Source organism: Peromyscus maniculatus, chromosome X (genome assembly GCF_049852395.1).
Source record: "Peromyscus maniculatus bairdii isolate BWxNUB_F1_BW_parent chromosome X, HU_Pman_BW_mat_3.1, whole genome shotgun sequence".
NCBI classification, from domain to species: Eukaryota; Metazoa; Chordata; class Mammalia; order Rodentia; family Cricetidae; genus Peromyscus; species Peromyscus maniculatus.
In genome coordinates, this window is record NC_134875.1 from 138356179 (window position 1) to 138417927 (window position 61749).

The following is a 61749-nucleotide window of genomic DNA, read 5'->3' on the forward strand; positions in this document are numbered from 1 at the left end:
ACATAGACCCACTAATTAGTTACAAAGTTGTCTTGAAAAAACAAAAAACAAAAACAAAACCAGCCAACCAACCAACCAACCAACCAAACAAACAAACAAACAAAAACTGCTCTATCTGTATTCCTTTTTTTCTTTTTCTTTTTTTTTTTTTTGGTTTTTTCGAGACAGGGTTTCTCTGTGTAGCTTTGCGCCTTTCCTGGATCTCACTCTGTAGCCCAGGCTGGCCTCGAACTTACAGAGATCTGCCTGACACTGCCTCCCGAGTGCTGGGTTTAAAGGCGTGAGCCATCACCTGGTTGTATTCCTTAAAATTTAAGTTGTTTTATATTCAGAGTATCTGTGTACCATATTGTTCCTTAAATGTCAGTGGTCCAACAGCACTAAAACGCCTTTAAGAAGCTGAATGCAGTAAGATTAAGATCAACTGTCCTAAGACCAAAAGTCCCTAACAGAGTTAGTACTAGAACAGTTAGCTTTATGTCTTAGAGATAATTCACATCTATCCTCTTGTGCGGGACTTGTGCGTGCAGTCATACAGTGAGTTAATGTGTACAACAGCTCGGCCATGTTAGGAAAATGATTGCCTATCAATCCTCTACTATCTCTAGTTCTTAGTCTTTCTGACCCTTCTTCTGAGTTCACCCCAGAGCCCTGGGGAGAAAGGGTGAGATACAGATGTCCCATTTAGGGCTGAGCACTGAAGTCTCTTAGTCTCTACATTTTGACCATACCTGAGTATCTGCATTAATTGACATTCTATTGGCAACTGACGGCTTCCGTGGGAAGGAGTCAGTTTGCTGTGGATATGAGCCCTGAAAGGCTACCCTGTTCCAGCGGGTGGCTATGCACTCATACACTCATCCTGGCAGCACTGTGTGAACTAACTCAATGACTTTAAAAAGAAGACAGAGATTTTACACTTTCACTACTGGATATTTTCTATGCAGTTACCCACCGCCAAAACCAAAAAATCTGTAATAGAGTTAGAACTAGAAAAACAGTTTAGCTTTCTATCCTTTGTCATAACTCACATCCATTACCTGAATTCAGTCCTTCCCCATCTCCTAATATGTAACTTTCCTTGTTCTTTTCTCTACATGTTATAGTGTACATTTGCTTACATGTATACATATATTATTGGCTAGGTTCTGCACATGAGAGAGACATTTGACATTTGTTTATTTTCTTTCTGAGACTGTGTGACTTTAGTTAATATTATACATTCTTTTTTTTTTTTTTTTTTTTTTTTTTTGGTTTTTCAAGGCAGGGTTTCTCTGTGTAGCTTTGCGCCTTTCCTGGAACTCACTCTGTAGACCAGGCTGGCCTCAAACTCACAGAGATCCACCTGCGTCTGCCTCTCCAGTGCTGGGATTAAAGGCATGCACCACCACCACCGCCCGGCAATATTATACAGTCTAAGTCCACCCATTTTCCTGAAAAATTTCTGAGTGTATTTAGCATTCCATTTTTTTTTTTCAAGACAGAGTTTCTCTGTGTAACAGTACTGTCTGTCCTGGAACTCACTCTGCAGAACAGGCTGACCTCGAACTCACAGAGATCTGCCTGCCTCTGCCACCCAAGTATTGGGATTAAGTGTGTGCCACCACACCCAGCTCCATTTTTTAATATATACAGCAAAATTTCATTATCTATTCATCTGTTGATGGTCATCTAGATTGATTCTGGATCTTTAAATGAATAAAGCAACAATAAATGTGGGGGTGCAAATATCTCTATGATAGAGTGTGTGGCTCTTTGGCTATATGCCCATGAGTGAAATAGCTGGGTCACATATGGTAGTTCTATTTCTGAGAAGTCTCCAGACTGGTTTCCACAATGGCTGCATTAATTTGAACCCCCACTGACAGTACGGAAAGGCTTTTTCCCCACATCCTCTCCAACCTTGGTTGTCAGATTTCTTGACGATAGCCATTCTGTCTGGGGTGATGCACTATCTCAAAGTAATTTAACTTCCATTTTTCTGATGGCTAGGAATACTGAACACTTTTAAAAACAGTTATTGGATATTTGTGTTTCTTTTTTCTTCTTTTTTTTTCTTTTTTAAGAAAACTATCTATTCAGCTCATTTGGGTATTTGTTGGCTGGCAGTTTTGTTTCCTGGGTGTTTAATTTCTACTTTTTGTTTGTAAAGTCTGGATATCAGTCTCCCGTCTCAAGTGCAGCTGGTAAGGACTTTCTCCTGTCTTGGTTTGCTCACTGTTGTTTTGCTCACTGTTTCCTTTATTGTACAGAAAGTACTTCTTTTCATGCACTCCCACCTGTTGATTCTTGGGGTTAGTTCCTAGCCTACTGGTGCTCTGTTCAAAAACTTCTTGCCTACCTCAATATCTTGAAAGGCACACTTTGTGTGTTTTTTTTTTTCTAAAAGTTTCAGTCTCAGGTTTTATTTTTATTTATTTATTAAATGGATCCAGATGACCTTGCTAAACTGCAGGATCATCCTGGTTTTTAAAATTTGTTTATACTTTATGTGTATTTGTTGTTTTGCCTTCATGTATGTCTGTGTGAGGGTGTCAGGTCTCCTAGAACATGGAGTTGTGCGCCACCACGTGGGAATTTAACTCAGGACCTCTGGAAGAGCAGCCAGTGCTCTTAACCACTGAGTCATCTCTCTAGCCCTGTGTCTCAAGTTTTAAATTAGCCGGGCAGTGGTGGCGCACACTGTTAGTCCCAGCACCCAGAAGGCAGAGCCAGGCAGATCTCTGTGAGTTCAAGGCCAGCCTGGGCTACCAAGTGAGTTCCAGGAAAGGCGCAAAGCTACAGAGTTGAAAAACCAAAAAAAAGAAAAAAAGTTTTTTCGTGCACGGTGAAAGATAAGAACTTAGTTCACTCTTCTGAGGGCTATCTTTTTCCAATGTATGTTTTTGCCTCCTTTGTAAAAAAAAAAAAAAAAGTTGAGTGGGCATAGGTTTACTGTTTTACAGGGCCTCTATTATACTCCTTTTGCTCCTGTCTATTTTATGTCAGTACCAGACTGTATCCTACAGTTCTGTAGTATAATTTGAGGTCGGTTATTGTAGCAGCTCCAGTGTTGTTCTTACTCTTTAGGATTTCTTTGGCTAGTCATCATTTTTGCTGATTCCATAAGGATTCCTGCATTATTTTTTTTTTTCCGGAACCTGTGACATGACATAGGAATGTTGACAGGTAATTGTATTAAACCTGTAAATTAATTTTGGTAGTATGGCCATTATCCCAATATTAATTCTGTCAATCTAAGGGCATGGAACATCTTTTTATCATCTCGTATCTTCTGTGATTTCCCTTTTCAATATCTTGATGTTATTGATGTTGAGGTCTTTCACTTCTTTTGTTACATATATTCCTAAATACTTAATTTTTGAATATTTTCACCGGAATAGAAAAAATAAAAAGAATATATGGCTGGGTGTGGTGGTGGTGCACACCTTTAATCCCAGCACCCAGGAGGCAGAGGCAGGAGGATCTCTGTGAGTTCAAGGGCAGTTGATCTATACAGTGACTTTCAGACCTGACAGGGCTACACAGTGAGATACTGTCTCAAGGAAAGAAAACACAACGAGTACATAAAGAAAGTTGGGGGGGGGAGTGGTGGAAGAGTATAGGAGCTGGAGGGGAGGGAGTCAGAGGCAGTTCTCATCAAAACACATTACATTGATATATGAAATTCTCAATCAGTACTTCGCTAAAGAGGAGAAGAGATAGTTTATTATAGAGTCAAATATGTCTCATGACTTTTTTTTTTTTTTTTAGAAAAGCCAATTGGATGAGCTCATCTACTAAATGAAAGTTTAAGTTTCATTGTAGGCCATAAGGACAGCCCAATTTCTTTAACTAAATCCTGCTCTGTCAGGGCATATGTAAGAGCCAAGAACGAGGGATCCAAAGCACTAGGAAATGTTCTAGGAATAGGAGGCTACAGCCTTATGTTAACTCTTTTAATCTCAAAATTACATCAGGGAATACGATAATGAAGCTAAGACCCCCAAATTGCAATTTTTCATCTTAGTTGGAGTCCTTGTTCATAATCACTTACCCACAATGCACTGTTCATGCCAAATAGTACAGTAGAAATAAAGATTTTACATTTAGAATGATATGGCTTGAAATTTCACTTTCTGTCTGTCTGATCTTGGGCAAGTTACTTTACTTTTCTGAGTTTCCATTTCTTTATCTGCATAGCAGAAGTTGTTTTTTTTTTTAAGATTTATGTTATTATGTATAGTGTTCTGCCTGCATATATGCCTGCAGGTCAGAAGAGGGCGCCAGATCTCATTACAGATGGTCGTGAGCTACCATGTGGTTGCTGGGAATTGAGCTCAGGACCTCTGGAAGAACAACCAGTGTTCTTAACCGCTGAACCATCTCTCCAGCCCAGTAGAAGATTTTTAAGGCCCATATCTCATAGGATTGTTGGGGAGACAAAACAAGCTCACACTATTTGATTATGAAATATTAGTTTTTCCTATACTTCCTTCCGTGTCTCTGCTCCTATTTAAACTACCAACACAATACACTCATCAAATAACTCAGAAGCATTCTAGACAGGAGTTTTGTTTTCTTTACACGGGATAGTAGTCAGGCTGTGGCCAGATAAGATTACTATTTCCCAAGGCAGGCAGAGACAGGAGGGTCTCTGTGAGTTCGAGGACAGCCTGAACTACACAGGGAGTTTCAGGACAGCCAGGGCAGTTACACAGAGAAACCCTGCCTCAAAACACCAAAAAATAAACATTATCATGCCCATTCTTCATGCCTAAGGCACAATGTGTAGAATGTCTGTTTGAGAAGAGAAAAATGTTATTATATTGAAACATTTGCTAAAGTTTGGCCTAGAAGATAAATGCTTGCTAAAATTTAATAATAGCTCATCAGTAATATTATGGAACTCAATAGACATCTTTAAACAACCTGAATATTTACATATTAAAGTGGAAGGAAGCATATGATCTGTTATTGTACAGCTTACTATGGCCATCCTAACTAGTGGAATGGTTTAAGTTATAGAAACCATAGTGATGGTGGTGGTGGTGGTGGGCGGGGTGGGGGGGGGAGGTCCAGACAGTGTCAATTGGAGGTAACCAACTCTGATGCCCATACTTTGAAACCCCAAAATAACATCTTGGTCTTATTTTCCTCCCCTAAAAAGGCAGCAACACAGAACAGCTCTTCCTTTACCACGATGCCCCCAGGACTGAAGACTGACTGTGTTTGGGTTATTCTCTTTTGTTTGTCTGCTTCTTCTTGAGAAATGGCCTTACTCTTTAGCCTAACCTAGCCTGGAACTCACTAACAGGCTTGCCTCAAACTCTCAATCATCCTGCATCAGCTTCTCAAATGCTGGGATTATAGGTGTGAGCCATCAAGCTCAGTTAGAAAACAGACTCTAGATGGCTGCCTTTTAACTTCCTCATCTGTAGGGCTTCCCCCCTCCCTCTTTTGGTTTTATTTCTTAAGACTTAAAAATGGGGTTGGGGATTTAGCTCAGTGGTAGAGCGCTTGCCTAGGAAGCGCAAGGCCCTGGGTTCAGTCCTCAGTTCTGAAAAAAAAAAGAAAGACTTAAAAAAATTATGTGTATGTGTGTGAGTGTATGTGCACTTGAGTGCAGGTGTACATACTGCAGAGGCCAGAAGAGGGCATTAGATTCCCTGGAGCTGGATTTACAGGTGGTTGTGAGCCAGAACTGAACTTGAGTGTTTTGTAAGAACAGCAAGTGCACTTAACTGTTGAGGAACCCTGAAAACCATCCTTTGGTGTTTTGAACTCCCTTGAACTTCTGATCCTGCTGTCTCCACCTCCCAAATGCTGGGATCATGGAAGTGGACCATGGTGTTCAGTAGCAGTCTTTTTTTTTTTTTTTTTTGAGCTGAGGATCGAACCCAGGGCCTTGCGCTTGCTAGGCAAGCGCTCTACCACTGAGCTAAATCCCCAACCCCCAGTAGCAGTCTTTTAAAATAAAGTCAGGGGGGCTGGAGAGATGGCTCAGAGGTTAAGAGCACTGACTGCTCTTCCAGAGGTCCTGAGTTCAAGTCCCAGCAACCACATGGTGGCTCACAATCATCTGTAATGAGATATGGTGCCCTCTTCTGGTGTGCAGGCATACATGCAGGCAGAACGCTGTATGCATAATAAATAAAAGTTTAAGGTCAATTTGGGTAACAGGAGACCCTGCCTTCAAAATAAAAAAAATAAATAAAATAAAATAAGATAAAATAAAGCCAGTTTCCTTGTCTCAGCACCTGCCTCGTGACTTAAGTGGCCTGTGGTGCAGTAAGGTCAGTAAACCGCTGAGTCAGGTAATCTTATAAACCCCACTGTCTCCTGTTGATAGTCACTCTCAGCCAACACCCTAGCCTGCCTTCCGGGATCTTCTTGTTTATCAGCAAGAGGTTCGGGAGGAATGTGATGGAGGAAATCTCTTACCTATTATATCAGAAGGTAATGTTCTAAAACACTTGGCTCTGGGCTATTGCTAAACATATCCTAGTAACTTTGTTACTGCAATATAATGATCATGTATGTGTGTATGTGTGCATTTGCTAATATTGTAGACCTCTTTCACAGACACATTCATATTCTCTCTCTCTTTCTCTCTTACACACACACACACACACACACACACACACACACACACACACACACACACTATAGGTATTTATCTACCTTGCCAATCAAATGAGTTAGGCAGAACCCACCTGTATTAGTCAGGGTTCTCCAGAGGAATAGAACTGATAGAAAAAAAACCTCTCTCTGTGTATAGAAAAGGTATAGGTTGTGGTCCAGCTAGTCCAACAATGGCAATCTACCAATGGGAGGTTCAAGAACACGGTAGTTGTTCAGTCCATGAGGTTGAATGTCTCAGCTGGTCTTCAGTATATGTCTGAATCCCAAAGAAGTAGGTTCTAACACCAGTGAAGGAATGGACTTGCCAGTAAGCAAGCAAAGAGAAGAACTTCCTTCTTCCATTGTCGTTATACAGGCTGCCAGCAGAAGGTGTGGGCTAGATTAAAGGTCTATCTTCCCATCTCAAAAGATCCAGACTGGGGGCTGGAGAGGTGGCTCAGAGGTTAAGAGCACTGGCCGCTCTTCCAGAGGTCCTGAGTTCAATTCCCAGCAACCACATGGTGGCTCACAACCATCTGTAATGAGATCTGGTGCCCTCTTCTGGCATGCAGGTATATAAGCAGGCAGAAAACTGTATACATAATAAATAAATCTTAAAAAAAAAAAAAAAAAAAGATCCAGACTGAGAGTGGGTCTTCCCACTTCAAATGATTTTTTTTTTTCATTAAGACAAAACCCCTCACAGGTGTACCCAGCTGGTTGGGTTTTAGGTAATTCCAGATGGATTCAAGTTCACAACCAAGAATAGCCATCAAACCACCCCATATTAGCAGCAGAGCTAGAATATGAATGCATGATTCCTTGTGCCTCAGTGGAATACATCTGAGTTTGAGAACTGATACAGAAATGTTTTGTCTGCTTGGGTAAGTGGCACTACAGTTTTCCCAGTTATATTTCTCAGAAAGTGCTTCGGTGATGATCCTCAGTGGGAGCACACAGCATTTGGTCAGAACCAGGACGTCACAATGTCTAAGAGCTTAGATCATAAGCCCTTCTCTTTGTTCGGTGTGACCAACATAACACCATGAACCGGAAGGAAAGTGTGCAGATGCAGAGCCACATGTCACTGACTCGGGAGGTTAATTCTGCTCTGAAATTCTAGGTAATACAATCGTGGAGATTCTGGCACTTTTTTCTTTTTAACTAAGTCATGTTCTGTCGGAGGACATACAATGAGGCAGACTGTCACAGCCCCTTTCTGACTGGGAGTCTCTGCCTGATAGGTGATCAGGCAGTTCCAGTCAACTTCCCAAGTCTCACATGAGCACGCCATGTAATACTTGCCTTTGGTAACTTCCCAACATTACACAATCAAATGTTTCACTTGCAGCTACTATGGCTGCACTCGAGTCTCCAGACTCCCAAGCAAGACCTCCACAGAGCAGATATCCGATTCAAAACACACAGGGGTTTATTGATAACAAGCAAGGCGGGGCTTGGTCCGTGTCCAATACTCCGATGCAGCAGGTGGAGGAGGACAGCCCTGAGCTCTCAGGGTGAGGGGTTTTTAAAGGGAAAAACTGCAAGCAGGGTGGTACAAGCCTTTGCGTCATATGATTGGGTGAGGGTGTGTAACCTTTGAATTTACTGGTTGGGGGTTACAGTTATCATTTTTGGGCAGGCCTGGACAAATTCCAGGCTCTGTCCTTGAGCTGCCATGGAGGCTGGCTGGCCTCGCACATGTTACTGTGGGGGCTGACTCAGTGGTCTAGGCCATGTCCTTCACTCATGCAAGTAGCTCTAAGTTGGTGAGGGGTCCCAGACAGTAAACAATTGACTGAACCTTGAGCAGTCAGAGTACATGCAGAAAGGGAGCTACTGCAAGGACTATGTCTTTTGTTCATGGCCCTCCCAGAAACTGCTTGCTCAAGTCTCAGAAAACAAATTGAGGCCTGATCTCTGAGAGAAGACTGAGCAGCCTGTTATGGCTTCTGCTTGGTCCTTTCACTATGTTTTTAGTTCTGATTTTGAAAATACATAAAAATTTGAAATTATTTGATAGAGCAGAAAGACCAGGAAAAGATCAAAATGAAGAATGATAAACTGTTGTAAAAGAAAGGTAAAGTAATAGATGGCTCATTGGAAAAAGAAAAAAAGGTTTTTGTCTACATCTCTCCTACCTAACAAAACAGTCTCAAAACATGTTTGGTGTTACTCTCAAGCCAGGTTTGCTTAATTTTACTTTTTCAACTTAAGATGGCAAACATGTTCAGGTAAAGAATAAGGGTAAAAACCCAACTAGATGAGTGCATAGTATCATACTAGGAGACACAGATGACTCGTGCAGTTTTTTTTATTCAACGAAGATTTATTGAATGCCTCCCACATTCCGAAATGCACTGTGTTAATCCTGAAGATATAATAGTAGGCAGCAAGGCATGATTCTTGTACTTACGGAGCCATACAGACACACAGCAAAGAATAGATTTCAATCAGTTACACCAAGGACTATATAATTATGTGACAGGTATGACTCATTATTAGTAAGGATTCTTTTTTTCTGTTTTTTTTTTTTGAGACAGGGTAGCTTTGTGCCTTTCCTGGAACTCACTCTAGCCCAGGCTGGCCTCGAACTCACAGAGATCTGCCTGCCTCTGCCTCCTGAGTGCTGGGATTAAAGGCATGCGCCACCACCGCCCGGTTAGGAAGGATTCTTTAGAGAAACAGAACCAATAGAATGAGTATAGATTGTGAAAAAGGATTGGCTTACATGATATGGGCCAGTTAGTCCAACAATGGCTGTCTGGATGCTGGAGAGATTGAGAATCCACTGCTCTCAGTCCACAAGGCGGGTGTCTCTGCAGTCCCAATCTGGTGCTGAAGCCTGGAGGATTCTGGGAGAGTGTTAGTCTTCAGTTTACGTTAGCGGGCTGAAGAAGATGGGTTCTGATGTCAGTGAAGGTGGTAGCAGCAGCAATAGCAACACAGTAGATGCACTGACCAGCAAGGAGCAAAGGCAGACAAGCAACAGCAGCACTACTTTATATCTTGGTCACTACTAGAAAGCAACACCTACTCCGGAACAATCAAGAGTCACATTTCTTAGATGATTACAGATCTAATCAAGTTAACAGCCAACACTATTGCTTTCCAGTCCCATAGATTCAGAAATTATGATGGTTCATTTCAACTGACAAGCTAATTGAGAACCACCTGGGGTATCAATAAAGCATAGCTTCCAGTGTCTGTGAGGGGTTTTCAGAGAAGATTAATAAGGGGTAGAAGACTGTCTCTGAATGTGTGTGGCACCATCCATGCCCTGGAGTCCTGACCAAAATCAAAAGGGGAAGAGCAGACAACTGTGCTCCAGCATCACCCTAGGTCGTCTCTTTCCTGATTTACCAGGATGTGAGCAGGCAGCCTTCCGTCGTCAAAGTCAGGAACTGACCCTGAACTGTAAGCCAACATAAACCTTTCTCCTCCCTTCAGTTACATCTTGTCAGGATTCTGATCACAGCAATGAGAAGAGTAAGAAACTCCATCATCTCTTGACTTTCAATGGTTATATTGAACCATAAGGGGGTATTTTAAGAGTAATGAAGCACAGGCAACTTTGGAGGTGGCTCATTGGTGCTGCGCAAGGTGGGAACTCATGTGAAAGCCAAGTGTGGTGACATGTGTCCATAATTCTGAGCTGGGAGTAGGAAGAGACAAGCAAATCCTAGGTGGCTTGCTGGCCAGCCAGTGACACAACCTGTCTTAAATAGTAAGGTGGAGAATGATAGAGGAACATACTTGAACTTGACCTTTGGCCTCTACACAAGCTCATCTGCTCACACAAATGAATATACCAAACACACACACACACACACACACACACACACACACACACACACACACACACACACACACACACCCTGCAGGGAGGAAGAGGAGAGAGTGAGAGCAACAAAGCAAGAAGAAAGCCGGGTGGTAGTGGCGCACACCTTTAATCCCAGCACTCAGTAGGTAGAGCCAGGTGGATCTCTGTGAGTTCGAGGTCAGCCTGGGCTACAGAGCGAGATCCAGGACAGACAGGGCTGTTACACACAGAAACCCTGTCTTGAAAAACAAAACAAAACAACAACAAAAAAGCAAGAAGAAAACTGGGTCTTTTCTGGAAGCAGTCCAATTCTAGATAATATGATGCTCTATTGCATTACATCTTTAGCTAACCATTAGGTATTTGAAACATTCCCACCATTTGCTATTATTTGAAGTGCATAATTATTTTTCTTTAAAAAAGAAATTCCTTCAAATATACTTTGACCATTTCCTTAGGTTATTTTTCCAAATTAAACAAAGGGTTGGAAACATTATGTCACATTATTTCTGCCCTATACTTGTCAGAAAGGACAAGGTTGAAGGGATGGTGGTTAACAGAGAAACTCACAACTGGTCAGGGTACACAGAATAGAGGTTAGTGGAGTGCTCAGCCACAAATGGAAGGAACCCTTATACAAACCTCCAGGCTCAGAGACCATCACAGAAATGGAGGCAAAAAAGATCCTAAGAGCCAGATGTGAGGGAGGACAAAAGCTAAACAGTGTCTTTTGAGCCGGGCGGTGGTGGCTCAGGCCTTTAATCCCAGCACTCAGGAGGCAGAGGCAGGTGGATCTCTGTGAGTTTGAGGCCAGCCTGGTTTACAGAGTGAGTTCCAGGAAAGGCACAAAGCTACACAGAGAAACCCTGTCTTGAATAACAAAAACAAAAACAACAAAAAGCAACCCAACAACAACAGTGTCTTCTGGACATGACAGGATGGCTGCACTTGTGAACTCACAGCAGCTGTGGTTGCTTAATACAGAGGGAGGAGGGACTCACAAGCCCCACCCTAGCTGAGGACCTATTGACAGTTGGTGGCTTCTGGAAGAGTCAGTTTCCTAGAAGGTTGGGCCCCTAGTAAGTTGACCATGCTCCAGATCACATGCCCAGAAGTATATGGACAGCACAAACTGGAGTTAATGGGCTACTAGAAAAAGGAGGACACTAAAAGTTGAAAAGGTACAGGGGTCAGGGTGGATTTGGAAGGAGTTGGGAATGAATATGATAAAAATACATGGGATGAAATTTTCAAAGAATTAATAACATGTTTTCAAAGAAAAGACAGGTTAGGGACACTCAGCAATATGCAAGTATAAAACTAAAAAATTTTGTTTTGCATTTTGAAAGGTACACAGTGGTATCTTTTTTTAAAGATATTTTTATTTATTATGTATACAACATTCTGCCTCCATGTATGCCTACCTGCCAGAAGAGGGCGCCAGATCTCATTACAGATGGTTGGGAGCCACCACGTGGGTGGTAGGAATTGAACTCAGGACCTCTGGAAGAACAGCCAGTGTTCTTAACCCCTAAGCCATCTCTCCTGCCCACAGTGGTATCTTAAAATACATTTTTGATGGCTAATGAGGCAATGTACGTTTTTATACTATTATCTTTGTATATTGCTGCATAATTTGACTCAACCTAGAAAGGAGGTTCCCTAGTAGAACAAAACGAAATCCAATAGATCTTTAATTTACCTATTATATTTGTAATGTATTTCTGGGAAACAACTGTGATAAAACTTACGGACTTAATAAGCAAACTATCTTTTTATAGTTTCTGTATGTAAACGAACTAGGTGGAGCATTAACAATGTCTCCATCTCAAGGTCTCCTTGAAGCTGACACTTGTGGTAGTGATGGGGACTGTGGTGTCCCCATCTAAAGGCTCAGCTGAAGGAAAATTCGCTGCCAAGCTCATTACGCGATTGACAGAAGGACTCAACGAGCTTGGAAGCTTACTAAACTGAAGTCTCATATTGTCCAGGCTACTGGCCAAGGTCACACTCAGTCAGTACCTCAGTTCGTCTGGGTAAACATGCAAGACAGAGCAAAAGGAAAGCTTTGTAACCCAATTCCAGAAATGACATCCCATCAGTTATAAGTTCGATTTGGAGGAAACAGTCATCAGATGCAGCTGAAACTCATGGAGGGGCTATGTGACTGCATGGGGGCTGCCGACTTCAATTACTGAGGGGCCTGAAGTCAGCATCTATTGGATATATAAACTATAAGGTAAATTTCAATATTAAATTTAGACACATAATGATTGTGTGGTGTGGTGGCTATTTTTGGTTGTCAACTTGACCACATCTGGAATTAACTAAAACCCAACTGGCTGGGGACACCTGTGGGGGGGGGAGTTCTTCATTAAATCATTTGAAGTGAGAAGACTCACTTTTTTTTTTTTAAGCTTTGTTATGTATACAGCATTCTGCCTGCATGTGTCCCTGCAGGCCAGAAGAGGGCACCAGATCTCATTACAGGTGGTTGTGAGCCATCATGTGGTTGCTGGAACTCATGACTTGGAAGAGCAGTCAGTGCTCTTAACCACTGAGCCATCTCTCCAGCCCAAGAGAAGACTCACTTTTTAAATCCACATCTTTTGAGGTGGGAAGATACATCTGGGTTACACCGGCTGATGGAAGCCTATATAAGGACACGGAAGAAGGAAGCGCTCCACTCCCCCTCTCTCTGTCTGCTTGTTCTCACTTTGCTGTCAAGTCCATTCCTTCACTGGCATTAGAGTCTACTTCTTTGGGATTCCAGCATATACTGAGATAGATAAACTGAGACTTCCAGACTCATGGACTGAACTGGATTCTTGGACTTTCTTGTTTTTTTTTTTTTTTGTTTTTGTTTTTTTTTTGTTTTTGTTTATTTATTTATTTATTTATTTATTTATTTATTTATTTATTTATTTATTTATTTATTTATTTATTTGGTTTTTTGAGACAGGGTTTCTCTGTGTAGCTTTGCGCCTTTCCTGGAACTCACTTGGTAGACCAGGCTGGCCTCGAACTCACAGAGATCCACCTGGCTCTGCCTCCCGAGTGCTGGGATTAAAGGCGTGAGCCACCACCGCCCGGCTTGTTTTTGTTTTTTGAGACAGGGTTTCCCTGTGTAGCTTTGTGCCTTTCCTGAAACTCACTTGGTAGCCCAGGCTGGCCTCGAACTCACAGATATCCACCTGCCTCTGCCTCCCGAGTGCTGGGATTAAAGGCGTGCTCCACCACCGCCCAGCCGATTCTTGGACTTTCTGTTCATAGTCACCCATTGTTGGACTAGCTGGACCACAGCCTGTAAGCTACTCCAATAAATACCATATATATGTACATTCTAAAATATATTCTATCAGTTCTGTTCCTCTACAGCAGTGGTTCTCAACCTTCCTAATACGACCCTTTTATACATTTCCTCATGCTGAGGTGACCCCCAACCATAAAATGCCAGCCTGTTCTACAGAGCTAGTTCCAGGACAGGCAGGGCTACACAAAGAAACCCTGTCTCAAAAAAACAAAATAAATTAATAGGATATTTATTTATTTACTTTATGCATATGGGTCTTTTGTCTGTATATATGTTTACACACCAGAAGAGGGCATCAGATCCCATGGGACTATAGTTACAGATGGTTGTGAGCCACCATGTGATTACTGGAAGTTGAACTCAGGACCTCTGGAAGAGCAGCCAGTGCTCTTAACTGCTGAGCCATCTCTCCAGCCCCAGGATGGATTTTTTAAATTATCTGAAATAGACTTTACTGAAGCATCTCCTAGAACCTGGTAGAGTACAGAGATGTGTGAACTATTTTATAAACTTAAAGAGACAACTGCATTTCATTATCCTGATTTACTAACTGTGAGAGGGAACAGATTTGGTTACTCCATATATAAAACTTTAGACAATTGTGGAAAATGATGATGCCAGTTGGTTGACAAAGGAAAAGAATGAGCTCCATGATAAAATTAACCAACTTCTAGCATCTCAGAATATGGAAGGACAACAATGAACTCAGTGATAAAATCAACTGATTCCAGATGCCCATAAACAGTCTAAAGGTTTCTAAGTGTGCCCTGGAAGAGAATCTTCTTTCCAGCAGCCAGAGCTCAAGTTGCAGAAAATCAAACTGAAGCCCTCAGTATAAGGTTGTCTGAATTACAGTGAAAATTCAAATGCCAACTTCAGAGGGCATCGGCAATTTAAGTAAGGGCATTAACTGGTAAAGAATGGGATCTGGACGGGTGGTGGTGGTGGTGGCGGCGGTGGCGGCGGCGCACGCCTTTAATTCCAGCACTTTGAGGCAGAGCCAGGCAGATCTTTGTGAGTTCGAGGCCAGCCTGGTCTAAAGAGCAAGATCCAGGTCAGGCACCAAAACTACATGGAGAAACCCTATCTCAGGGGGAAAAAAAAGCTTAACGAGTTTGCTAATTCATTTAAATAGAAGTCTGGGAATGTGTGGGAATGGATTGGTGTGGGATAATGGTTTATATTATCATTATGTCATTATGTTTATAACATCATATATTATGCCAGGAACATAAAACTAGATCAGGCTGAGTTTATTGATAAGGGGCTACTGAGTGGAGATTCTAGGTCTAATATGAAACCTTAAACAGTTAAAGATGTCAGTTTGTTTAATTGGTTAGCTGTAGCATTTCTCAAAAGATGGCCTACTGGAAAGGAGTTGGAGATGCCTGATATCCCTTGGCTTAATATTGATGAAGTGATTTTAAGGCTCAGGGAAACTGCAATCTTAGAGTGGGTATGCTGTGAAAAACCCAAGCTTCCACAATGGGAAGAAGGCCCAGAAGACACGCCCTTCACAAATCCTCTATGACATAAAATGGTGAGGGGCACCAGAACATCTGCAGAGCTTCACTGCCGCCCTTTCTCTGCTGCTCAGTTGGATGAATTAAAAGCAAGGAGTTTAGTTGGGCCCCAAAGTAGCAGGGGCCAGGTGGCGCTCTGAATCACCAAAGGCAAGGTGATCATAGTTATTGTAATGGGCAGCATAGACAATGCAATGCCCATAATGGCCTGACCCATAATGGTCAGCACAGGCAAAGTGAATTCTATCGTGGTATGACTCATATGGACCTTTGGTACCAGCTAATCAATCATGGTGTTTCCAGGCATGAAATACATAAGAAGCCTGCTGCATTTTTCTTTTTGATCTGTATAAGTGGGGGAAAAACTCTCAAACAAATGAGAAAGAAAGGCTCCATTGGATCATGGCCAAAGGGAATCTCAGACCATGACCCAATTTCCAGACTTGAGCCAGTTTATAGACCCAGAATCCCTTGAATGAAGGGATGGCCAGGTTCCCCTAAGGAAGGACCTTGATTAAATGCCTAAGGATTTTACCACTAGCCTTTCTCTAGTCCTCTCCCAGAGAGCTTATGGACTTTTCCAAGGGTAACTGTACACTGTAGGAAAGGAAACACCCAGACTTTCCAGGGTCTGTTGGATACTGCTTCTGAATTGATGCTGGTTCCAGAGATCCCAAGAAGCACTGTAGCCCTCCAGTGAAAGTAGGGGCTTATGGAGGTCAGGGGATTCATGGAGATTTGGCTGAAGTCAATGTCATAGTAGATCCAGTGGGTCCCAGAACTCATCCTGTGGTTACTTCCTCAGTCCTAGAATGTATAATTGGGATAGATATACTTAGGAGTTGGCAGAATTCTCACATTGGTTCCCTGACCTGTGGAGTGAGGCATATTATGGTAGGAAAGGCTAAAGGGAAGCCTTTCGAGTTGCTTCTGACAGGGAAAATTGTGAATCAAAACCAGTATAGCATCCCTGGAGGAACTGCAGAAATGAGTGCCACCATTGAGGACTTGAAAGATGCAGGCGTGGTGGCTCTCACCACATCTCCCTTTAACTCTCCTATCTGGCCAGTGCAGCAAGAAGACAGATGGATCGTGGAGAGTGACAGTTGACTGTTGAAATCTCAATCAGGTAGGAACTCCATTTGCAGCTGCTGTACCAGATGTGGTGTCCTTACCTGAGCAGATCAACACATCTCCTAGTACATGATATGATGCTATGATCTAGCAAATGCCTTTTTCTTTTTCTTTCTTTTTTTTTTTTTTTTAAAAAAGGTTTATTTATTTATTATGTATACAGTATTCTGCCTGCACGTATGCCTGCAGGCCAGAAGAGGGCACCAGATCTCATTACAGATGGTTAGGAGCCACCATGTGGTTGCTGGGAATTGAACTCAGGACCTCTGGAAGAGCAGCCAGTACCCTTAACCTCTGAGCCATCTCTCCAGCCTACAAATGCCTTTTTCTCAGTACCTGTCCATAAGGTCCACCAGAAGCAATTTGCTTTCTGTTGGCAAGGCCAGCAGTATAAAACTGCAAAGTCTTACCTCAAGGATATATTAACTCTCCATCCAGCTCTGTGTCATAACTTAGTTCAAAGGGATCTTGATTATCTATTTCTTCCACAAAATATCACATTGGTTCACTATAATGCCGACATTGTGCCAACTGGACCAAGTGAGCAGGAGATAGTAACTGCTTTGGACTTGTTGGTAACACATATGTGCATAACAGAGGATGGGAAATAAATCCAACCAAAATTCAGGGGCCTTCTAGCTCAGTGAAATTCTTAGGAGTTCAGTGGTGTGGGGCATGCAGAGATATTCCTCCTAAGATGAAAAATAAATTTGCACCTGGCCCCTCCCACCACCAAGAAAGAAGCACAGTGTTTAGTGGGCCTATTTGATTCTGGAGACAGCACATTCCTCACTTAGGTTTGTTACTCTGGCCCACATACCAAGTGATGTGGAAAGCTGCTATCGTGTGGATCCGGGAACAGGAGAAGGCTCTTTAACAGGTCCAGGCTGCTGTGCAGGCTGCTCTACCACTTGGACCATATGATCCCGCAGATCGGATGGTACTTGAGGTGTCAGTGGCAGAGAGGGGTGCTGTTTGGAGCCTTTGGCAGGCCCTATAGGTGAATCACAGAAGAGACCTTTTGGGATTTGGGAGCAAGGCTCTGCCATTACTGCAGTCAGCCATTCTCCCCTTGAAAGACAGCTCTTGGCCTGCTATTTGTCCTTACTGGAAACTGAACGTTTGATAAAGGGCCACCAAGTTACCGTGCGACCTTAGGTGCTCATCATGAGCTGGGTGCTACTGACTCACCAAGTCATAAAGTAGGATGTGCACAGCAGCAGTCTATTATCAAATGGAAGTGGTACATATGTGATTGGGCTCGAGCAGGTCCTGAAGGCACAAACAAGTCACATGAAGACATTGACCAATGCCTATGGTTTCTACTCTCATCACAACGCTGCCTGCTGCCAAGCATGCACCTATAACCTCATAGGGTTTGCCCTATGATTGGTTGACTGAGGAAGAGAAGAGGAGGGCCTAGTACACCGATGGCTCTGGACATTATTATGCAGGCACCATCCAGAAGTGGACAGCCCCGGCATTACAACCCTTTTCTGGGGCAACCCTGAAAGACACTGGCTAAGGGAAATCTTCACAGTGGGCAGAATTTCAGGCAGTATAAATGGTGATACATTTTGATTAGAGGAAGAAATGGCCAAATGTGTGATTGTTCACTGATTCATGGACTGTAGCCAATGGATTGGTCAGGAACGTGGAAAGAACGTGAATAGAAAGTTGGTGAAAAAGATATCTGGGGAAGAAGTATGTGGCTAGATCTCTGCAAATGGGCGAAGAATATGAAAATACCTGTGTCCCATGTAAATGTTCATCAAAAGGTGACTTCGGCAGAGGAGGAGTTCAATAACAAAGTAGATAGGATGACCCCTTCTGTGGACACCAATTAAGAGAATATCAGTGGTTATCATATTTAAGTTTGAGATATTAAAACAATGTCCCTAAAATTTATAATTCATTTGTAGTGGCACGAGGGGTGGTTATGTAATGCTAGGCATAATTATGACCTGGTTAAATATATAATGTGTTTACAATTGTATGTGGGATAGTTTTATCATGTTAGGCGTAATTAGGACCCAGTTAATGTTTTCACTTGGAAATAAAGCATGGCATAAGGAGATATGATTGTGTAGCGAGTAGACAAGGGTGGACTTTGATGGCTATTCTTGGTTGTCAACTTGACTCCATCTGGAATTAATAAAAACAAAAGTGGCTGGGTACACCTGTGAGGGATTTCTCTTTCTTTTTGGTTTTTGAGACAGGTTTTATTTGTGTAGCCCTGGCTGTACCAGAACTCACTCTGCAGACCAGGCTGGCCTCAAGCTCAGGGATCCACCTGCCTCTGTTCCTGAGTGCTGGCATTAAAAGCATGCAGCACCACTACCCTGTGGGATTTCTTTCTTTTCTCTCTTTCTTTCTTTCTTTCTTTCTCTCTTTCTCTCTTTCTCTCTTTCTCTCTTTCTCTCTTTCTCTCTTTCTCTCTTTCTCTCTTTCTTTCTTTCTTTCTTTCTTTCTTTCTTTCTTTCTTTCTTTCTTTCTTTCTTTCTTTCTTTCTTTCTTTCTTTAAATTTATTTAACTTTATTTTATGAGCATTGGTGTAAAAGTGTCAGATCTCCTGGAACTGGAGTTACAGACAGTTGTGAGCTGCCATGTGGGTGCTGGGAATTGAACCCTGGTTCTCTGGAAGAGCAGCCAGTGCTCTTAACCACTGAGCCATCTCTCCAGGCCCACTTTTTTTCTTAATTAAATCATTTAAAGTGGCAAGACCTACTTTTAATTCAGATCCAAGGTAGAAAGATCCACCTTTAATCTGGGCCATGCCTTCTTCTGGAAGCCTATGTAAATAAAGGACACGGAAGATGGAAGCTTGCTCTTTGCCTGCTTGTTTTCCTTCTAAGAGTCACACTAAGATCTTTCAGCCATCTTTTACAGTGTCCATGAGACGTCATTTCCATTTTTCAAGAGCTACTATTTTAAATACCTTCCTAATTCATTTTATCTATACTCACTGTTTAGTTGATTCATACAGTAGTATCAAGACGAAATGTGAATGTCTAGGCTCCATCTCCCCTGAGTTAAGACTGGTGTAGAGGAATAGCAGCTCTGTCTCTGTTCGTGCCTGACACAGCACAGCACAGTTCCCAAGTCCTTTTTCAAGCTGGATTCTCCTGCAGTTACTCAGTCTCAGACACCTCCATTAACCTAGTTGTTCAAGCTGAAAACCCTGATTCTTGCTGGACACACCTCATTAAGAACTCCTTTTGGCTCTAAGAAACTAGCCAGAATCCTTCTAATTTTCATTATTTGGCCTAAAACCCCAACATCTTGTTATAAATGTCCACATTTCATTTCCTCATATCTCCAAACAGTCTGATTTCTAGCGGCAATTGATTTTTGAAAGTATGACAGTATCAGTCTTCAGCCTAAAAACTCTCTAGCAGCTTTTCCACTTTAATGGGAATAAACATCAAACTCCTCAGTCTCCTAAAGAACCTGATACTCTTCTCACCCACTTTTTTCTTTCTTTCTTTTTTTTTTTTTGAGATAGGGTTTCTCTGTGTAGCTTTGGAGCCTTTTTTGGACCTTGCTCTGTAGCCCAAGCTGGCCTTGAACTCACAGAGCTCCACCTGCCTCTGCCTCCCGAGTGCTGGGATTAAAGGCGGGCGCCACCACTGCCCGACTCTCACCCACTTTCTATTTTTAAATTTTATCATGTGTGCTTGTGGACACACATACAATGGTACATACGTGGAGGTCAGAGGACAACTTTTTGGAGTCAGTTCGCTCCCTCTCCCTTTACATGGGTTCTGGGGACTGAACTCAGGTTGCCAGGCTTGCTCTGGAAGTGCCTTTACATGTAAGGCATTCTTGTTTGCCCCCAATTTAAAAATAAACGCATCATACCATCTCATCTTTCTCACTACTCTTTTCTTTCTTTCTTTCTTTCTTTCTTTCTTTCTTTCTTTCTTTCTTTCTTTCTTTCTTTCTTTCTTTCTTTCTTTCTTTCTTTCTTTCTTTCTTTCTTTCTTTTTTTTGGTTTTTGTTTGAGACAGGGTTTCTTTGTGTAGTTTTGCGCCTTTCCTGCCTTTCCTGGGACTCTCCTGTTTGCCAACTACAGACCCCTGGGACTTCTCAGATCTCCATAATAACATAAGCCAACCCCTTATTCATTCTCTCTCTCTCTCTCTCTCTCTCTCTCTCTCTCTCTCTCTCTCTCTCTCTCTCTCACACACACACACACACACACACACACACACACACACACACACACACCAAACACATTCTACCTCTTTTTATCTTGAAAAGCCCAAATATAGTTTCATGTATTGCTTTAACATGTTATTGGGAATTTGATGCTTTACATGATAGAAATTTATTGTAGTTCTGGAGGTCAGAAAAATGATGTGTTTCACAAAGCTAAACTCCAGGTGTGGGTGTTTCCTTCTTAAGGCAGCTGGGGAGAAGCCACTTCTTTCCTGTCAGTTCCTAGTAGCTCCACAATATTTCTTGGCTTGTGGCTACCTGCTTCCATTTTTAAAGTCCTCAACAGTGATTTAGCCTTTCTCGAAGTTACTCTTGATACTGTCCTGTGATTTGACCAAATTTAAAGGGTCCTTATATGTTGCACTACATGGATCATGTAAGAAAACCTTACCTCTTTAAGGACAGCTGACCAGTAGTTTTAATTATGTATATAATTTTAATTTCTCCTTGCATATTGACATAATTCAAGGAATTAGGAGTGGGTAACTATTCTGCCTACCTCAATGCCTTCCTCCAACAATTTTCTTCATAGTATTTTTTAAAAAACATTTTTTAAAAATTTATTTATTTACTATGTATACAGTGTTCTGTCTGCATGTATGCTGCAGGCCAGAAGAGGGCACCAGATCTCATTACAGATGGTTGTGAACCACCATGTGGTTGCTGGGAATTGAACTCAGGACCTCTGGAAGAGCAGCCAGTGCTCTTAACCTCTGAGCCATCTCTCCAGCTCCTTCATAGTACTTTTATCTCTCAATAAAACATACATAATTGGTTACTGCCCATCTCCTTTATTTAAATGTAAGAGTCCATGAGTTCAAGGGGTTTGTTTTGCTTACTCCTGTGTCTCAGGCTCTGAAGATATTATTTGAACCATAACAGATTGTGGGCAAAATATCTTCTGAATAAAATAATAAGGCTTGTGATTTTGTTAGTGAGGAATTAAGTGTTCCTGCTTTAAAGAGAAGCCAGGAATTTAAGTAGGAAATCATAAGCATTGTTTTTGGAGACCTGAAACAGTTACACACTTTGTCCCCCTCTGTTAAAAGGGCCCTAGGGGAGACTATAATCCTTCACAGTAGGAATTAAGGGAAAACTTAAATATTGCAAAACTGCTTAGGTGTGAACCTAAATCCTTGAAGCTCTAAGGTTTTTCCTTTTGGTTTCCTGTTGACTGTTTCACATCTTCTACTGTGGGAGTTTCTTAATCCATGCAGCTAAGTCCCAGGGCAAATGGAGCGAGATGGATGTGCAGGTGTTTCCTTTACTATTTTTATAGAACCAATACAGAGTCTAATAGACAAGTTACATACATGAGGGTGTAACTCATACTCTCCATCATTAAGTTGGAGTGAAGTTGAGGAGGCCATAGAACTTCTGGTATGTGAATGAGTTGTAGATTAGACTACCGGAGTTCAAGCCTCAGCTCCTCCAATAGTATATATGCCTGTGCTTAAATTTCTTAGCTTCTTAAACATTTTTCTAGCTTGTAAAATGGGAACAGTCATAAGAGTACTTATCTCATGGGGTTCTCATGAAGATTAAAATGAGATAATCTTTATAACACTCAACTTCAGACTTAAGTAGTCAACTAGAGGTAGTACTGTTTTCATTTGGCAACCTGGCTAACCTGTCACACTCTAAAGATTCAATAAACTGATAGAAAAAAATCAGGTCAATATGGATCAGTATTCATACTCTCCTTATTATAATGAGTTTTCATTTGTAATATATTGCCTATGAAATAGAAGCTTCCAAACTATTGTTTTTTTTTCCCGAGACAGGGTTTCTTTGTGTTGCTTTGGAGCCTGTCCTGGAACTGGCTCTGTAGACTAGGCTGGCCTTGAACTCACAGAGATCTGCCTCTGCCTCCTGAGTGCTGGGATTAAAGGCATGCACCACCACCACCACCACCACCACCACCACCACCACCACCACCACCACCACCACCACCACCACCACCACCACCACCACCACCACCACCACCACCCAGCTGGTTTTTAAGAAAAATCTAAAACAGCGCTGTTTGATCTCAAACTTGATAATCATTTTGAGAACCAGTGATGTAAAACTTTTTTTCTTAATATAATGTCTGGTGAACGTTTTCTCACAACTGCTCCCACATCAATATTCCTTCTTTTCCCTAAAGCAATGGTTTCCATAATGTAGTCTCTGGATGAGTACATTTAGCAAACGTATTGGAAATGTAGATTCATGAGGCCCATCCAAGACCTACTGAATGAACTTTCAAGGTTGGTCTGGGGCAGCAATCTATGTTTTGAAATTTTTATTTTAGATTTATTTTATGTGAAAGTGTTTTGCATGCATGTATGTATATATAGCACATGCGTGCCTGGTATCTGCAGAGGACAAGAAAGGGGTGCTGGATCCCCTGGCACTCAATTTATGGATGGTTGCAGATCACCATGTGGGTACTGGAACCAACAGTTGCTCTTAACTGTTGAGCCATGAATGCTTTTTAACAAGCTATCTCTTGGGATAGTTACTGTGATATATGCTGAAGTCTGAGAACCACTGTCCATCCTACTCACATAATAGTATAAAAAGCATCACTTTACTGTGTCATTTTCAAGCTCTACTTTTTATTTTTATCCACCTATTTCCAAATGCATGCTTTCATTGTCTATCTACCTACTTACAGAAACGTATCAACTATTTCCTTTGAAATCCCATCCTAAGGACTGAAGACGAGAACAGGCCAAACAAGACTCACATTAGCCACAGAACAGATCTCTATTAATTTGGTCTTTTCATTTTCTTACATGCTAATGGGATAGAGTCTGGAATATCTACCTGAAAGATTTCTTCTGTGAATTAATACAGCTTCTAAAATTATTCCCATGAAGTTCTTTCGAGTCTATGCAACACAGGCTACCTACAAACATGTTATTTGCTACTTAATAAAAACTACTTCTTTCTCAACTGGGAATAAATCATCAAGCTGGGGAAGACTGATGCTGGAAGACACTTTCCCTTCCTTCCTTCCTTCCTTCCTTCCTTCCTTCCTTCCTTCCTTCCTTCCTTCCTTCCTTCCTTCCTTCCTTCCTTCCTTCCTTCCTTCCTTCCTTCCTTTTTGAGACAGGATTTCTCTATGTAGTCTAAAGGCATAAATCATCACATCTGGCACTGGAAGACATGTTATACCATGAAGTAGAAGAGCAATGAGATGAGTCCATAGGGCTGTGTCTTTCCTAAACATGTCTCTATGTGTTCTGTTTCCAGGTTAGAGGTTACAGCAATTCTAGTTAATGTTTTAAGGTGCATTTGGTGTTATAGAATATATAAATGACATAGTAACCACTGCTGAACCTCAAAAATTTTCATCTTACTTTCCTTACTTTCCACCCAGATTTCATTCATTCGTTCTCTAGTTGCTTCCTAGAACTGACTTTTTTTTTTTTTTTTTTTTTTGGTTTTTCGAGACAGGGTTTCTCTGTGTTGCTTTGCGCCTTTCCTGGAACTCACTCTGTAGCTCAGGCTGGCCTCGAACTCCCAGAGATCCGCCTGCCTCTGCCTCCCGAGTGCTGGGATTAAAGGCGTGCGCCACCACCGCCCGGCTAGAACTGACTTTTTAATTTTTTAACATTTTATTTATTCAGTGTGTGTTTCTCCCTTTGTGTGTGCATTTTTTTTAAGATTTATTTATTTATTATATATACAGAAGAGGGCACCAGATCTCATTACAGATGGTTGTGAGCCACCATGTGGGTGCTGGGAATTGAACTCAGGTCCTCTGGAAGAGCAGTCGGTGCTCTTAACCTCTGAGCCATCTCTCCAGCCCTTTGTGTACGTTTACATATGGGTATGCATGTAGAGATCACAGGACAACTTGCAGGAATCCCTCTTCACCTTCCACCATATAGTTTTTGGCAATGGAACTCAGCTCATCTGGCCTGGCAGGCAGGGCTTTTAACAGCTATCTTACCAGCACTGGAGACTTTCAGTCCAGATCAGGCCTGGATTACTAACATAGTATCTCCAACTGCTATCAGCATATACGGTATAGATAAATTATTTTTAAATATTGACTTCATATAATTATCCTGCTCAGTAGCTTCTTGTGTTTTCCTTTTTACTATAAAATTCAGATATCACAGATATCAGACATTTAAAGTCTTCCCTGGAACTCGGGGCTAAAATCTGGCTCCATTCTTCAATTAACTTTATTTTATACCTTTTTCCAATAAGTAAGTTTTCTTCTCTAGAATAAATGAAACTTTTAAATCTTAGTGTGAAGTTTAAGATATAAGAAAAAGAAACACAGACACTGAAATCCCTAACAGCAAACATTTATTTACAATCCAAGTTAAGGAATACATATATATGTATGTCTATATGTGTGTATATGTGTATATATATACATACACACACATACATATATATATATGAGTTTGGAGACAAGATCTTGATATATATCCCTGGCTGGCCTGGACCTCCCTATGCAGAAAGGCTGGCCTCAAACTTGCAGCAATCCTCTTGCCTCTGCTTCAAAATGCTGGGATTATAGACATGAGCTACCATGCCTGGCTGAGTTACGGAATATTTTTAATTCATGCTGAGAAAACAGTAATACTTCAAACTTACATGTATATATTTGATAATGAATACAAGAGGATGCTGGGAAGGACTTTGGCATACACAACTATTAGAAGCAGGTTATCAGAACACAAACACCATTAGAACCATGTTATCAGAACACTTACATATATCACCTAAGTATATGTTACACCAACTTCATGGATACCCCATCTTCTAACTCCTCACTGGCTATTTGAATAAATAGCATTCAAAGTTAAATGGTAAGACTGGGGAGTAGAGAGGAAATACAGAAGTGGTAAGCATCACAATATTTTAGAGTCTACATATAGGAATACAACAATAAAATTAAGAAACAGTGTTTCAACTTTTTTGTGTTAAACAATATTCAGCAATGTTTAGCGCATGAGAAGACACTGTTTTGGTCCATCCACTCTCTCCAGCTTTTCAAAGTGTTTCCTGGCATTGCGGATGTTGATCAGAGTAGCTGCAGAAGCTAAGGGTGGGGGTGGGGAGACACCCAACAGAGTAAGAAGAGCAGTCAAAGAAATGTCTCTCTAGTAAAAGCAAATAAATTAAAAGATCCAAATCCTTCAATGTATGCCAGAGAACATACAGGAACAGCAAGCCTCAAGTTATCAAGGTTTGATATTTCTGAAGCAGATTTTCACATATCCTAAACATAAAATTTCACAATCTTTTAGTTTGAGACTAATAGAATAAACCTCAATATCTTATGCTACCTTTAAATATTAACCTAAAGTAGATAAAACCAGAAGACATAATTTAAACACATGGGATTATGGAAACACTGTGAGAACCTTTAGTCTAACGGTTGTAGCAGACATGCTTCCATGGTATGGAAATAACAAATATTACCCCTTAATGCTCATAACAGAAATATGCAGCTGTGGAACATGTCAATCCATGACATGGTTCAGCTTTTAATAACTTAGAGGTTACATGGCTAGTCTTTTAAAAGTTCAGGGATCTGGGTTCTCTTTTCTTTAAAATTCCTCAATTTAGTAACCTGTTGTGGTAGTTTGAATGTAATTGGCCCCCGTAATCTCAAAGGGACTGCCACTATTGGGAGGTGTGGCTTTGTTGGAGTGCGTGTGGCCTTTCTGGAGGCAGTGTGTCACTGTGGGGGTGGGCTTTGGGGTTTCCTATGCTCTGGATACCACCCAGTGAGTTAGTCTACTTCCTGCTGTCTTGTGGTGAAGGTTTTACCAGCTCCATGTCTACCTGCATGCTGCTATGCTCCCTGTCATGATGATAGTGGGTTGAACCTCTGAAACTGTTAAGCTACCACCTCAATTAAATGTTTTCTTTGTAAGAGTCGCTGTGTCTTTACACAGCAATAGAAACCCTAAGACACCTGCTTTCTTAAGTACTCATTAAGAAAAATATAATACCTGAGAAAAATTATTTTTCAGCTTCAAAATGTAAGCCTATTAAATCATTTAACACTACTACTACCACTACTACTACTTTCTTTAACAGTAGCTTTAATATATATGTATATTATACATTACATATGTATAATATGTAAGATTTACCACACTTACCATTTTTAAGTATACAGTTCAATGAGATTAAGTAGTTTCATGTTATTGTACAACCACCCTCATTATAAAATAATTTTTTTAAAAATTTATTTGTTTATTATGTATACAGTGTTCTGTCTGCATGTATGCCTGCAGGCCAGAAGAGGGCGCCAGATCTCACTACAGATGGTTGTGAGCTACCATGTGGGTGCTGGGAATTTTAGTCAGGTCCTCTAGAAGAACAGCCAGTGCTCTTAACCACTGAGCCATCTCTCTAGCCCAATAATTTTTAAATATTTAATAAAGTACTACCTCTTGAGCCTTTGTTTAAAAATTATGCGACTTTGAAACTATGTCAGCCAAGTTTCAACTTACGAATGGATGGATCAGACATCACGACCATGACGTAAGTGTTGGATGTGAATATGTCAATGAAAGCAGCAAAGTTAGAGTTCCTCACTTCCATACTCTGGAAAGAGGCAGCCAGCTTGCTATGGGAGAAAGGAAAATGGTGGTTAAAGAAAAGACTGAATAAGTTGTTCTTATTATATTAGAAATTTTTATAGCACCGGGTCTCAATTCACCACTTAGTAAGTTTCCGAGGAAACTGTACTGATGAACTTAACATGTTTAGAGAATGAATAGACTGGGAAATAGGATATGGATTGATATACACTAAGAAGTGAAAATGGGCTTAACTCTAAACACATAGTAAAAAACGTTACTGAAGATTTTCTAATAATTCTTATAATTAGCATACAAAGCACAGGGTTTCATTATGGCATTTTACACACACACACACACACACACACACACACACACACACACACACACACACACACACACACCTCACTTTGTTCTTATTTGCCCCCTCTCCATTCTCCTAAAACCCTCTCCCCTCACTACTGCTAGTTTCCTTATCCCCCAAATTATGCACCTGTTTTCATGTCATGTGTATCCTATTTCCCTTTTTTCTCTCTAATCCAACTTAAAATATAATATCTTCCTATTCTCTCATGGTCCCATTTCGTATTTGTATTCTTTACTTTTTTACTTTTATTATTATGCACACAGAGACACAAATTTGAATGGCTCCTCATATGAGAGAAAACATGGTATTTGTTTGAGTAGCCTATTTCACTTAACATAGTATTACCAGTTCCATTTATTTTCCTGCAAATGTCATACTTTTCCTTATGATACTGTATATGGCCAATAATTGATTGAATAAATGTTCAACATCCTTAGCCATGAGGGAAAATGCTAGTTAAAACATCTTCAATATCACATCTCAGCCCACTAAGTCTGGCTTTCATTAAGAACAAAGACAGCAAATTCTGAAGCACATCAGAAGGAGGAGCAAGTCCTTGTGCACTGCGCAAGGTGTAAACTTGTGCAACCACTATGAAACCAGCATGTTGCCGGGCATGGTGGCACAGGCCTTTAATCCCAGCACTCGGGAGGCAGAGGCAGGCGGATCTCTATAAATTCAAGGCCAGCCTGGTCTACAGAGGGAGTTCCAGGAAAGGTGCAAAGCTACACAGAGAAACCCTGTCTCAAAAAATTAAAAAAAAGAAAGAAACCAGTGTGTCAATTGACCAATAAACTCAAATACTGGGATTATTGGGATTATTTCTTGAGCACCTAAAGTCATTTTGAGAAAGTCCTTGCCTATATCTTGAAGTATTTTGAAGTATTTTGCATATATTTTTATCTAGCTGTTTTAGAGCTTCAGGACAATAAGGTCTTTGATCAATTTTTTTGCATGGCAGGAGATATGGGTCTAGTTTCATTCTTCTACAAGTGAATATCCAGATGGTTTTTCCCAGAACCAATTGTGGAATAGTTGTCTTTTTTTCCTATGTATTTCTGACATCTTCGCCGAAGCTAGGGGCCTGTAGTATTAGTGTGGGTTTATTTCTGAATCTTCTATACTCTTCTATTGATCTACACATCTCCTTTACTTGTGTGTATATAAATATAAAAATATAACATGCTCAGTCTATATAATGACTACTGATTTTTTAATGTTGATTTAGTATCCTGTTAATTTGTTGAATATGCTGATTAAAGAATTATCCAGTTGAATGTCATTTGCAAATAGAGATAATTCTATTTCTTTCCTACATTCCTTTTATTTCTTTCGTTTCAGTATTCTGTCTCTGATTTTGAGCATTATAATTAATAAAATGGAGGGGGTAGACACTCTTTTCTAATTCCTGATTTTACAGAAAATGGTTTCAACTTTTCCCCATTTGATATAATGTTGGCTATAGGTTTGACATGCATAGCCTTTCTTAGGTCCAGATACTTTTTTTTCAGACAGGATTTCTCTGTGTAACAGCCCTGGCTGTCCTGGAACTCACTTTCTAGAGCAGGCTGGCCTCAAACTCAAAGAGATCCACCTGCCTCTGCCTCCTGTGTGCTGGGATTAAAGGTATGTGCTACCACCACCCAGCAAGATACATTATTTTTATTCCTAGGTTTTTCAGGCTTTTATCATGAGAAGTTGCTAAACTTTGTCAAAAGTCTTCCCTGCATGTACTAATTGTTTGAGTTCCATCCCTATGTTATTTTGTGTATTATATTACACTTACTAATTAACACACATTGAACCAACCTTGAAACTGTGGGACAAAAGCAACTTGGTCATGGTATATAATCTTAGTGTGTTCTATAATTCAGTTTTCAAGTACTCTGTTGACAGTTTTCGCATCTATGTTCATCAGGAAAATTGGTCTAGGTTATTTTTGGTGTGTTTTTATTTGGTTATTGTAACAGCATAATTCTTTCATAGAATTAATTTGGTAGTATTCCTTCCCTTTCTGTCTCTTGGGACAGGTTAGGAAGTATTAGATTTAGCTGTTTCTAAAATGTTTGGTAAAACTATTCAGAGAGTACACTTGGTTCTAGGCCTCTTTGCGGAGAGAGATGTTTAATTAGTGCTTCAGTCTAGCTACATGATATGGGTCTGAGGTATTTATACACTTTTACTTAATTTAGGTAGGTTATAAATATTTAGGAATCTATCTCTGTCTTCCAGATTTTTCAGGGTTTTATTTTTGAATAGAATTATTCAATGTGTCCCCTAATAATCTCCTGGATTTCATTAGAATCTGTTGCAACATCCCCATCTACATCTCCAATGTTATTCATTTAATGTTTCCTCTTCTTCTGTTTAGTTCTACTACTGGTTTATCAATCACATTTAGCCTCAGAAGGAAGCATTTTAGTCTCCATTTTATTAACTTCTGCCTTGATTCATATTCTCTCTTGCCCCCTACTGCTTTAAGGTTTGGCTTGTTCTCCTTTTTTTAAGACCTCAAGGTACACCATTGTTATTTGAGGTGTCTCTGACTTTTACTGTAAACACTTATAGCTTATAAACCTTTCTCTTAGAACTGCTTTAGCTGTTTACCACAGATTATGGTAAGGTGCACAATCATTTTCACTTGATTCTAGAAATTTTTAAACTTACTCTTTGATTTAATCTATCACTGATTGTTTATTTAAGCATGTTATTTTTCTACAATTTCTTTGTTTCTGTTATTTGTCTAACTAGTTTCATTCCTACTATAATCTGACAAAATAAAAAGAATTATTTTAATTCTTTTGCTAAGGCTTATTTGGTAGCTTATGTGATCAAATTCAGAGAATGTTCCATAGACTGCTGAAAACAATGGATGTCAGATGGAATTTTCTGCAGAGACTTATAAAATCTATTTAATCTGTGGTATTGTATAGTTTTGACATTTCTTTGTTAATTTTCACTTCAGATGACCTATCTAAAAAAGAGTATTAAAGACAGGCAGCAGTGGCGCACGCCTTTAATCCCAGCAATTGGGAGGCAGAGCCAGGTAGATTTCTGTGAGTTCGAGGCCAGCCTGGTCTACAGAGTGAGATACAGGACAGGCACCAAAAACTACACGGAGAAACCCTGTCTCAAAAACAAAAACAAAAACAAAAAGAAAGAAGAGTATTTAAATCACCAGTATCAGGACCCATCTGAGTTTTCATGCTCTTGTATATTTGTTTTATGAAATTAAGGTACCGAAACGCTTATACATTTACAACTGTTATATATTCTTAATAAGTTGTTCCTCATATTACTATGCAGTGTCCCAACTGATCTAATTTTCATTGGAAGCATACTTCATCAAGCATCAGATTAGCTGTACTAGCTTATCTGCTTCCATTTGCTTGAGGAATTGACTTCCATTCTTTAGCTTTATGTCTATACATTTGCCAGTAAAGTGAGTTTACTGTATGCAGCAGTTAAATGAGGAACTGAGGACACTTGCATTTAAGGTTTCCTATTTCCTATGGGGCTATTTTATTGTGTTAAATGTTATGGGGTCCTTCCCAGCTCTCCTTTCTGCATTTTCCCCTGAAATTTAGTCTTTCCTGTGATCTCATGATTGAGACTGACTGTCTTTTGCCTGTGTGTAGTAATTGTTCTCATATTTTTTAAGGTGCTGGTTTGGTAGTCATGAACTCCCGGAATTTTTGCTTATCTTGAAATGTTCTTTTCCATTTATTAAAAAGGTAGCTTTCCTGGACATAGCAATTTTAGTTGTCAGTTGTTTGGTTTCAGGGATTAAAATATATCATGTGATGTTTTTCCAGCTTTTAAGCTTAGTGATAAGACATTTTCTCCTTACAGTTTTTAATACTGTTTCTCTGTTTTGTATTTTTGGCTCATTTGTCATGGAGAGGCTCTTCTTTGGTCATGGCTACTTAGGGTTGTAAATGCCTCTTGTGTCTGACTGTCCATTTCTTTCCCTAGATTTCGGAAATTTTCTGTTATAATTTCACTGAATATACTGGGAACTGAACTCAGGTCCTCTGCAAAAGCAACAAGTGCTCTTAACCACTGAGTAGTCTCTCTAGTTCGATGCCCTTGCATTTTATTTTAGCTCTTCTCCCAGATTCTTAGGTTTGGGCTATTGAACATATCCTAATAATTCTTATAAGTTTTGGTCACGCTAATTTTTTTCTTTTGGGTTTTTGAGACAGGGTTTCTCTGTGTAGTCCTAGCAGTCCTGGAACTTGCTGTATAAAGCAGGCTGGCCTCGAACTCTCAAATACTGGGATTAAAGGTGTGTGCCAGAACTGCCTCTGGCTGGTCATTGCTAATTTTACCTTCCTTCTTTCCTTTCTTTTTTTCTTTCTATCTATCTACCTACCTACCTATCTATCTGAATGCATTTTGTCCTCTATTTTTAATACTTTTTTTCTGCTTGGTTTTGTGTGTTGATGATTCTTCCCACTGTGTTTTTTTTTTTTTGTATTCTTTCATTTTGTGAAATTCAGAATCTCAGGTTCCTTAGTATTTTCTACCTGTTTATTGCATTTCTCCCCCACACTGCTAACCTTTCCATCCACTTTGATAACTTTCGTATCTAGGCCCTGAACATTCCTTACTTCAGTCATCTGTTTTTTGAGTCCTCTATTTGAGCACAGTTATTTTTTAAAAAGCAGGACTCTGAAGTCTTCTTCTGGCATTTCTGTATCTTTGACTTCCAATAAGGAGGAACTGGGAACATCTGTGCACATGAACACAGTGTCACAGTGGTCCATTCTCTCTCTACTGATGCTTTGTTGTGTTTTGTGTATCTGTTGGATGTAGCTTTTAGTTTTCCTGTTTCTTTCTTTTCTTACTGGTTTGGTTGACTTTATGCGAGTCATCACAGTGAGCTGCCTTCACTTGGTAGGTGAAGCCAATTTAGTAACAGAAACAATGGTTTGACAGAAGCCCTGGTGTTAACATGCTGGAAAAGACCTTGTGTAGATCACTTATGTCCTTAATGTTCAAGACAGAGGAAGTAGGGCACTGTGGGGAAATGTATCTTGTTTATAGCTAGGGTCAGTAATAATTAAAAAGTAAAAAGAGAAAAGGGTGTGGAAAAGGGAAAGAATAAAGTATAATAAAAGTAAAGTACAGGGCTACAGGCATGAGAAACAATAGAGCAAACAAAGAATAGGTGCAGAAAAGTAAAGTCTGTTATAAAAGCTTATTCTTGCAAGATACAAATAAAAACAAAACTACTAAACAAAACACAAGCATGTAAATTAAGAATTACAAAAAGTGGCCGGGCGGTGGTGGCGCACTCCTTTAATCCCAGCACTCGGGAGGCAGAGCCAGGTGGATCTCTGTGAGTTCGAGGCCAGCCTGGGCTACCAAGTGAGTTCCAGGAAAGGCTCAAAGCTACACAGAGAAACCCTGTCTCGAAAAACCAAAAAAAAAAAAAAAAAGAATTACAAAAAGTAACTAAAATGAGACAACAATTATTATAATCTTAGGATTTTTTTCCTTTGGGGTGAACATAGTTGCTCTCCAGTTTGGTTGTCTCCTTTAGCTGTTTCTGTAGGTAAAGAGACAGCTGTTAGTCTCTAGAATTTAAACACGTTATGTGGGTGTGTCTTCCCTGTTGCAAGGTGTTTCTGTGTTGTACTTGCTTTCTTAGGAGTTTCCAAGTCTGAAACAATCCATCGGTCAGCTACTGACTTATCCTGGATGATTCCTGACCAGTTTGCATGAGGCGCTTGAGTCAGAAGCTCTGAGGGAATGTGGAAGGCTATATTTGTATTCCCTTCTGTCATAGGCTGTTGTCCTCGAACCCAGACCCCTGCTATTCATTTGCTAATGATGCATACCTACTGCCCCAAACTGTACTTGTGTCCATCTCTAACAGCGTGCCAGGCTGAGCAGAATTCCTTTGTGTGAGCATGTCGGTGCTTGTGCAAACAGTGCTGACGGTAGTGCTTTCCTTTTCTTCCTCAGGTGGCTCCCTCTGGGACTCCTGCTTCATATGCCCTTGTTGCATTTCTATCCCAGTATCCCTGGTAATCTCAGTGCTCATGGTGTATCCAGCTCCTAGTTGGGTCTCCATAGCTTGTCTATCTCCAGATAACTCTTCCTATGGCATCAGTGCTCAGGATGGGACAGCTTCTCCCTGTTCTTAGCAGTGCCCTCAATCCCAGGGAGGCAGTGTGGTACACTCCTGTCTAGTTGCTCACTGTTTCTACTGGAGACAATTATTTTGATCTCAACTCAACTCATTTCTTTCCTATAGCTCTCACTTCTCCTCCCACGCCAACACTTTCAGCTGTTCTACTTTAGTTGCTGAATAGTCTTACTCTCTACTCTTGCCCTCTTAGCATCAGTGTTTCCTTTTTATTTTTATTTTTTTGTTTTCTAAGACAGAGTTTCTCTGTGCAGTCCTGGCTGTACTGGAACTCACTCTGTAGACCAGGCTGGCCTTGAACTCACAGAGATCTGCCTGCCTCTGCCTCCTCAGTGCTAGGATTAAAGGCATGCGCCACCACTGCCTGGCCAGTGTTTCCTTTTTAAAAATCCAGGCTTTTCTCCTTCACTAGGTCACAAGTTCCCCCTTCCTTTTCAAAATCTTACTGGATATTCTAATTTTATTTTTGAGACAGGGTTTCTCTGTGTAGCTTTGGAGCCTTTCCTGGAACTCACTCTGTAGTCCAGGCTCGCCTCGAACTCACAGAGATCTGCCTGCCTATGCTTCCCAAGAGCTGGGATTAAAGGCGTGCATCACCACTGCCCGGCTATTTTTATTTCTTAAATGGTATCAAATATCTCAAGAAGGATACTTGACTTGAATTTTTTTTTTTTTGGAGCTGAGGTCCGAACCCAGGGCCTTGCACTTGCTAGGCATGCGCTCTACCTCTGAGCTAAATCCCCAACCCCGAGTATTTTTTTTTTCTGAGATAGGATTTCATTGTGCAGCCCTAGCCATCCTGGACATCTCTCTGTAGACCAGGCTGGCCTCTGCCTCCTGAGTACTGGGATTAAAGGTGTGTGCCATCACCACTGACAAGTATTTTCTATATACTTCTGTACCAGTTTGGTTCACATAATCCTTGGATTTGGGATATTTTTTCGCTAAAAATCCTGAATGTAATAACTCTCTCAAGTTCCCATGAAGAACATAATGTCCTTGCCCAGTTACTTTTCATGTTCAAAATCTAAGACTATTATGCTTATATTAAAAACACAATGGACTGCACTTCAGTCAGTTGTAAGCTCTCTTAGAACTCAAGTTTTTATCTGACTAAGCAAACTATTGTAAACATAAATGTGCAGTCAACTAAATTTCAAAATAATAAATATTACACAGAAATTAACAGGTTAATACTTATAAAGCTCCGGGAGTCTAATTAGCGAGAAAGAGGTGGGTTTATATGAGCGAGAATTGTTGAAACCAAGGTTGGATAAAGCACAGGGACAAAAAGCCAAACGAATGGAAACACATGAACTATGAACCAAAGGCTGAGGGGCCCCCAACTGGATCAGGCCCTCTGAATAGGTGAGACAGTTGATTGACTTGATCTGTTTGGGAGGCATCCAGGCAGTGGTACCAGGTCCTGTGCTCATTGCATGAGTTGGCTGTTTGAAACCTGGAGCTTATGTAGGGTCGCTTGGCTAGGCCTGGGAGGAGGGGACTGAACCTGCCTAGACTAAGTCTACCAGGTTGATCTCAGTCCTCGGAGGAGGCTTTGGCCTGGAGGAGGTGGGAATGGGGGGTGGGCTAGGGGGAAGGGGAGAGGGGCGGGAGGAGGGAGAACAAGGGAATCCGTGGCTGATATGTAGAACTGAATTACATTGTAAAATAAAATAAAATTTTAAAAAAGAGAAAAAAATACTTATAAAGTTTCTTACCTACAGCTCAGCTTGAATTGCTTAATAATGTTGCTGATTTTCTCAAATCTGTGGGCATCACGCTGTTCTTTACACTGATAATGAGAAATGACCTGTGAAGAGATATTATCCTTTGAGACCATGTATATATGCATATACTCATACCACTATTACTAATTAAGCAGACATCTATGAGTCCTTTGGTCATCTTGGTTTTAAAAGCTGAGCTGTTACCTGGCATCCTGTTTCTTGCCCTCTTTCTCATATCCTTGCCAACAATTTCCATATTCATTTAGATAACATACCCAGGATCATTTTGTAATAATATTTGTGTATTCTCTAAAAATTATTTTTGATTCATGAAGGTATGACTTTTGACTTACCATGGCGAGTAAGTAATACACATTCAGTAAAATCACATTTTGAATTTTCCCAGGCTTGGAATATGCTGTACATATATTGGACTTGGAATATTTTGTACAATGCTCTCTTGTGATACTGAATAGCAACAGTGAGCTGTAAATCTCAGTTTATGAAAGTAAATTCTCAGTTTATAAAAATAAAGAACTAATCATTTTTGGAGTATTTGCATTGCTAAGCTTGGTAGGTTTTCAAGTTAAGAGTTTATCAGAGCATACCCTATCCTAGTCAAGGAGCATTTGGTGTTTTTCTCAATTACATTAATCACTAAATTTTACCTTATTAACATTTCACAAGATGATCTTTGACTTAAAATAGTATAAATAAAAAGGAAATAAATAAAAATATCTAGCTGCTCTTGGGCAGTCCCTAACATATAATTTTAAAGAAGGCTATAACAAACTATCTGTTGGAATCATATTAAAAACCTTTACTAGATGATCCCAAGTACTGTCGATCATAAATGGATGTATTCAGGACAAATACCCACACCAGGTAAAAATACTTTAATAGCACCTTCCAATTTTAATAAAACCACAAATACCCTTAAGGCTGAAAATAAGCTGCATATTTCTAGCATAAGAAAATCCACATCATTTGCCAGAAAAAAATTCATATGGAAATTCTGACATGATGTTAAATTATACTTTTTTTTTTTTTTTGTTTTTCAAGACAGGGTTTCTCTGTGTAGCCCTGGCTGTCCTGGAACTCACTTTAATAGACCAGGCTGGCCTTGAACTCACAGAGATCCACCTGCCTCTGCCTTCCAAGTGCTGGGATTAAAGGCAAGTACCACCACCGCCCAGTAAATTATTATTCTTATACCAAAGATAGAACTACAAGCATATATTCTCTATCCTTTGTTGCTAATTATAAGGCAAGGTTTGTGTTGGCTGCTTATCCCTTTGCTGCCCCATTTTAATGCAAACAATCAATCTATGATATAAGCATTATTACTCTGGTTTTGCAGAAGAGGAACCAAGCACAGAATGACTAAGACATTTGTCTAAATTCACCTAACACTAGTAAAGATCAGAAACTAAATTCTTCACTGGGAGCTGCTTTGAGAGGTACATTAAATGAACCTATTACCAATTATTTATGCAATGTGTTCTGACAAATTAGCTTTTATTACTACATTTTTTGTTGTTGTTTTTTGAGACATGGTTTCTCTGTATAGTCCTGGCTGTCCTGGAACTCACTCTGTAGACCAGGCTCTCCCGGAACTCAGAGATCTTCTGCCTCTGCTTCCTTAGAACTGGGATTAAAGGTGTGCACCGCCAGCGCCCAGCAGCTAATTTCTACTATTTTTCAAATGTATTCATTGGGCTGGAGAGATGGCTCAGTGACTAGGAGTGCTTCTTGGTGTTCCAGAGGACACAAGTTTGGTTCCCTGCACCCATGCCACGTAGCTCATAACTGCCTGTAACTCCAGCTCCAAGAAATCTGAATACCTTCTTCTGCCCTCCATGGACACCCAACACACAAGTGGCAACTCCCCTCCCACACACACACAAATAAAAATAAATATTCAAAAATATATATGAATAATACAGGTTTTTGTATCACCGACCCATGGTTGTACAGCAGACTCTGATATCATTGCTAAATTCAATTTATAAGAAAAGTAGAACTACCAATTACACCTCTTACCTGCTCCACCTCTCCATCTGAATTCTTTTTTTTTCCCCCGTTGGTTTTTTTTTTTTTTTTTTGAGACAGGGTTTCTCTGTGTAGTTTTGTGCCTTTTCCTGGAACTCACTCGGTAGCCCAGGCTGGCCTTGAACTCACAGAGATCCGCCTGGCTCTGCCTCCCGAGTGCTGCGATTAAAGGCGTGCACCACCATCACCCGGCTTCCATCTGAATTCTTAAGTCACTAAGCCTTTTATATGTTAGAAGTTTTCATATTGTATAAATCTTTTTGATAAATAGGTGGGGAAAGAGTTTTCTTAAAAGAAAAATGCCCTACATTTCTTAATAGAGAATTGGGTAATAAGATTCCTGCATTATAATTGAATAGTTATTACTAGAACGAATCTGCAGTCTCTAACGAGCCATACCTGCAAAAATCTAAATTTTATAAAAGGTTACTTACCAAAGGGTTTTTTCCATACCACTTGCAGACAATATTGCTTTATAAATAAGACCATATATGCTGATGTAAAGGGGGGTGGTTCTTCCTAAAAGCAGTAAGATCCTGTTTTCTGAATGGAAGAAGACAGTTTCAAATATATCTGTAGAGCAGAAAGTCCTTACCAGAAAGGTCGCTCTCTCAAACAGAAGTACTTCATCAGCCTCAATAATTTCAGCAAAATTGCGCAGGTTCATTTCCAGTTGCTGAACATTAGGAATCAGCTGATAAACAATGCTGGACCAAGCCTAACAGGACAGAAGCACAATCAACTCTTACTAACAGGTAGCCAGTTCCAGGCCTCTGAAATGAGTAAGTACCCTACAAGACACAGACAGCTAAATACATTGATAATTGAGTCCAAAACAAATACAGACGTTAAATAGAACAAAACGAAACAAGAACATTAACCTAATACTTGATTTGTATCCTTGAGTTGAATGTTTAGAGTTCAAACACTTGAGAAATGCTGGAGAAATTTCTTTCCATGAGTAAACAGGTATTGTAATGTCATCGTGTAGCCTTAGGAAAAAAGTTGCAAAGTATGATCTACTGTGCTAAAACCCTTCTAATCCAGACATCCAACAAATATTGAAGTCCAACATTATACACAGCTTTAAAAAGAAATAATGCTACATTTAGCATACATCCAAGAGACAATTTTGTGAAAATATCAGAGTCACAATGACAAGTAGCCCCTCCCTTCAAAGATACAACATATTCTTATAAAAGAAACAACTAGGATTATAATTTTCAAATGTTTGGTCACATCTATACAAATTACTGATTCAATTGAATTTTAAAAGGTCTATTGTGTGACTGCCTGAAACTGACTTCATCCAGGAGTATGCATGCAGATGAGATTAGTTTCACTCTCCTAGTATTCTCTTAAGATGCTTGTATTCATATTTCTGTTATAACACTTCCTTTACTCTCACTCCGATTTTTCTTGTTAGGTGTACTTCATTCTTCTGTCTCCTACAAGACGTCAGGAACCTATCTTAGCCATTTGTGCATGTGACAGCATCCAATAGATAGACAACGGATGCTTGTTGGATAAACAATATCAAAATTTAAGTCAGTTCTATGCAACATTGATGGAAGAGATAATAGTAGTGCCATGTCTCTGTTTTTCAATTAGTTTTACTACTTAGGCATAGTGTTCCAAGTTCCCAGGTCGGTGTTAATGTCACTGCTGAATTTACCTTGGAGAAGGCACCAAAGCTAACCACAGCAGAGACATTGTCACTCACAGCAGTGTTGTGATTAGCCAATTGTCTTTGGTCGTGTTATGTATTGCCATCCTTCACACCGCAGCTGGTTCTTATCAGTGCATCATGTCCATCCTTATTCACGGTTACCTGTTCTATGGGAATAAGGCTTTGAGAGAAATTCGGCCCATATTAATCTAGAACAGTACTTCCTAGACAGGTATCTCAAAATGTTGTTATTAGAGTGAGCCTGGGTCAACATAATACTGGGGGGAAATGAATGTTAAAAAAAAATCAATTGCTATTTTTAAAAGTCCAGTGGCTTTTCTCCTTGGCAAATCAGGTTTCTGTGCATCTGGTTGTAGACACTTGTCAGATGAGTTGAAACTGAAGCTCTAGCTACCAGTGACAGAGAAGGATCCTTTGGCACCCAGCATCACACTTGTCAATGTATACCAGAAGCAGTCTGAAGGAAAGGTCTGACCACATGAGGACACAGAAGTAGTGAATTTTTAAACCACTAGTAAGCAAGAAAAATGGAAGAAGTAGGAGCCTATGTACCAGTAAGGTAACTTCAACTTCATCCACAGAACTACTGAGATCACCTCTAGACTTGCAAACAGTATGAAAATCATTCCAGCAACGTTAACAAGGAGGGTCGAATGCTAGACTCCAATTTGGCCTGAAAGCTGAAGTTACAATATTTTTACGCATATCATATCTCATTCTAAGATTCACTTCTCCCATTTCTCATCTAACTGTTTTTCTTCTATTGCTATCTGAATTTAAGCAGATTAGTTTATATCATTAGCATGTAAAGTACCTGCACATTAGATACCACAATAATCACTGAAACCACAATGGGTCGAAATGGATGGTGGATGTTAAACAACATTTTGCTATGATAAAGAACAGTAGCAGATTAATCATGTCCAAACTGGCAAACTTGGTGACAATGTCAACTCAATCTAAGATTAAAACCAAACTCTTTTGATGTTAAGTTTGATGTTCTTTGAACAATTTGTTATTGATTATTTTCTTTTTAGTACAACAAATCTAGATGGCTATGAAATAGTTTTAAATATTTTAGTTTTGTTAATATCCTTCTAACTTTTATTCATGCTCTTAAAATAGGAAATGGAGGAAACATACACACCTTATACAGAGTTTCATCCCAGATAGATGTTCGGAAACAAGAACATTCTAATGGACGAGATAAACGCTTTAAGTCTTCTTCTCGTTCTTTAAAAATCTGAAAGAAAAAATCCAACAAACACATCAGCATGTAACAGCTTTCCTCCTTCACTCCAAAATCTGAGGTGTAATTATTGTATCATATTTTGACAAGGACCTCTTACTCTGTCTTCACAGGAACCTTGAGTATTATTATTTCTTAAACAAGGGTATAAAGGTGTTAATGACTATTAGATTTCTTCAGGCTTATCCCGCTTTTGCTAAATATGCATAGAGAGCACAGGTAGAAAATAAAATTTATCATACAGAGGTATCTTAAAATATATGTACACTCCAATTTACCAAATCTAGGTCATTTTAACATGGCAATACTTATATTAAAATTTTGCAAATCAAAATGTTTTAGCTCTCTAATATTATAGAAATACTCCTTAATAACATACATTACATACATATATACAAATATATATTTATATGTGTAGTGTACTTTATTTGCAACAAATATATAATGCACACAACTAAGTTCTAGCCAGCTAGGATTTGTTTCTACATATATATCCCAACATATACAGAGAAAATAGGTATATAAAACATGTATACTCAGATGTTTCCCCGAGTGGGTTGATTGCTAGTATGGGTGTACAGACAATGATGACTAGTTCTTTCTAATTTCTAAATTACATTATAATAACTTTTTATTTTATGTACATTGGTATTTTGCCTACATATATGTCTATGTGAGGGTGCTGGATCCTGGAGTTATAGACAGTTGTGAGCTGCCATGTAGATGCTGGAAGCTGAACCTGGGTCCTCTGGAAGGGCAGTCAGTGCTCTTAACCACTGAGCCATCTCTCCAGTCCCTAAACTATAAATTAAAATGTGGTTACATTACCTTTCCCCTACTCTTTCCTTACTCCAGCCCCTCCCAAGTCTCCTCCCTTCAACTCCTTCCTTGTCCCCTTCTTAAATTGAGTCTTTTCCTTTGGTAGTTATTGTTTTACACACACAGAGAGTTATTGTTATACACACATACACACACACACACACACACACACACACACAGAGGCATGACTACATAAATAAAGCTTGCTGAGTTCTTTTTTTTTTTTTTTTTTTTCTGAGACAAGGTTTCTCTATATAAAAGTCCTGGCTGTCCTGGAACTCGCTCTGTAGACCAGGCTGGCCTCGAACTCAGAGATCTTGCTGCCTCTGTCTCCCAGGTACTGGGATTAAAGGCATGCACCACCACCACTGGTCTGAGTTCATTTTTGCTGTTTGTGTGTATTTTATTTCAGGGCTGACCGCTTTGCACTAGGTAGCCAACTGCTGTCTAATTGGACTTAAGGCCCAACAGGAGGGAAATCACGCCTGGTATTAGAAATCTAATCAACTTCCAGGGACTAGTGAGGTCATGGATCATAGAAGAGAATCTACTACCGCTACTTTGCTAGATAAGCATAATTCCCTACTATATTCTAAATTTTTTTTTTGAGGGGGGGTTTCGAGACAGGGTTTCTCTGTGTAGCTTTGGACCTTTCCTGGATCTCACTCTGTAGACCAGGCTGGCCTCGAACTCACAGAGATCCACCTGCCTCTGCCTCCCAAGTGCTGGGATTAAAGGTGTGCGACACCACCGCCCAGCCCTAAATTTTATCCTTACACCCACAGATAAGTGTAGCCACCACCCCTCACCAAGGAAGCCTCTCTCTACAGCAGATGGAGACCATCACAGAAAACTACAAGTGGACACAATGCAGAGCCCAACCAATCTTAGGGAGCCTAGCCCCAATGGATAGTTGTACATCACAACTCCTGCATCTATCTAGTCTATATTGCAGAACAGGGGGCAGAAAGATTTTAAGAGCCAGAATACTTGGGAGTCCTGTGAAACACTCTTCCCTAGGTATGTCTGGACTGCCTTTTTACTTAAAGTACAATATCAAAGTTTTACAGTTCTCAAGTATGTTGGTTGGCCTATTCTCCAAATTTCAAGTAGCTAGCCTCTACAATCAATTGAACTATTTGCTTACAATAAATCAATCTCAACTTCTACCCTATCTCCCCTATTTCACGTTCTGTTGATTCTGCTACTCGGGAGAACCTTTACTACAAGATTTTAGTACTGAGAATGGGTTCTAGAGTATAATCTCCCCCCTCCCCAGCCGAAGACGGAACCCAGGGCCTTGCGCTTGCAAGCGCTCTACCACTGAGCTAAATCCCCAACCCGTATAATTTTTTTTTTCCTGAGACAGGCTTTCTCTGTGTAGCTTTGGAGCCTGTCCTGGAACTTACTCTGTAGGTCGGGATGGCCTCGAACTCACAGAGATCCGCCTGCCTCTACCTCCCAAATGCTGGGATTAAAGGCATGCGGCGCCGCCACTGCCGTCACTGCCACCACCACCCGGCTCAAGAAATTTTTGAATTATAAAAAAAGCTTAGCCGGGTGGTGGTGGCTCATGCCTTTAAACGCAGCACTTGGGAGGCAGAGGCAGGCGGATCTCTGTGAGTTCAAGGCCAGCCTGGTCTACAGAGCGAGATCCAAGACAGGCACCAAAACTACATGGGGAAATCCTGTCTTGAAAAAAACAAAAAAAATTTTTTCATATAATATATTTTGATCAAGTTATTTCCTCCCAACTCCTCTCCTTTTTCCTACCCACCCAACTTCATGTTCTTTCTCTCTCTCTCTCAAAATAAAAAAAAAATACCTGAAAACCAAAACACATTGCTATCCCCATCGATCAGGCTATTACTGAACCCTCCTCAGAGCAGTTTCTTCTTGTAGTAGATGGTAATTAACACAGAGACCCACAACTGGACATGGTACCCAGAGTGAGAGACTTTGGCACACTCTGCCCTAAAAGTCTTTAACTCTACCTCTGACACCAAAGGCTCAGGGAATGTACTCAAGAGTAGAGTAGAATCTTACGGATAAGTTTTCTGAATTGGTTTTGATATAACTGGGATTAGTTCTCTAGTTGGGCTAAAATTAAAGATGCTATTTCAAGAAGAGTCTGTGGGTGATGTGGAATTCAGATACAGAATCATACTAATCAAATACTTGTAAGAGACAACAATCTGACAACCACATATGTGACTACTTTTGTCAAAATGAGTACAATCGATTTGCTAGATGATCCTAATTTTGCTGTATAAAATAGTCAATGGCAAGGATGAGTTCAATCACAATATAAACGATCTGGTTTCTCTATTTGCCCTGAAAGATACCTTTACTTCCTATAGCCACAGGCCTGACCTGAGATTGCTGCAAAGTAAACTTGGAATTTCATCTTGTGAGCAGATAGATTACAGTGCAAATTAAATGAGTAGCTCCATGAGGTACCTGCTTGGAAAGCATGGGCACTACTGGCTATGAGGGAACATGACTCTGGAGAGTGGAACTGATTCATATAGTAAAAGCCTGAAGAAGTTGGAGATGCCTAAATTCCCAACTTTTTGCCCATGGAAGCAGCCACTACATTCTTATCTAAGAATAATCCAACTTTTCATGAACAAACTGAAATGGACTCCTCAGAAGTAGCTACAAGAGAGTTCTGATTCATTCCTACCATACCCCTTTGCTTCTAGGTCTATATACATTCAAGTATCAGAATATTCCTAAAGGTGAAATACAAAGCATGAACCATAAGGATTATTCTACCCTCTAAAAGAACTATATGACTTTTCTAATAAATATAGACCAAAATACAGGGATAACTATGAGAATAGATATTAAAGGTATAGAATATGGTGGAAGGGACATAACATTCACTCAGGCCAAATTTATTGATATGGATCCAATAAGCAGAGGATTTATAGGTGAAGAGTTAAAGTATTCTGCTTGTTTAGTTCGTGCCTAAGACATGAATCAAAACATAACCTATACTAACTGAAGTTAAAATGTTGGACCTGTACTGATCTGGCACACAGGAAGTAATCTAATGGCTTAGGGAATTCACAGTGCTCAAGGTTTGTCATTTATAACCCATTCATCAATAGTGGGAGGTTCCAGAGCACAATGATGATGAAAAACAACTTTTAAGAGGAACCCCAACGTCCTTCCTCAGCTCTCTGATCACTTTTCTCTGTAGGCCAAAATTTACAGTGGTAGTTGCTACCACTTATTTGGGAAACCTAAATACAAAGGGGGAAGTGGATGCAACAGTAGCAAGAGCAATGCGGAAACATTTTATCATCAAATACAAGGAGAGTACTCTTATTTGATTGGACAGACAGCCAAATACCAACTCGAAGAAACCTATAGTTTTGGTTAGCTGATCATGGTGCTCGTATAAATGATCTAGAAGGGATATCTACTATATTCTTATTTGATCTACATAAATGAAATACTTTAGTCAAATGATCAAAAATCTAGCACAATTAGTAAAATACGATTCTCAACTGGTATCCAGATTTGTGATACTTGATAAATCTAGAAACCCTTGAATGAAAAGAGGAGGTTGGGTCAACTTAAGGAAAGATGCTGACACAATTCCATTCCATTTCTATAGAGGACATGGCTCTTGGAAAGTGAGATATCATATGCTTAAGAAGTTCTGACTGAAAGTTACAACTACTGGACCAGATGTGGTTAAAAACAATTCTTCTCTTGGTATAGGAATCAACTTTCCCCTTTGTGTATATGAAGGCTACTGATTTATTTGTGTTAATTTTGTATTCCACTACTTTGCTGAATGTGCTTACAGCTTAGGAGTTTTCTGGTGGAGTTTTTAGGGTCTTGTATGTACAGAAACACATCATCTGAATATAAGGATACATTTACTCCTTCCTCTCCTATATTTATACTCTCATTTTTGGGTCTCTAGACAATTTTCCCTGCTCTCCAGGTTTCAGATTACTTCTAGAGGAGGCTTCTAGAATCAGTTGGGCTAATTTCTTAAATAAAATACCCTTCCATTACTTTGTGTCTTTGTTTTTCTACACAGAAACACATCTGATTGAGTATGTTTCTCTGGAAAACTCAAACATACAAAAACATACATAGAAATATTTATTTTAGCTGAAACTTAGAGACTTTTCAGTGTAATATTTAATAAAATTAATGATTTTCTCAATTAATTAAAGTTAAAATTAAAGTTAAAAATGGGATTTTTTTTTTTTTTTTGGTTTTTCGAGACAGGGTTTCTCTGTGTAGCTTTGCGCCTTTCCTGGAACTCACTTGGTAGCCCAGGCTGGCCTCGAACTCACAGAGATCCACCTGGCTCTGCCTCTCGAGTGCTGGGATTAAAGACGTGCGCCTCCATCGCCCGGCCCAGGGTTTTTATTATATACATTAAAATATATTAACATGAGATATATTATTAAAAATCTCATTTTTTAACTTATATATTAACTAAATATATATTAAAAGACTATTAATATATATTTGAGGATATTTATGAGCATTTAAAAACAGTAAGAAATTACAAAAACATCAACAAGGAGCTCATTTGTTGGAATTCTCTAGCTTTAATTGCAATGTTGACTAAAAAATAATTTTAAAGAATGTGATATACTGGGGATTTATTTCAAGGCATCAAATGGGCCAGGCAGCACTCTACCACTGAGTGACATCCCCAGCTCTTGAAATGATTTTAAAATAACAGAATAAGGAGCTGGAGAGATGCATTTGCTGCTCCTGCAGAGGGCTCCAGGTCAGTTCCTGGTTGCCAGCACACATACCAGGTGGCACACAACCACTTATAATTCCAGCTCCAGGGGATCTGACACCCTTTGTGGGTTATATAACATGTTTCCTTACTAAAACTATTACCAGAAAAATCCTTTAGTATGAGGTGCTCCTTAAGACGGATCCAAACCAAGGAGAAATTATATTCTCCTATACAACCAGTATAATCTGAAACTGCTTTCCTTAGTTCTTCTCTACAACATAGAGATTTTCTTTTTTATCTTATACCTTATTATCTAATGCTCTTATTTTGTACTGAGCACACTGAAGGTAGACTATGTCTATGTCTTACCCGACCCAAATCTCAGATAGGTAAGAGTTTGCCTCTTTTACTAACTCTCTTCTGTACTGTAATTCTCTCTGAATTATATATAGGTCACTAATTTTAAGTTTTTGTCGAGATGATGGTTGATATTTCCTCCTCTATCATCCTTGGTCATCTTTGAGTTATACTCATGCATACAAATTCTTCATGCTGGTGCAATTGTGAGGGATTGCGAATAGTGCTTGGCACAGTAGAGAGGAACCTGAACTGGTGCACAACAGTTTCCTAAATGAGTCCAGCGACAGCAACCACCTTTCCTCATCTTAACCCTGGGGGTCTTTTAGCTGTGACAATACAACAGGGTCAGCAAACTATTTTTTTTTTTAATGATAAAGGTTACTTAGTGAAAGCACACAGGTCAGATCTTCCTAGTTCTGAAAAACAGAATGCCACAAAGTTACCTACACTTTTATAAAGGAAGTCTGCAAAGTATGCTAACCATTTGGTATAGCACCTTTTCAGTTTCTTACCAAGTCTCGTTGATCCTCCTGTACCAAATCCATTTTGTGCACCAAGCAAAAGATTTTGGCTTCTGGAGAATTCTGTAAAATGGCCTCAAGGCATGACTGATAATAGTGCATGTCCTTTTCAAGTTCACGGCTCTCCACATCAAAGACATAAATCAGAACCTCCACATTCCGAAAGATGTTGTCACGCTGGCTAGTAAAATAATTTTCCATGAAGTTGTCTTGTCTGACAGGAAAGAAAATCTAGATAGTAAACAAATCCTCTGTTCAATCGCTCCTGCTTGAAATTTTCTTAGCTTGATCAAGAGAAAGATAATCTTTTTTTGTTTTGTTTTGTTTTGTTTTGTTTTGTTTTTCAAGACAGGGTTTCTCTGTGTAGCTTTGTGCCTTTCCTGGAACTCACTTGGTAGTCCAGGCTGGCCTCGAACTCACAGAGATCCACCTGGCTCTGCCTCCCAGGTGCTGGGATTAAAGGCGTGCGCCACCACCACCCAGCGAGAAAGATAATCTTATACTTCAATTCAAAGAGCAAACCACAGCCAAATGTGTTGAGCTCTAGCTACCATACTCTACTTCAGAGTCATAACTTGCAATCCTGCAAAATCCTCGGCCTTTCTTCTTATGTTTTGTTTTGCTGTTGCTACTGTTTTTGTATGTATCACTGACTGGACTGGAACTCACTATGTAGACTAGGCTGGCCTCAAACTCACAAAGATCCACCTACCTCTGCATACTTACCATGCCTGGCCTCTCTTCTTTCAATTTAAACATACTTACCTTCTGTTCATTCTTGAGTGGCTGATGGTTTAACTCAGGAGTCTTTACACATGTTGATCACACTTTCTCATGCTACTTGTTTCTTCATCTAATTAATTCCACCTTCTTCCTTTAGATTTCAATCCAATCCACATGTCCTCACAGAAACCATCCCTACCTTGAGCCAGCTCACTCACTGCAGGCTCTTTGCCAACACATCCCTCTCATTTACAACACTTACCACAAGTGCGATACTACACGTATTTGGATGAGTTTTTAATTAACAGTGTTCAATTCGCTATACAACCAGATAAGGATCATCCTTGACATTATCTCCCACTGTCTCACAGCTTTTAAAAAGAAGGTTGGTAAATGCTTAATGAACATTTGCTGAATAACTTCATGATCAAAATTCTAAATTATATGAAAATGACTGCAATGATGACTTTTCAGCAAAATATTACTCTCTGTTCCTAGGTTGGGTACCATTTTCCAAAAAGATCTCAACAGCTGGACAGCAATAAAACAGTAGTGTCATTTAGTGGTGTATATGGGGTGGTGTTTACAAATTTCTAATCCTACACCTTGCTAATTATAGCAGTGTAACCTTGGAAGAATCGTAAGTTTTCTAAATTACAGATACTTGATCTACAAAACTGAATTTTATATTTTAGTACCTAAAAGCAAGGAACTTGGGTAAGTCTGTTGATATAGATTAGAGAATTGGAAGCAATTACAATGAGGGAATAATTATATCCTAGGGTGTTAATCCAGCTGCTAGCAAGAAAAGAGTTACTTTTAGAATATTTAGTTCTTATATTATTCTGTCAAAATACTCACTGAGCATCTTTTGTAAGTTTGGAGCTGAGAAATACCCACTGGACAATAGCATCTATTTTGTAAGACACTACAGTGTATATTTTATATGTTTTAGCTTGCTTAATCATAATAAACCAATGAGTTGGTTATTGTGCTCTATTGTACAGGTGAAGCTACAGCACAGAGAGTTTGAATAATATACCTCAGACAAAGAACCTATGCTCTTAATCACTGTGCATTACACACTGCTGCTTCAGCACAGAGATGTTTATGACCTTAAAGTGGACAACCGCATCAGCACATAGGCATAGTAAGTGAACATTTGTGCTGGGATTTTTGATGATTGCCTTCATTACGAAAGGAAGTGCTCTCTTACTCTTCCAACAACAGGAAACTTGGCCAGATAATATATGCTCAGAATCCAATCTACAGTGATAAGTCTGCCTAGAAGTAATTACTAAATGACTGTGAACAGTCTGGTATAATTAAGTAATAGCTAAGAACTCAATAGTGCCATCAGTCAACCTGAGATAGATGTCATTTATGCCATGGCAAAAGAGGGGTGATCTATCCCATAGTATACATACTTAGATGGAGCTTACATTAGAGCTACTTAAATACATCTTATGTAGAGGGCATTTTCAAAGTTGTATAAAACACAATCTTTATTAATCAACTGACAATTCTGAAATAATTTTTAGGCAGTGCATCTATGCAAATGATAGTTATTCTAGATGTGTTTGCCATGCTGATTATATTAGATGACATCATTACTGCCATCACCTTCACAAACAAGTAGGCACATAGTACTTACCCACCACAATCCCACAGGTTCAAAACCAGGTTTCCCAGAAATCGAACATGAGAATGTTCTACATCAACTGGAAGATAAATGTTACAAATCTAGTATTTGTAATAAAGAACATTAAGAAAAATACTAGCCCATAGTGTTTAGAAGGACCAAAGTGGAGTGAAATGCTCAAAGCCATAACAAGAAGGTGATTTTCAGCTTAGTCATATGGTTTAGTGGCAAGGTGGGCACCTATTCTACCCTAAGCTAAGGAATTGGCTCTTGTGTCAGTCATTTTAAAATTTCAGTAGTTTAGTACCCAAAGCAGAAAACCAATTCTAATATTAATGTTAAGTTTTAGAAGCAAGACAGTGACATACACCACTTAACAGCTCTTCCCAACCCCGCCTTCTTTCACTAACTTCCCCACAAAAAATAAAGACAGAAAGCAAACATAAAACAAACATAAAACACAACAAAACTAACTCCTCTACTGACTTCCTCTTCAGTTAATGACTCTACTGTTTTTTTTTCTATTTTTGACTCCCCTGACCACATTCAATTCTCTTTGAGTCCTTTTTAGTATCTCTTAATTCCATTCTTTATTTTATAATCCATCACCAAACATCAAGGAGGGCCCTTAACACCTCATGCCTACACTACAAGAAAGTCTTAGGGGGAAAAGAAAAAAAAAAAAAAAAGAAAGCCTTATTTACTTTATATCATTCACTAGGCTACTGCAGAGTTCATCTTCTTAACACTACTTTGAACATATCACTCCCCATTCAAAACACTTTCAATGGCCCCTCCATGTTCAATGGGGGTGCACTCAAGGTCCTTCATACTTTGGCTTCCAATCTACCTTTATAATCCCCAGAAATTCACATTTCACTTCCACCCACTGTTTTATTCATAGTCCTCCCAACCCTACTACCTCCCCATCCCCCAACATATTTTACATTCAGGGGTCGCAAACTTGCTAAATCAGGCCATGTGAGCAAATCTATACCATTAAAGCTGGCTAAATATGAGGGTACATCTACCATGGGCTCACAGAGGTTGATAGTTACTCAAATCTTGTTCATTTGCTATGCAAAATACTGGCTCGGGTTTACTGAATCTTCAACATTTAAAATAGTAGCTTGAATTCTAAGTTTTTATGAAAATTTTTACAAGAGATTGCTGCTTCCAATTTTTCTAAAACTATGTGCAGGCTAAAGAAAGCACATCTGTAGGCCTTATCCAGCACACAGGCTGTCTGTTTGCGACCTCTGCTTCATTGCCTTTTCCAGCCTTTGCTGCAAAGCACCACCCCTTCTTCCTTTCAAAGGTAATCCTAAAACCCAGACTAATTCCCACCTCCTCCAAAAGCCCTCCTTGCCTGACAAAAATCCCACTTATCATTATCTCTCCCCCTAAACTCATTCAAACATTTACTAAGCAACTACTCTCTGCCAGGCACTAAAAACCTCAAGAAGGAATAATTTAAGATTTTACCATGTTATTTCTCAAAGTCTAGCAATTTTGTTTTATATAATTTATATGCTAGTTAACTCAATCACATTGTAATAGTTTGTCTATCCCCAAGCTGTTACCTAAACTAACTGCTATCTACTTTTGTACGATTTTATCTTCTCATAATTATAGACACAAACCATCCATGATAAAGTAAATCATATGGATTTTTAAAGTCAAATAAACTTTAGTTTATATGACAGTTCTATCTCTGTATGACTTTGGGCAAGTCATGAAAGCTAAGACTAGCTTCCACTTCTGTGAAAAAAGAAGGAAGGAACATAGTTTTGACCTCACAGGATTGCTGCTGTGAGGATTCAAAGAGTGCCTGGCACATAGTAGGTGCTCAAACTACTTCCCATTTCCCCCTTTACTTCCCCCTCCTTGGAAAAGGAATCATATCTTACATGTCTTTGTATTTCCAACAGAGTCTACGAGAGAGTAGGTGCTCAAACTGCTATTAATTTGAAGACTATGTATACGGTCTAGGACTAAAAAAAAATGGAAAGAAGTGCTACTGAGAAAGGGAAAGACAATAACAAAAGTGACAGGATTCAGTGACTTTTTAGATATGGGGCATATGGGATAGAAAGCGGGTTTCTCCTCCCATATCACAGTTCTCATCAAGTGGCTAATGGCCCCACTGCCAAATCCAGTGGACTTTTTAGTCCTTGTCTTACGTTCTGCAGCATGACACTGTTGACTACTCTCTTCTCCTCAAAAGGACTTCTTTTCTCTTGGTCTCTGGCATCAAATCTACAAACTTTCTGGAAGACCCTCCCTCATGGGCTCCTATTCTTCTTTCTGTCCCTTAAATGTCATGGTTCTTTGGGACTCCAACAGTGGCCATCTTCTCATCAGAATATTTTCCCCAAGATAACTGTCATATTATATTTATCATTTGGATACAAACTAGGTAACACTAGTACAGATTTCTCTATTTCTCGGACTCATATACTATATGTCTGTACCGTAAGTTTCCCAATATAACTTATCTCTCCTTTCATCCTAACAAATCTATTCCCCTTTCAGTTTTCTCCATCTTGGTGAATTTAACCAGCTGTCTAATCTAAAACCTCCCATCCTCCAGTCTTCTTTTCCCCTCACAATTCTCTCCAAGTTTCCCAGAAAGTCCTGTTGACCCAGTAGCTTCGCACCATATCCACTACCACTACCCTAGTCCAAATCAAGCCCCTGCCATCTCTTCAAGTTGTTTTAAATTATAGAATTTACTCCTCACAGTTCCAAAATCTTGACAATTCTGAGATGCAGCCATCAGCAGAGTGGGAGTCTAGTGAAAAGCAGTGCTCTGGCTTATAGACGGTACCTGTTTCTCCCCTTGCATCACTCCAGTCTGCTCTCCACACTACAGATATAGTGATGCCTCCAAGTTGCTGGGGTTTCTATCATTCTTTAAAAAGACCATGTCTGTGCATGTGTAATTGTATACACTGAGAGGAGGGTCAGAATGGTAGCCTCAGAAGTACTAATGGTGGTTCTCTCTAGGAAACCGGCTTGACAGTGAAGAACTAAATAGACTTTTCCTACTTAAATGATGTTTGAAGTGTTCACAAGTATTATTTTGAATAAAAATGTGGCTCTGATCATGTTACTTTTTACTGTTGAACATTCTTTCATAGTTTGACTATCTTTCTTGGCTTCTAAGACATTTTACATCTGAACCCCATTTCCTGCTTCCCTGTTAAATGTTAAGCTCACCGCATGTCCCTGGTTCTTCTATAGCCTTCCTGCTCTGTTATCATGAGAGCGACTGACAAGAGACCAGGGTTTGGGAACTAATATACATTTACGGGGCAGAAAGAAGAAAACGTTATGATAAGGATTATCTTTTTATTAAAGCAGGGAGGGCTGGTTAAAGATAAAGAAAGAAAATCATTACATAAAGAGCCAAGAGAATAGAATTTTGAGAAGATAGGAAATCTTGGAGCCGTCAACAGTGTTTGATACTAAAATATTTCATAATCATTTTAGTGACAAATTTACCATCCCAACAAACACATTTTAACATCTACCTAATAAATTAATCGCATCATCATTTCTTCTTTATTTCAAATTTCAACATGCAGGGGGCTTTAAATTTAACAAAATAAAACTTGACTTTTTTTCAGGAATGACAAACCAAGAAAACACTGACACATTTAAGTCAAACAACATTTTAAAAGTAGTTTTCTTTTTACTACCCTTAAAGAAAATCAGTAATTGCATCAAAAGGGACAACAAATAAAAGCAATGCACTACATGTAGTCTGAACTAGTCTACATGTTCAGCAACAAACACAGACCTTTCTTTAGTAGTGACAAACCAGTTCATGATGATATGCTAAAACATTAAAACCAACATTGTTCATTATATTTTTACGACCTTTAAGGAAATTTAGGAAATACTAATCAAATATTACCAATCAACTTACTACTTGACATATTCTTTTTTTTTTTTTTTTGGTTTTTCGAGACAGGGTTTCTCTGTGTAGTTTTGCGCCTTTCCTGGAACTCTCTTTGGAGACCAGGCTGGCCTCGAACTCACAGAGATCCGCCTGCCTCTGCCTCCCGAGTGCTGGGATTAAAGGCGTGCGCCACCACCGCCCGGCATTTTGACGTATTCTTAGGGGTAAGAGCCCCACCCCACTGAAAGTGTCTGGCAAGAGACACTTCTAGATAAATACTTGTTGAATAAATGGCCTATTTTAATGAGTAGGGTTATATAATTTGCAACATTATGCTTATAATGATGATGCTGGATTATGTCAAAACTATTTTCAGCAGTTTCAATAATTCTAAAAATCTTGCTGTGAGACTATTCATTGGATTCAGGGTAATAAACCAACTGTATTGATCAGTTAGAAATGGAAATATCAGTGGTACTAAGAAAAGATGTTTCAAAAAAGTGTATAGAATTTAAAACAAGAAGAAAAGGCCTTTCAGGAATTTTAGGAATTGAGTAGTATAATATAGCCAGGCTGTCACAATAAACAGAAAAGCACAGACTAATATCCCAACTCTGACACTTAATAGCTGAATGTGATTAATTTTGAAGTCATACTTTCATCATCTATTAGAATAAAGGTAATATGAAAACTAAAGTAAATGAGAGCAGGCATAAAAGTAACAGTACTTCAATAAGCATCTCTACTCCACTAAAACACACTGATACTAGGCCTATATATTTAATCTGGAAGAGAAAAAAATCTATGAAATCAAGACACAGAAAAACATTTGGACAAGTACACTTTCTAGAGGCTAGATGCCAACTCCACAAGTATGAAAAGCCACAGGAAACTATCTTGACCAACAGTTTTGACAGTAATTTAGGTACTTATCAAATATAAAACTGTAGATAACTATGAAGGAGAGCAAACATATCAGGTGAGAGAATAAGTGGCTAAAATGAAAATAGGAACCCCTTTTTATTATGCATAAGAAAACTGCAACCCAGTGGCTTGGATTCCAAAATAAAGGAACATGAGCCATTTAATGTATATATGGATGTCAAGTTTGTATGTAAAGTTCAAATTATGAGCTGTACAAAAACCAAAGGATGTGTATGCTTTAATAAAATATATGCAAAGATGAACTGGGGCTTTATGATTCAGTAAAATGAACGGTGCTCCAGAACAAGAAGGTGGGGTTTCACCATGCTGACAGCAGAGTAATGGCCAGAACAAGAGATGTAGTAGGCCTGCCCTGCTCTGATTAGACCACATCTGCATTCATGTCTTATAAGAAAATAGAGAAGTTTGAACAAGTCCGTAAAAAACATTCAAACTTATGCCAAATGAGGAACCAAAGATGTTTAAGGTAAGGATAACAAAATTTGGGAGGCAGGGAACAAGTAAGATAAATTGAGATATTGAGTATTTGCAAATATTTGTAGAGAACAGACTAGGAAGAAAGAAAAACAGACGAGATTCTATCTAGGAAATAGCTTTCTAATCACCAAGTTTCTCTCAAGTTACGGAAGTCTACACTAGACACCAAGCCCCAAACAGAAGTAAAGTTCCTTCTCCTTTGTATCTCAGAGTCTGGAGCATAATATGTTTCAAAGATGTTTATTATTCTTGAAACCAGATTGGGGAACCTTATTGAACAATGCTAACTTGTTGCTAAAAGTACTAACGATGCTAGAAACCTAGATTGGGATTTCTGAAGGCTAGGCAGAGCAATGCCTTCCTCACCCAGAAGCCAAGACCAAAGGCAGCCTTCAGAAATGCTTGGATGCTTCAGAATGACATAATCTGCTTCAGAGTAAGGCGCTCCCAGGATTCTTGATTCCTTGTTCTGGTAGCCATGATAGCCCAGAAGTCTATACTAATATTCTAGCCATAAAGGTCTAATTAGTTATTTCCCAACTCAGAGTAGATGCTCCAAAGAGAAGATGTAAGTGTATAAAGAAAGAGAAACAGCAGAGTGCAGAACAAGTATACCTCTTACCTTTTAATAAGGGTAAGGACTAACTCCTTCATTAAAAACATTAGGTTTTATTGTATGCTACTTACTGCCTGATTTTCCCCTTTGTATAAAAAGTTACAAACAAACACTGTCCCCACAAAACAAGCAGGCAAAGGGTCCCTATTCTTGCCTAAGAAACAGCTGGATACACAAGTTAGCTAAGAGCATCCCACTTTGCAAGCAACCTAGAAAGGAAAGCAGCTCCCAAGGACAGTGAGCAATAATAACCAGAATTAGGCCACGCATTCTGAGGAGAAATGCAAAAAGGGAAAGCATGCTTCAAAGCAAATTCATAAACCTGTGCATTCCCAAGCGTGTTATGCGGATTATTAATAGCCAAGGTCACCTCACTTTACAATAAGATGAAACATCTTACTTGTTGCACCAAGGCGACGAGTGTCTCTGGCAATATAATTTGCAAAGATAATAGACCTCATGCTGGTCTTACCAGATCCACTTTTACCCATCAACAGCACCTAAGGGCAAAGGAAAAAAGTTAGCAATCTAGAGCAAATCTGGTGTAAAGGGATCCATTTCTCCTCTGTAGTTGGCATTTTACAGAAGTGTACAAATGACCAGTATACCTGCAATTAAGCTCTTCCCCAAATAACATTTCAAATGCTGAGCACTTACCTGCTATGAGTTACACATCATTTAGCAACACAACTGCAGTGAGTTTGTTATTATACATAATATCTTTTAAAGATTTTTTTATTATTTTAATTAGGTGTATATGTGGGGAGGTATGTGCACATGAATGCAAGTGTCTACAGAAGTCAGAGATGTGAGGTCCCCTAGGAGTTGTAATGACAAGCAGTTGTAAGCCACCTGATGTAGGGGCTGGGAATCGAACTCAGGTCCTCAAGAAGAGCAGTATATGCTCTTAACCACTGAGCCATCTCTGCAGCCCTTCATTATTATACATAATATTTATTTAAAACTATGTTAGAAAAATTCTGGCCGGGTGGTGGTGGTGCACTCAGGAAGCAGAGCCAGGAAGATCTCTGTGAGTTCGAGGCCAGCTTGGGCTACAGAGAGAGATCCAGGAAAGGCTCCAAAGCTACACAGAGAAACCCTGTCTCGAAAAACCAAAAAAAAAAAAAAAAAAAAAAAAAAAAAAAAAAAAAAGTTTGTATTGGTTGGAGATTTAGCTCAGTAATAGAGTGCTTGCCTAGCAAGCGCAAGGCCCTGGGTTTGGTCCTCAGCTCCGGGAAAGAAAAAAAAAAAGAAAGAAAGAAACAATAAGTATTTCTTTTTTAAATGGGGTTGGGTATTTAGCTCAGTGGTAGAGCGTTTGCCTAGCAAGTGCAAGGCCCTAGGTTCGGTCCTCAGCTCCGGAAAAAGAAAAAAAAAAAAAGAAAAATTCCATCTTGCTGGAGAGAGATGGTGCAGCAGTTAAGAGCACTGACTGTTCTTCCTGAGGATCCGGGTTCAATACACATCACCCACATGGCAGCTCACAACTGTCTGTAACTCCAGTTTCAGGGGATCTGACATCCACACACAGACAACAGACAATTGAGACTCCAATGCACGTAAAAAAAAAATTGAGGGGCTGGAGAGATGGCTCAGTGGTTCAGAACACTGACTGTTCTTCCAGAGGATCCCAGGTTCAATTCCCAGCACCCATATGGCAGTTCACAGCCGTCTGTAACTCTAGTTCCAGGGCTTCTGACACCTCCACACAGACATACTCACAGGCAAAACACCAATGCACATAAAATAAAAATAAATCAAAAAAAAATCTGAAAAAAAATAAATAAAATAAATTTTAAAAAAAGAAAGAAAAATACTATCTCAATAGGAAACTAACCCTATTCTCCTATAATGCAAGGTTAGATATACATTGACCTAACTAGCAGATTTCAGAATAACTGAAAAGCTCCTCCTACTTCTCTGTTCAAGGTCAGTTTTTTTTTCACTCCAGCCCATGATGTCATCCCTTTCACATACTTCTATAACTTTCTTTCATCAGTTTTTGTCTCTTCGTTTAACTTTGCTATGCCCTACAAAATTGGGCACTTAAATTATACATAAGACCATTTTTGGTTTAGTTTATCTACTTCTGTCTTTACCTCCTGCTTCTCCTAGCCTGGAACTTTTGGCATCCAGTCACATTGAACTGAATGGTATAGAGTCTGTTTCCAGTCTTCTGGGGAGTCCTGACGCTATGTATTCATTCTGTATTCTCTACCATCCTTTATTCTTCTTTCAGTGAAATCCCACTTATCCTTCAACACTTGGTTCAACAATCATTCCAGGAATTTTCTCTGGACCTAGGGATGTAGCTCAGTACTAGGGTATTTACCTAATATAAGTGAAACTTTGGGTTCAATACCCAGTATCCTTCCCATAGTTCCTCTGACCCAAAAGCCTTAGGCCTGTGGTTCTCAACCTGTGGGTCAACACCCCCATGGGGTGGTTGAATGACCCTTTTCACAGAGGCTGCCTAGACCATTGGAAAATACAGTTATTCACATTATGATTCATAACAGTAGCAAAGTCACAGTTATGAAGAAGCAAGGAAAATCATTTTATGGTTGGGGTCACCACAACCTGAGGAACTGTATTAAAGGGTCGCAGCATCAGGAAGGGTGAGAACCGCTGGCTTAGGTATCTTGCCTGCCCTCTAGTGGTACTACTATATCACTGCAGACCGTAAAGCTCTGCAGTCCCTTGTTTGGGGAACTCGCTCACTAGACTCTAAGCCCGTGAAGGGCAGAGGAGTACCTTTGTACCCTTTGTGCCCTTTGTATCTCCAGTGCCTGCCTAAAATATAACAAAAGCTTGAAGCATGTTCATCAAACGAATGAACAAGACATTAAAACAAAAATGCAATGACAACGTCTGAAAGCAAGACCTTACAGACATCTTTCTGTGTTAGGATTTAACACAAGAAAGACACCTGTGGACAATGCCATATATTCTCACACTGAATGACTCTGAAAGAGTCCTTTAAACACCAAGTTTGTGAAATACAATTCTGATAACCTTCTCCTTTTCAAATGAAAGAAATACCTATTCCCTCTTCTACCTCCAGTCCCAATATATTTTATTGAAATGTCTAATTATAAACGGAAGGAACATCAATGAAAACATACTGGACATGGATTTATTCAACCCGACAATTTATACAGCTTTACCTTACTAAGAAAATGTAACTGCATAGCTAGTCTAAAATTAATATGGAAAATTTTCCCTGTCCTTTGCAAAAAAATTTAACTGAAAACATAACTATATCTTTCTGGGGATAGAAACTGATTCTTTAATACATGTAATTCTGGAATGATTAAATCAAATGAATTTTTGGCCCCTTTCTCTTTTCACAGTTCTCTAAGTTTTGATTGTATCGAAGGCACAGAATTAAATTTTAGATGAAGTTAGGCTAAATATATTAGACCTTTTCATGAAAGGGCAAGGATAGTCATGTTTGAGATTTACAGGGAGTTTACTCATGTAAAGTTCCTAATAGTTCTATGAGGGTTATTACCACTTTGCAAATGACACTGAATCCCAAAAAGGTCAAGAAATTTGCTTCAGAGCTACAGTCTTAGGGATACTGTCTAAGTCCCAATAAAAGTGCAAAGCAAAGAACATCCAATCCCTGCTAGCAAAACGCATGTAACATTTGATATGGGTTAAAGAATCCATGTGCACACAGAAGGTTGTGTCATATTTGAATATGGCTTGACTCCGTGAGATTAATTTTAGACAAAGTGAATCTGACGGTAAATAAAGGGATGAGAGTCAGAAAGACCATATAGGTTATTGCCATAGTCCAGAAAAAAAGACAGATTTCCTGAACTATAACTTCTTACCTTTTTCTTCATGTTTCTAATGTACCTAACGTATCTTACCTTTTTCTTCATGGTTGCATTTGGCATTGCCCACCTGTAGATACAAACCAAAAGATAGTGTTTCCATGATCTAATTGCCTTAGAAATTAAAAAAAAAAAAAAACAAGTAAACGGAGAGAAGCAGAAGAATATTGTTTAAAACAGCTAAGTACGTAGGAGACCTCGTTTCAGAAGTCTTCATTTTCCTAAAATATAAAACTGCGTTTATGGTCCCCGTTTCCTTCGTTTGCTCAAGAGATGCTTCCTAGGAAGACATATTTAGGAATACAAACCATTTAAATTCAAGATTTGATATTCTGTCATAAAACCAACGCAATATTCTGGGCACTTTTATAAACCAAACAATATTTTCATATTTGGATACTATTTTTTAAAATTCAGCTGCTTATTTTTCAAATCTGGAAGCATCTTTGGACCTTCAATCGTCCTTCCAAGCTGCGTTTCATTCATTAAAGGCGCCAAGTACATATAACGCAGCTCTCAAACAGGCATATCAAACTATACGTCACTGGTCAGTAAATGTCTGTCCTCGCCCTCTTTTTATCACTAACAAGGTGATATCACCAAATCACCTTCATAGAAAACGCAAAACAAGTCAGAACTGTCTCCATCAGAACACTACGCATAAACCAGGAATCTCAGCTCCAGGCAAAGGGCTGTTTCTGTTCTGTTCTCCGTTTTTATTTTCTATCACCAAGGGCATGATACCAATCAACCATACTGGTAAAGTAAAGCAATTTATCCCTGGAGGTTAGGGCTTCTTGCATTTTCACGATAACCTTTACAATTAGCACCCCCTCCCTCCTAGGTACAACATAATACCCTTCACCCACCCAAGCGATCCTTCCGGCTCCCCGAGTGGAGGCTCCACTCTTGGGCCCAGATTCTCTTTCTCCGTCTTTTTCTCGGAGTCAGATTCTTCCATCGCGCAACAAGTCTTTCCCAGCGCCTTCTAAAGCCGCAGTCCTCCTTTCTTCTGGCTCACCTCCTCCACTGCCTATGCTCAGCACCCGCGGCCCGCGGGGCCTGCTCTATGCCTGCCTCCGCCTTTGTCCACTGGGGGGCCGCTTTTCCCACAGTTACCTTTACCGACCCGAACTTAGTCTCCCGGCTCGGCGGGGGAGGCCAGCCCGAGGGAACCAGCGATTCGCTGCGTGCCAAGGGAGAGATGGAGGGCCAGGGGGATGCGGAGTTGGTCCCGACTTCGGGCCTCACTCCCCCAAGGTCTCAGGACCCGAAGGGAACTTGGCCCGCCGCTGTGCGGCCGGCCAAGGCGGAGATAACGGAACGAGCTGACCGCGGCGGCCGCCGAAGCCAAGCGGTCCCCGCCTGGCGGCTCCCTGACGACCTCGCCGCCGCCAGTCGGAATCCGCCTGAGGCCGCGTTTACTTCCGCGCCCGCCCTTCAGGAGCGCAGGCACCTCACCGCAGCCACGCTACTGCAGGCCAGGATCACGTGGGAACCTGCCGTAGTCCCGGGCTTGTCACGTGCCGCTCCCCTGGGGGGCTGCAGTGAGCGGGGGGCGCGGGGGGGGGGGAGCAGGGAAGAATACCATAGAGACTGCTCTAGGAAAGCCAGAGAGCCGCCCGCTGTCACGTGGCCCGGCCTCGCTTTGCCGCGCCACAGGCCCTCGAGGTGGCCCGCAGGCGCTGGGAAACCCGCCGACGTGGCCCCGCCCACCCGCGGCTCAGACTTAAAGGAGAAGGATGCAATTTCCGTACCTGCAAGCAACCTGTTTTCACTGCTGCTTCTGCTTAGGGATGTGTGCTGAAAAGGCTAGTGTAGTAACTTTTCCTTCCGTTAGTCCTTGTGGCAGTGCTAATAATTAAAAAAATGAATACATCTAAAGTGCTTTAAACTGTTTTTCACATAGAAAACTCTCAATAAGTTGTTATTGCCAGGACCAGACACACACACACAGGGTTTAACACATTCACCATTTAACTTGAAAAAAATTGCAGATGTATTTTTAAATTTTCTGATTAACATGTAGTGCTTGTTCACACAGAATTTAGTGTGGAAAATAAGTTCTCATAAGAGACTGTATTCTCATAAGAAGTTAGGAAAGTATAAAACTTATAACGGACAATGCTTACTATATTCGGGTATAGAGACTGCCAGAAACAAGACGCCACTTAAGAATCTAAAGAAATGCTTCGGGAGAGCAGGAGAGAGAGTAAGATGTGACATAAAGGGACTTACTTTTCATCTTAAACCCTTATGCATTGCATGCAAATTATATATATATATATATATATATATATATATATATATATATATATATATATATATATCACATATACATTATGTGTATGCACACATTAGTTTGATAAGAAAAGGAGCCGGGCGGTGGTGGCGCATGCGTGGCAGACGCAGGCGGATCTTTGTGAGTTCGAGGCCAGCCTGGGCTACAGAGCGAGTTCCAGGACCGGCTCCAAAGCTACACAGAGAAACCCTGTCTCAAACCCCCTCCTTTGCCCTCCCCCCAGAAAGAAAAAAAAAAGAAAGAAAAGGAAGCAAAGAGAAAAAGCCAGATATTACAGTTGAATTGTAGGCTGGCCTGGTCTACAGAATGAATTCCAAGACAGCTAGGGCTGTCTTGAAAATCCAAAAGAAAAAAATTAAAGAAAGGAAGAAAGACAGTCAAGGAAGCAAAATTATTGTTGGTTCCTACCAACCCCAGCTGAGATCCCATGTGACCCCCTTTCTCCACAACTT

The 61749-nt window shown here is 39.9% G+C and overlaps 1 protein-coding gene across 5 annotated transcripts; it reads right to left on the minus strand.

Moving 5' to 3' along the window:
• Positions 1-14971: 14971 nt before the first annotated feature.
• Rragb (Ras related GTP binding B) lies at positions 14972-60720 on the minus strand. 5 transcript variants are annotated; one of them, XR_013048111.1, is made up of 13 exons: positions 59865-60545; positions 59032-59065; positions 55551-55650; positions 51116-51199; positions 49218-49284; positions 46832-47054; positions 40310-40405; positions 38068-38190; positions 35412-35503; positions 27098-27213; positions 18146-18226; positions 17588-17668; positions 14972-16069 (listed from the first exon to the last, which is right to left on the minus strand). XR_013048111.1 is itself a non-coding variant. In XM_015988412.3 (12 exons), the coding sequence occupies exons 1-11, from the start codon at positions 59954-59956 to the stop codon at positions 18168-18170; spliced, it is 1086 nt and encodes a 361-aa protein (XP_015843898.1). In that variant the 5' UTR covers positions 59957-60545; the 3' UTR covers positions 14972-16069; positions 18146-18167. The 5 variants fall into 5 exon arrangements, 4 of the variants coding, with proteins under 4 accessions (XP_015843898.1, XP_076418307.1, XP_006994964.1 ...); XM_015988412.3 differs by lacking the exon at positions 17588-17668; XM_076562192.1 differs by lacking the exons at positions 17588-17668; positions 51116-51199 and having other exon boundaries at positions 59865-60546.
• Between the last annotated feature and the right edge of the window lie 1029 nt (positions 60721-61749).

What these genes read in the sequence shown, in the direction of transcription:
- Rragb (XM_006994902.4), bottom strand. Translation starts at nt 59,956, where the DNA reads ATGGAAGAATCTGACTCCGAGAAAAAGACGGAGAAAGAGAATCTGGGC. An exon ending in ATGCAACCATGAAGAAAAAG is followed by an intron (nt 55,651 to 59,031) that starts GTAAGATACGTT and finishes CTTTGCCCTTAG; the next exon opens with GTGCTGTTGATGGGTAAAAG. An exon ending in TCGTCGCCTTGGTGCAACAA is followed by an intron (nt 51,200 to 55,550) that starts GTAAGATGTTTC and finishes ATTTTTTTTTAG; the next exon opens with TCCTAGACCGTATACATAGT.